General features: G+C 42.7%; 1 protein-coding gene across 1 annotated transcript; it reads left to right on the top strand.

Annotated features, from left to right (window-relative positions):
* The first annotated feature begins 19,320 nt into the window (after window positions 1-19,320).
* RBM28 (RNA binding motif protein 28) lies at window positions 19,321-63,155 on the top strand. The gene is made up of 19 exons (XM_077472654.1): window positions 19,321-19,520; window positions 20,724-20,882; window positions 27,364-27,455; window positions 29,313-29,388; window positions 31,154-31,246; window positions 31,986-32,057; window positions 34,373-34,586; window positions 36,075-36,238; window positions 36,326-36,389; window positions 38,146-38,255; window positions 46,085-46,158; window positions 46,388-46,523; window positions 47,745-47,809; window positions 48,116-48,274; window positions 51,012-51,161; window positions 55,031-55,105; window positions 60,319-60,743; window positions 61,660-61,759; window positions 62,541-63,155. Exons 1-19 carry the CDS (start codon window positions 19,403-19,405, stop codon window positions 62,679-62,681), a joined length of 2,487 nt encoding a protein of 828 aa, XP_077328780.1. The 5' UTR covers window positions 19,321-19,402; the 3' UTR covers window positions 62,682-63,155.
* Window positions 63,156-72,089: the final 8,934 nt, after the last annotated feature.

Genomic DNA, 72,089 nt, shown 5'->3' with positions numbered 1-72,089 from the left:
TGCCTCAAACCTATATTCTGAACTACACCTAACACCTATACCATACCAGTCCTGAAAAGAACTTTTGTGGACCTAATAGATAGCGATTTGGGTCACTGAAGTCTCTCCCTACTCCACACAGCAACCTCTCCCTATAGTTACATACGAAAGAATGTAAAATGGCCGCCGGATCGGGTCTATTTATAAGTTAGGGGGAATGTCCAAGTGTCCATGTGCTGTAATGTCTCAATTGGCTGTCCTGTATCCCATGATGGATGTGTCATTATAGGTCAAAGTTTTTTTACACAGTAAACATGGAAGTCCGCCGGGCGAACGGCGGCAATAGTCCGTTGATTGGGTGGACGGCGAACAGCCGAAATTCGCCGCGAAACGACCGCCGGGCGAACCGTTCGGCCATCCCTATTTAAAAGCACTCGGCTATAATAAATTGCCGGCTCATTGTAATACAGAGAACAGTCATTAAAAGTCAGTGATAAAAAAAAAAAATTGTGGTGTTCCCTTAAATTCAATTACCAGGCCCTTCAGGTCTGGTATGGATATTATGGGGAACCCCGCGTCAAATAAAAAAAAAAATTACGTGGGGTTCCCCCCAAATATCCATACCAGACCCTTCAAATAAAAAAAAAATGAAGTCTGTGACCCCTCAAAGCACCATGTCCCCATGTTGATGTGGACAAGAGCCTCATCCCCACAAGCCTGGCCGGTGGTTGTGGGGGTCTGTGGGCAGGGGGCTTATCAGAATCTGGAAGCCCCCTTTAACAAGGGGACACCAGATCCCACCCCCCCTGTTTGAAATGGTAAGAAGGTACAAAAGTACCCTTACCATTTCACAAAGAAAGTGTAAAAAATTGTTAAAAAACATACACACACACCTTTGGGTAAAGTCCTTTATTAAAAATAAAAAAAAGATTCCAGCGGTGGTAATCCACTCTTGCTATCCAACGATGGCTGATCTCTTCTCCGGGGTCCAGCGATGGGTGATCTCTCCCTCCAGCGCAGCACATCCATCCCGTCTCCACCGGAGACACTGCGGGAATCCCGGCAGCCTGACGCATCTTAGCTGAGGAGGATGGGGCCACCCGTCACCTGACCCTGCCCCCCTCTGACGCAAGGGGAAACCCGGGCTTCCCAGTGACATGCGGGTGACCCTGCCCCCTCTGATGTAACAAAACTGGGGGGTGTTCGTCTCATCCTTAAAAAGAACAAACATAGTCAAAACATAGCCAGAGTTCGGTAACCGGAACGGATAGTCAGAAAAGCCAGAAAATCAGGAAGCCAGAGATCAGCGTAGTGGAAAAGCAAGCAGGATCTGGAGCCAGAAGGAATGTCAGCCAAGCAAGTCTTTAAGAGGAACACAGGAGTCATGGCTTGAGTAGGCAGGACTGACGAGCAGGATATCATCAACAGGTGAGTCACTATGGAGAGATAGGAGCTGGCAATTAGCTGACAGCTGAGCAGCCAGCTCAGAGGAAGGAAGGGCTGATCCCAGCCCTTAAAGTGGGTGACACTTGAGGAAAATACTGAGTCGTGGAAGTGAATGCGCTCCGGGGATCCAGTGGCTCTGAGAGTCTATTGAGAGACTAGGTGCTCCATGAGTGAAGACCTACAGTGAGGCTGCATTCACACCTGAGAGTAGCATTTTCAAGCGTTTTTTTGCGGCGTTTTTTACCGCGATTCGCTGCGTTTTACCGCGATTCGCTGCGTTTTTTACCGTGATTTGCCACGAATTTGTGCAGGGCAAAAGGTCACCAATGTTAAAAGAAGAAAAACGCCCAAATCAGCCCGATTCACGCAACAAAAAAGGGTCCAGAACTTGTTTGAGCTTCAGGCGTAGGGCTTCAGGCGACTTGGAGTGGAGATGTGAACCATCTCCATTGAGCATAATGGATTTTTTCCCCTCCAGCGTTTTGTAGCTTCAGGCGTCAAGCTACAAAACGCTCAGGTGTGAATGGGGTCTGAGAGACTGTAGAGTGCGAGGAGAACTATTCTGTGTTACCAATAGTTGAGTAAAGACAGTGGCCCTACCTACACAGAAGTGGTATCCAGCTGGAGGCCTTCCCCTATATAGCTGTCTACCTATAGAAGTCTAGGAGTCTGAGGCCGCGTACACACGCGCGGACTGTTCGCCCAACTTTGTCCGCTGAACAGTGTTTGGGCGGACAGTCCGCTCGTGTGTGGGCTTTCAGCGGACAGTTTCAGCGGACAGTTGGACGGACAAGGTTTTTCGGAAATTCCGTAAAACTGTCCGCTGAAACCTTGTTTCAGCGAACAGTCCGCTCGTGTGTAGGCTTGTTCGTCAAACAAAGTTGCGCGCATGCTCAGAAAGGATTTTCACGCCGAAAGCTATAATGCAGTGTATAGGACGTCGTATTTTTCGTCCCGTCGTGCGTGCCGTTCACGTCATTGCGCACGGTTTCAGCAAACTGTTCGTCCGTCGTGTGTGGCCATGTCCGTCCATGCTAAGTTTGAGCGGACTGTTTGCCGAAACTGTTGGACGGACAAAGTTGGGTGAACAGTCCGCGCGTGTGTACGCGGCCTGACAGTTAACATTCCATCTACCTAAGGGTGTCCTGGCCCTAACCCTCTCTCCCACAGTTCTGTTAAGAGAAAATAAATCTCTTTTGCATTCAAAAAGTGTCTGGCGCCCATCACTCTAGCTTGCATCACACCCACCATGCCTTGTAACCCACTCTACAAAGATGGATGCCAGCTATCCCTGACTCTGAAGGTCACCATTACGCCTTTGGAGGACCGGGAACTTGCTACAGTTATAGAAGCTATTAAATATTTTATACAAAGACAAATTAACATAAGTACACTATAGTCTGTAAAGTAATATAATTTTACCACACGGGTTGTCAGAAATGAATATTAAATAACATTTTAATAGAATCCATCTGCTCCATCCTAGAAGATTGATGGAGAAGAGGGAAAACAGCAGGGATTTTGAATCCCCAGACCGCTGGAGCGGCTGCACTGGTGCTGACTGCTTGGCTACCCCAGAGACAAGTAGAGCAGGTATTTGGGAAGTGGGAAGGGTGTCTGCTGTTAGTTCATCTTTACATTTTTTCCTGTAAAGGTGAACTAATACTTTAAAAAAAAAGGTAAAACAAAAATGATTAAAAAATTAAATTTTCCATTTTAAAACATGTTTGTACATGTAAAAAACAAGTAAACAAGGCCTCCTTGTTGGGAGAGCAGATAAATGCTACATTACCAATTTATTTTAAGACTGATGTAAATAGTTGTGCAATAGAATTGTTAAGGTCATGAATTCCATTTACCTAGGGAGTGCCAGGGCAGCCTGATCAAAAGTCGTTTGACTTTATTGTAATTTCCTAGTGAATTGCTCAACAATTTATTGACTGTAAACAGTACAGCCGCTAACTCTAACATGACCTATTTTAAACAACTGGCGTTATTTTACCACTTCAGGCCCGGAAGATTTGGCCCCTTAATATCCCTTAAATTAAAAAAAAAAAAAAAAAAAAAAAAAAAAAATTATATTTATATATATATATATATATATATATATATATATATATATATATATATATATATATATATATATATATATATATATATATATTTCTTCCTCTTCCTTTCTTTCTCAGTTTAGGCCGATATGTATTCTTCGACATATTTTTGGTAAAAAGAAAAAAAAAATCTCAATAAGCGTACATTGATTGGTTTGCGCAAAAGTTATAGCGTCGGATAGATTAATGACATTTTTATTCTAATTTTTTTTTTTTTTTTTTTTTTTTACTAGTAATGGCGGCGAACTGCACTTATGGCAGCACTTAAAGAGGAAGCAAAGGCTTCCTCTTTAATTGTACCTACAGGTAAGCTTATAATATATTTAAGCTGATGAATATAGACGTGAAAGCATTGATCTATATGCGAGGTTCCGTGAGCGAGGATACTCGCACAGACAAATCAAAAGAGCTAAGAAAAAGGCCGCAATGAGAAAACGTGAAAGCCTATTGGATAGTGGGCCATTGTCTGAAAAATCACCTCTCAAAAATAATGATCCTATAAGAATCATAACGGACTTTGGCTCACAGTGGAATACAGTCCGTTCCATTTTGGAAAAAACATTGGGGCATACTGACTAATTCCCCTGAAATGGCCAAAATAGTCGTTACTTCCCCCAAGCTGGTGGCGCGATGTGCCAGAAGCTTGGGAGATATGTTGATTCGGTTTGAATTTGTTAGAGAACCTGATATGACATGGCTGGCTGACTACCCACGCACAAAGGGTATGTTTCCTTGCACAAAGTGTCAGATTTGTCCTTTTGTTCATAGAACTGCTACTTTTAAGGATGCCTTGGACAAGGAAACATATGAAATCCATTATTTGATTAATTGTTCTACCACGTGGGTCATTTATGTAATAACTTGCCCATGCCCCAAAATATACGTAGGTAAAACCAAGATCAATGACGAAGGGAAACCGCCAGAGAAACCATTGGCAAAACACTTTGCACTATGCCATGGTGGCTCACCTAAAGGCATGACAGTAAAGGGTATCTATGCATTAACATTACCTACTAGACGAGGGGACTTTGATCACATGCTTTTACAAAAATAGAAGTGGTGGGTATATAAATTAAAATCTCTCGTTCCGATTGGGTTAAACACCGAGTTGAATTTACAAGTGTTTTTGGATGCGTAATTGATAGTTAGTACTGTATATGACTGGTCATTTAACTTGGGCACAAATCTGATGATATATCTACGCATGAACTCCCCCCCTTCCCCTCCCCCCTCCTTTCCCCCCTCCCCCCTCCTTTCCCCCCTCCCCCATGCTTTCCCTCTTTTTAGGTCTTGTTTTGAATTTTGGTTTTGTGTGTATGTGGTTTTCGTATTTGGTTTTGTCTGACGATTGTTAAGTGGTTGTCTATCCCTAAACGGTCATGGCACTCTTTGGTTAATGCAGTTAAATATATCTCTGCAAGTACTTTCTTTTCCTTTTTTTTTTCTTTTATTTGCTTCATTATGATCATTTCTGGTTAGGAATAAGTAATGAAGAATAGTCACACAGACAATTAGTGCCTGATACAGGACAATATCCCTTTAAGCTCAATCAAAACTTGTTTATTGGTCATAATCACCAGAGATTCCATAATAAAAGGGAGTGTGATTATGAGCCATTGAACGTCCGAGAAGAAGCTACGCTATTGAAGCCAGCGAAACGCGTTGACGTCACACCACTACTCAGTCCCGACATGACGCTGTGAGCAGTGTGAAGTGAGAGGCAGAGCTTGGCGTGGAGAGGCAGCGATTGTTTCCGGGACTTTTCAACAACTGATGCAGTGTCAGTGTGATACTATCGGCATATATTGGCAGATATTTGATTGGAGGCAACTCACTTTACTTTCCAACATACCGGATACCAGCTGAGATGCAGCCAGGTGACTTACAGATGGATACTGACACCGTGATTCTCAGGTGATTGTGTTAATGTACTGATATATATCTTAACACTAGCTGACCAGAATCTGACTTGAGTTGCCTTCTGAAAGAGCTGATAATCGTATCTGTTTATTTACATCAAAGACTAGTAATGTCATTCTGCCTTGCTACTCTGTCTGCCTAAACAAAGAAGTTAATTTGTTGCCAGTTGTTGAAAAAACTATAAGTCGGCCGGCCACTTTGGAATGTGCATTGGAAGTCAATTGATTAAATAGAAGGCTGTTACAACTAAATGCCACAGATTGAACGGGATCTCCTACTGTGCATCGGCTTTTCTATCGTTACGCTATTGCACATTGTTTGACCTCTCCAACACAAAGGGATGGAGAAATGTGATCTTAGCAATATTATTAGCACTAATTGCAGATAGGATTTTTCTGTATTTAACTCCTAATTTTTCAGCTATCTACCTCACCCCCCTCCCCCACTCAATATTGATTTAGTCCATTGATTAACCGTTTAGTTAATGGAAGAAATCTGGAGTTTTGACCCTGTAGTATTCAATAGGTAATCTAATACGAGGGTTGCAATGGACTAAAGCAATGTGTCCGGACTTGAGTAGTGTTTTGTGTTGTTTTATGTATGTCCTGTTTGTCTTATTGTCTGTGGGTACACAATTAATTATATTAGATTGAGAACCATTATTTTTATGAACTGCACAGGTTTTTTTCTATTTTTGATACTTTAATAAAATTGGTTAAATTATTTAAACTGGAGCCCTTGCTAGCCTGCTCTTAGCGGGCTAACGTTCACTTTTTCCTATATATGTTTATGGTTACGGCCACAATGCCCTGATTGGGTGAATGATCTAAACTTGGTCATAATTGAGCTTATGACCCTGTATAAGTACTAGCTTTCCCCTTTCTCTAATATTATCTAAGCTTATAATAAGGCTTACCTGTAGGTACTGTAAATATCTGTAGGTACTGTAAATATCTCCTCAACTTCCACCGTTTAGGAGATATTTACTATATAAGCTGCCACGACGTCATTGGCGCATGCGCACTGAAGGAACAGTCCACTCGTACCAATTCTTCAGTGCCCATGCCGTGACCAGCGGCACCCATACTAATGCGCGGGAGTGACGTCATTTCGGCTCTGGCCAATCACAGCGCTGCAGTGCGTGAACCCAGACGTAACTCTGGGAAACATGTCGGCCGTGGGCGTGGAGTAAGGTCGGCACCGCAAGGCATCGGTCTAAGGTATTTCATAATGGGGGTTTTTTGGATTTATTTTTATTTTTGGAAGTTTACAGGCTTTTTAATGCCTTTAGTTCCATTCAGCAGAACCCTTAGGGCTCGTTCACATGTCAAATTGGGGGACGGTAAAACCTGTGGTTAAGTTGAAAATTTACCAACCCCAGTCCCTACCCCCTTTAGCTGCTGAGGCAGCAGCTAAAGTTGTACACATGCTGCAGAAGGAATTAAGCCCCCTGTTGCATTTGGTGGCTGCCAATCACGGCCCAATCAAGTAAATGGGGCCATTATGCAAGTCCCCTCGCAACTGCATGCTTCTGTGCGGTCCAAGGAGTTAAAGAAGGTGGTGAGAAAGCAACACAAAGCTGCCTGCTTAAACCCCTTGTTTGCTTACTGCTCAAGGTTGCAGGGCATTTGCAGAGGGGCCTAATTTCCTGAGAAAATGTGTGGGGATCTGGGCAGACCAAATCGGGGAATGGTACAGTGCCTAAAGTTAAAGCAGTAGTAAACCGCACAGTTTTCTTTTTTTTTTTTTAACCCTGCAAGGCAAAGGCATAATGATTATGAAATACTTACTTTAGTACTTTAGAACGAAGCCCTTCTGTGGCACGCTGTCACTGCTGAGAGGGCTTCCATCTACACCTGGCCTTCCTTCAGGGTTCGCAAGCAGCCGCCTTTGGCTTGGCTGCGCCACGATTACATCGTTCCCGCGCATGGGAGTCACGGACTATGGCACCGGTATGCTATCCCTTCAGAGCGAATGCGCCGGTGACATCACTGACTGCATGTAGTGTGAGTATCTCATAAACAGTGGAGTTTTAGGAGATAGGCTTACCTGTAAGTACAGTATAAGTGCAAAAATTGCTTTTATTTAAGAAATCTGCATTACATCTCAAACTTCATCAGACATTTTAGCGTTCAATACATGTATAATCTTAAAAGGAAACAATAACTGGGATTACAGATTCTTAAATACATAGTAGTTCTTTCCCCTAGCATGTGAGCGAGTCCATACCTCATTACATGGAAGCTAAATAAATACTTCAAGTCCCTCCCTGTGTCTAATCCTCACTTTGCCGGTGTCTTGTCATATAACATCCTCCATCCGATAGTGTCCGCTGAGTACTGCGCATGCGCAGTACACAGCAACACAGATTCCCAAAATTGCCGAGGATGAACGGCGCCTGCGCACTGAGTCCAGGTTCTAGCCCCACCATGCAAGTGGACATAGAGTAGGAATAAAAAAGAGCCGAGCAAAGCGAGGCCCAGCCCGAAGCGCGGCGAGCGAAGCTCGCCCGCGAAGGGCCCTCTAATATTCACAACCCTATGTCCGCTTGGATGGTGGGGCTACCACCTCCACTGACGGCGCAGGCGCCGTTCAGCTTCTGAGTTTTTCCGAAGCTTCGTCTGCTCCGTACTGCACATGCTCCGTACTGGACGCTATATGATGGCCGGACACTATACTGCAGAACACCGGGTATAAATCCATGTCTCGCAGTGAAAGGTTACCCCACCCTCCCCCCCTCTGGCATCCATCCAGGCTGACCACACTTTGTCAAACTTGCCTGGGCATTGTCTACTTTCATAGGTAAGTTTGTATAAGGGTAATACTAAGTCAATCGATCTTCACCAGGATTCAAAGTTGGATGGTTTTGGAGACTTCCAGTGTAACATTATTTCCCTCCTGGTGTAGAACAGCGAGAACATAATGTAGAGATTAGTGTACCTGTCTCCTTCCACCTCACCTAGGTAGCCCAGCAGGAGTACCAGGGGTTCCGGAGGTACCCTAGTCCCCCCCATGTTGCTAGGCGTCTCTGCCACTCCCTCCCAATATGTTCAGAGCCTGGGGCAAGACCAGACCATATGCCAGAATGTCCCTTCCTCAGTCCTGCATCTGGGGCAATTCGGATCCAGATGTGGGTATATTTTAGCCATTCTGTGCGGGGTGAAGTAAGCCCTATGTATAAATTTAAGCTGGCTGAACCTATCTTTGGCTGCTATCATGGAGGGGATGAAGGTGGAAATGCAGTCTTCCCATTCTTCCTCCCCCAAAGCTGGGATGTCTTCCTTCCATTTATCCATGGAGCGCGTGGGTTTTATGTCATGGGCTACCGCCAGCTATAGATAGAAAATAGAAAGGGGTTTTCACATTACACTTGAGGTTAGCAGTCGTTCAACTGAGTCTGGTTCCAGAGTTAGTGTGTCTGGAAACTGGACCCTCATTGCATGTCTCAGCTACCAGTATTTGAATTCAAAGGAGTTGGGTAGGGAGTACTGTCTTTTTAGTTCCCGGAAGGGCATGATCATCACATTTACCATTATCTGTTTAAGGGTAGTGATCCCCCTCTCACCTATTGTGAGGGGTCCGGTATTTTGCAGAGATGGGGCAGTGTAGGGTTCCCCCACAGTGGAGCGTGTGGGGAGATACAGTTCAGTTTAACGTAGATAGCCCTGGTCTCCCTCCATGCTTGGATGGTTGTCTTCATGGGGACCGTCAAGGGATGGGGAGCTTTCATTCCCCCGTATACCAGATTGCTCAAGGCCGCATAGGACCCCAGGATAGCCGCCTCTAGTCTCATTGCCGGATTCTGTCTGGGCTGGGAGAACCACCATTGTACCGTGACAAGGACAGCTACCCAGTAATAGAGCAGGAAGTTGGGCAATGCCAGTGCTCCTCCCGAGGGGAAGATATAGTACCCGTTTCGCCACCCTAGGTGGTCTCCCAGCCCAAATGAATGAGGGTATGTGGGATGGGTATTGCGAAAGAAGTATAAAAATTTTGGGAGGAATATCATTTTGAGTAGATTGATCCTACCCACTGGAGTAAGCGGGAGGGTGCGCCAGTCTGTGCATTTAACTGTAATGCCGCGTACACACGACTGGTTTTCAAGTCGGAATGAACTCCGAAGGTTGAAACCGCCACGCGTACACAAGATCACACCAAAGTCCGATCGTTAAGAACGCGGTGACGTACAACACGTACGACGGGACTAGAAAAAGGAAGTTCAATAGCCAGTAGCCAATAGCCTCCGTCTTGTACTTGCTTCAGAGCATGCGTCATTTTTGGTCCATCGGAACAGCATATAGACGAACGGTTTTCCCGATAGGAATTGGTTCCATCGGAAAGATTTAAAACATGTTCTATTTCTAGGTCCGTCAGAATTTTACATGTATAGGAGCATAAAGAGGACCTGCCGCGGCTCTATACATGTATATAGGTGTATAAAGAGGACCTGCCATGGCTCTATACATGTATATAGGAGTATAAAGAGGACCTGTCATGGCTCTATACATGTATATTGGATAATAAAGAGGACCGCTCATGGCACTCTACGTATATATATATATATATATAAGTATAAAGAGGACCTGCCATGGCTCTATACATGTAAAGGAGTATAAAGAGGACCTATCATGACTCTAAACATGTATATAGGAGTATAAAGAGGACCTGTTATGTTGTTTACATGAATATGAGTATAAAGAGGACATGTCATCGCTCTATACATTTTTAATATACACACATATATATATATATATATATATATATATATATATATATATATAAATAAATAAAAGAGAACCTGCCATGGCTCTATACATGTAAATGAGTATAAAGAGGACCTGTCTAGCACTATTTGTGGGAAAAAAATACCTCTATTTTGTTTGGGTACAACATTGCATGTCTGCGCAATTGTCAGTTAAATCAACGCAGTGCCGAATCGCAAAAAAGAATGATTTAATTATTTATATTATTACATTGTTATATAAAATAGTTCAACCCACCATAATGGAGAATCAGTGGAGGCCCTGAATGTGTCACTTGCCAATGTCACCTGCCACCAGATGAGGATGGTCACTTGCCACAACGTCACCTACTACACATTGCAGATTGTCACTTGCCACGACGTCACCTGCCACACATTGCGGATTGTCACTTGCCATGACGTCCCCTGCTATACATTGCGGATTGTCACCTGCCACACATTACGGATTGTCACTTGACACGACATCACCTGCTACACATTGCGGATTGTCACTTGCCACGACGTCACCTGCCACACATTGCGGATTGTCACTTGTCACAAAGTCACCTGCCACACACTGCGGATTGTCCCTTGCCATGACGTCACCTGCTACACATTGTGGATTGTCACTTGCCACGACATCACCTGCTACACATTGCGGATTGTCACTTGCCACGACGTCACCTGCCACACATTGCGGATTGTCACTTGCCGCAATGTCACTTGCCACACATTGCGGATTGTCACTTGCCACAACGCCACCTGCCACACATTGCAGATTGTCACCTGCCACACAAGGCAAGCAGCAGAGAGATGATGTAATCTCTCTGATGCCTGCGGCTGCACAGTACGGGCGGAACTGCAGTGATGCAGGGCAGGCGGTGAGAGATGATGTCATCTCTCTGCTCCCCCACCTGCCAGCCCGCTGATTGGTCAGCACCTGCCAACTGGCCCGCCCGCTCACTCAGCCACCGACCCACCCCCTGACTATTCCCCTTTTCTGTCTGCACACTCTTGTCACCTCTGCGCCATGGAATAAGGCAGCGGAGCATCGGAATGGGCGCAAATTTGCCGTCCCCCCTGAAAGTGCTGCCTGGGACCGATGGTACCATTGGATCCCATGGTAGGGCCAGGCCTGGGCAGATTCCCTCCAGTCCCCGAATGAGAGAGAACAGTGCGTGTAGACTTCCACTTTAAGAAGATATCACCTGCGCTAGAAGAGAGATGGTACTTAGGAGACTGCTATTACAAGAGTGCCCTCTAGTGGTATTTTAAAAGAGATTAAATAAAGTCAGTAATAGCAGTCCTTGTACTGTATGCCTAGTGCAAAGAAAAATAAATATGGTGTAAAAATAGACAGAAAAATACATTTGTGTAATTCACACAATTAAAGTGCATGAAGATATAAAGCTGTGTAATATCAATATGTGCAAATGTGGAAATCACTACAAATAGAATAATTGAAAGCAGTCCGGACTCCGTGTGAAGTCATTACACAGAAAAAATATGCCAACTCTAAAAAACTGTGCAATACAAACACACAACATGCAAAATGCAAAAGATGATATAAATAGTTTTTTAAAAAAACATACATTTAAATGTCCATCAATGCAGCCTTGTCAGTGTCATATGCAGCCTGGTCATGAAGCCTGTCCATCATTGCAGCCTTGTCAGTGTCATATGCAGCCTGTCCATCATTGCAGCCTTGTCAGTGTCATATGCAGCCTGTCTATCATTGCAGCCTTGTAATGCAGCCTTGTCCATCGTTGTCCCCTTGTCAGTGTTATTTTCAGGTTCTATTTTTAAAAATGCGCCCGGTAGTTCTCGCCCGCCTTCGGCCCTTCTCAGCGGCTTTCGGCCCCTCTCGGCCATTCTCGTCGGTTTTCGGCCGCCGAGACTGGCCGAAGGCGGCTGAAAGCTGCCCAGAGGCTCAAAAAAAATCGACCTATAACACAAATCCATCTGATTTTTTTTCCGACGGATTTTGTCCGAAACTGGTGTTGCATACACATGGTCGGACAAAGTTGTTGGGAAAATCTGATAGTTTTCGCTACGATGGGACTACGTTGCTGCTAGTAGCCAATAGCTTTGGTCTCATAATTTGATCTGAGCATGCATGGCACTTTGTCCGATCTGAATTCAGAAAGATTTCTGCCAATCTAAATCTGCCCTCCAAAAATACAATTCCAGCCTCCTCACTGCCAAGCAGGCCTATTTTATCACTCTCATTAGCAACTTATCATCCTGTCCCTGTCAACTCTTCTCTACCTTCAACTCTCTACTTTTCCGATACCCTCCATGCTTTACACTTCATGCCCACAGGTACAATCATTATTTCCCTTGTTCAACCCCACCACTATAGACGCGTTTTATAAACTACTTGCTAATGTCCACCTTACCACCTGCCCTCTGGATCCTGTTTCCTCACAAATGCTACGTTCACCCTCTGGCTCTTTGCTACACTCTCTAACCCACATCTTCAATCTCTCCCTCTCTTCTGGCATCTTCCCCAACTTTCTAAAATATGCACTTGTCAGACCCATACTTAAAAAGCCCTCACTGGACCCATCCACTCTTAACAACCTACTCCCTATTTCCTTGCTCCTCTTCTTATCCAAACTCCTTGGACGTCTGGTCTACAACCGACTGAGCATCCACCTCGCTGATAATAGCCTTCTTGATCCCCTTCAGTCTGGATTTCATCCACAACGCTCCACAGAAACTGCTCTCCTAAAACTAACAAACGATCTACCAATGGCCAAAACCAATCAACACTATACTGTACTTCTACTCCTGGACCTCTCTGCTGCCTTTGATAGGGTTGACCACCCCCTGCTCCTCAAACAACTCCATACCTTTGGTCTCCGTGACTGTACTCTATGCTGGTTCTCTTCCTACTTAGCCAACCGCACCTTTAGCGTTTCTTACAACTACTTCCTCCTCTCCTCTTCCTTTCTCGGTTGGGGTCCCCCAAGGTTCTGTTCTTGGACTATTCCTATTTTCAATCTACACCTCCTCCCTGGGTCAGCTGATAGCCTCCCATGGCTTCCAATATCACCTCTACGCTGACGACACCCAAATATATTTCTCTACCTCTCAGCTCACGCCCTCTGTCTCCTCACGTATCACTAATTTATTTTCAGATATATCAGTCTAGATGTCACACCACTTCCTCAAACTAAATCTCTCCAAAACCAAACTTATAATTTTTTCTCTCCCATATGCCCATCCCCCTGATCTCGCTGTCAAAATCAATGGCACAACTATAAGCCCATGCCCACATGCCAAGGTTCTAGGTGTAGTCCTGGACTCTGAACTCTCCTTTAAGCACCACGTCCAATAACTGTCCAAATCCTGCTGCCTCAACCTCCGCAAAATCTCCAAAATACGACCCTTTCTAACCAATGACACAACAAAGCTCTTAATTCACTCGCTGGTCATCTCTTGCCTTGACTACTGCAACTCCCTTCTCATTGGCTTACCTCTACATAGTCTATCAACTCTTCAATCCATCATGAATGCTGCTGCCAGACTCATCCACCTTACCAATCGCTCTGTCTCTGTTACCCCTCTCTGTCAATCCCTCCACTGGTTTGCGCTCAGCCAAATAATTAAATTCAAAATACTAACAACTACGTAAACAAAGTCATCCACAATTTAGCCCCCAGCTACATCACTAGCCTAGTCTCTAAATACCAACCTACTCATTCTCTTTTTTCCTCTCAATACCTTCTGCTCTCTAGCTCCCTCGTTACCTCCTCCCATGCTCACCTGCAGGACTTTTCCAAAGCCTCTCCAATTCTATGGAATAACCTACCCCAATCTGTCCTCTTATCGCCTACTCTTAGCTTTTAGACGATTCGATCCCTGAAAACTCTCCTCTTCAAAGAAGCCTACTGTACCCACATCTAATGACTGTTTTTTCATTTTCTCCATCAGCTCACCCCTCACAGCTATTACTTTTTGTTTCCACTTGACCCTCCCTTCTAGTTTGTAAGCTCTAAAGAGCAGGGCCCTCTGATCCCTCCTGTATTGATTTGTATTGTAAGTGTACTGTCTGCCCTCATGTTGTAAATATAGCTGGCGCTATGTAAATCCTGTATAATAATAATAATATTTCTTTTTATTTGCACTAGACATATAAGGAGCGCTGTTACCACCTTTATTTCATCTCTTCTAATGCTACAGTGCAGACCTGTTGCTGGGGTCTGTGCACTGCATCAGGACAGAGTCTGTACAGAGATTGAGTGCTCTGTGTCCATGGGGGTCTGAGGACTGTACTATTTGCTAAGGCTGCTTTCACACTGGGGCGGGCAGGCGTTGATGGTAAAACGCTGGTAGTTTTAGCTGCGCTTTTACCGTCATTTTATCTGCGCTAATCTTTTGCCTGGGGGTGCATTTAATCCCTGCTAGTGGCCAAATAAAGGGTTAAATGCACCCGTGTAGTGCCGCTGCAGAGGCGCTTTGCAGGCGCTTCGGCAGAGGTGCCCATTCATTTCAATGGGCATTGTATACACTGCTCCTTCGCTGCTCCAAAGATGCTGCTTGCAGGACATTTTTTAACATCCTGCCAGCGCATTGCCCCAGTGTGAAAGTACTTGGGCATTCACACTGGGACTGGAGGGGACGCATTTTTAAGGCGCTTTACAGATGCTATTTTTAGCCCAAAAGCACCTGAAAAACACCTCAGTGTGAAAGGAGTCTAAGCTGGGACCTGAGCTAAGAGACTGAGCCTTGTGAGGACCAGATTGTGAGGCCTGAAACTTATGCAATAACTGATCAACAAGCCTACTGGACCTCATCCATTGCATACCGGGAGCAGTCAGCAGATCTACCAAGCTTATCCCCTTGCTGCCCACAGTTAAGTTAATGCTAACTGAGACTGCCCCTAACTTAACATCAGCCATCCCTTGTGTATAGCCTTAAAGGCACAGCTAAATGTGTACCACCTACAGAAGGTCCCCAACGAAAGTGGGCCAACACAGACAGTTACACACCAGGTACTTTGTAGTCACCTCCAGGGATACCCCCTTGTTAGCAACATGTACACCCACCCACAAATGGTCTGTATGCACAAAATTCACTCAGGGACAGTTTTTGAACAGTCATTGCCAAAAGTCGCAGAGACTTTTTATTTGTGCCATTCATGCTTTCACGGTTGATGTTGTTCTTACTACTGCTGTGTATGCTGATTAGTAGGGTTTCGCTTTATTGTAGGGTAAGTCAATGGTCGTAGATGAAGCTAACATTCCCATCAGGTAATCCAACGTCTTCTGTTGACCCCTTTTATTTTTTTATGCATTGCATTTGCTTGCCTTTCATTAATACACTCATCTTATTAAGATGAGTAAGCGGCCTTCTGTCTATAATAAGGTGTGTCAGTGGGGACTAAGCAGTAGTTGTGGCAGAACAAAGGAACCATCAAACCAAGCTGTTCCTGCATATTTTTGGTGTAACATAAAAATGGTCTTAGTGCACTTGGGAAAATCTTGGGGTGCTTCTCACTGCTTGCTCCCATCAAATTTGAATTTGGTGGGGCTGTGCATGGGTCTGTGGCATTCATTCTTCGAGAGCTGTGAATGAAAAAACTACAAGTGTGTGATTAAATGTCAGTATTACAATGTAATACTGACATATAATCACACACATAGGTTGGACTTGATGGACTTGTGTCTTTTTTCAATCTCACCTACTATGTAAATGAATGTTTCTGATATAGGAGAGAATCTGAATGGCTGCCTAGTAAATTATTATTATATCTCAGTATACGCAGCTTCTGATGCCCCGGCAAACGTGCTGACATCACCGCTATTTTTCTCCACCCTACGTATATTTAGTCGTATGAGACGTTGTCACTGGGGCAAACCTTTTTTTCTTTTATTATTATTATGATTTTTGCTGCCCTTGTATGTATAAGTCTTTTTTGAATAAACTGATTTTATGCTTTTATATTGGACAGTGCTCAGTGAGGTTTTGCCTTCCCTCTTTTTGATAGTACTATGCTCCATTTACACCTGTGAGATCAACATCGGGTCATATGATGTTTTAGGCCCAGTTCACATTGGTGCAACATATGCTCTGACTTTGGAAGCACATATGTACAAATCAATGGTTCCCTATGAGTGCCATCTTAACTGGTCCGACACAAGTCTGACTGTGGTCCGTTTCAGCCTTTCAATATTATTGAAGGAGGATTAAAATTGGATCCTCGTTCTAACCATCTGATTTGTGACATCCAACATGGTGAATACAGAAGCAGGAAAAGGAATTTATGTCACACTTGGATTGTTTTGATTGCTCAAGGACAAGTAGACTGTCTCAAAGTTGGAGCAAAATCTTATCCAGTTCATTCAACCTGGATGGAAGTCAGACCGATGTCACAGGGCAGAGTAGGATGGCAGTTGTACAACAGTCATGTTGTACCAGTGTGAGCCCGGCCTTAATGAGAAGAGTAGGAGAGTGCATCCAAGTGGTTGTATAGTACACTGATCTACCAGCTGAAAGTAATTGTCTATGGGATGTTTATTTAATAAGGCGCTTTTTGGCCTGCAAGGGTCATATCTTTCCCATAAGGAGCTAATTCTCACCTTTGGGGATGGAGTGGGTATTTGGTGACCAGTAACAGCTGTTTATATGAATACATGAGTGGAACACCATCTTTTTTTTAACTGCTTATTGGGATAACTATTCATATTGATTGCAGCACGTTATTCTCTGCACAATAGCAAGAACTGAATGGTGGTTAATTACGTGATTTTTTTTTTAAATGTATTGATTGGTTTTAAAGCACTTATATGAACTATATTTGTTTGATTTATTTATTTTGTAGTATGTGTAGCGCCCTGCTCCTGATGAGCAGACACTATTGTCTTTTTCAAATTTAATTGTCTGAAGCTGTAGTTTGGTTCAGACTACTTTCTCTAAAAGTTCTGGTTTTTGTACCAGTCCAGCTGGGTTGCAGTGATTCCCACTTGACCATAGGTGTCGCTGTCACCGTCGATGGGTGTGCAACAGCAGCAGGCTGGATGCATTAAATGCCGCCTCTTGCTTGGAAATGGTTCAGTGGGTGTGGTTTCCCTGCTGTGCATTCTGGGAGAGGGTATTTAAGGTACCAATGCCATTTTTTTGGGGTTTGTTTTCCGAGGTCCGTGATCCCAACCCCAGGGCCCTCCTGGCCTGGGGTCTGTGTCGCATGGTCTTGCGCCTCGAGAGTGTACGCCCAGGAATGTCTTGGGTCCTGCTGATCCAGGGGTGGTCCTGTGCTGTTTTGCGTGTGGGGAGAAGCCAAGCGACTGGAGAATCCAGGGGAGGACTTCTCAGACGGAGGACCGAGTGCAAGGCTGGTGTTTCTGGAGGAACCTGGAAACTCAGTTGAAGGACGCAACCCGGATCAATACCCTTACAGTATCGCCGAGTCGGCTGAAAGAATCTGGTACTGTATGGTAGTTCTTCCTAAAAACTCTCAAGAATCTCTAAGTTCAGTGACAAGTCTGTGGCAGAGACTTTGTTGAGCATTTAATCGGCTGCTAGGTCAAGTGAGAGGGGCCTATCCATTGACTGCATAGTTGCCAACTGTCCCGAATTTTCCGGGACGTTCCCGGGATTAGGACATTTGTCCCGAATTAATTTTGTCCCGGGAAATTCGGTTTGAATTGAATTTCCCGATTTTTTTTGCCGCCGGCCGACAATGTCTCCGCCGGCCGCCGTTTTTAAGAAAGTGTTTGTGTCAGTGTAAAGTGCGGTGGGCGGCGCCACAGTTAAATGTCTCCGCGCGGCCAGTCTGTTAATGTGGATGTCGGGGCGGGGGCCAGTCATGGTATGTGGATGTCGGGGGCCAGTCTGTGAATGTATGTGGGGGCCAGTGGTATGTTGGGGGCCAGTCTGTGAATGTGGGGGCCAGTGGTATGTCGAGGGCCAGTCTGTGGATGGTGGGGGCCAGTCTGTGGATGTCGGGGGCCAGTGGTGTGTCGGGGGCCAGTGGTGTGTCGGGGGCCAGTCTGGAGATGTGGGGGCAGGTCTGTGGAGGATGTGGGGGCAGGTCTGTGGATGTGGAGGGGGCCGGTCTGTGGATGTCAGAGGGGCACCAGATGTAAGGAGGGGCTCCGCTGATGGACACAGATGTGAGGAAGGTACCTCTGATGGGGCACCTGATGTAAGGACAGACTCCGCTTGGGACACCTGATGGCATCTGGTGGCAGGCAACGTGGCTAGTGACACGCTCAGGGGTCCCACTGATTCTGCATTATGGTGAGTTGAATGATTTCATTTCATATTACAATGTAATAATAGAAATAATGCGCTTCAATCATCCTGACACCATAACAATCATGGCGCCGGGATGATTGAAGCGCCAACACCAGGTATTTGGAGTATATTTATCTGCTGATTGTCAATCTCTGGAAAACACATATTGCTATTGTGGTGTAGGATCGGGGGGCTGCTGTCCCTCCTTTCCCTCTCCCCCCGCCGCATTTTTACCTTTTCCCATGCCACACCTATAAATGCATGCCCCACCCCCTAATTATACCACGACTCCGCCTACTGCCAAAAAAGTGTCCCGAATTTTTTTTTTTTACAATGTTGGCAACTATGTGACTGTTGCATCCAGTCTGTGGAGCTGTTTGTCCTCTGGATCTGACTTAATACTTCTAACCTGCAATTACTAGATGCCTGAACTCCCCTTTATCTTCTAACCCTCTATTGAAGGACTGGGTCTCGTGTCTTTCTTTGGTGTTATCCCTAAATAAATCTTCAAAAAGGACCACGTGTCTGATCTATCATTTGGGCTGCTTTCCACGGGACCCCCCTAAGATGAAGAGGCAAGCAGAAGAGGTAACGGTAAGCCAGAATAAAACCAGCAGCTCATTCGGGGGTTAGCGCTACATATGTTTCATTGTGAAATGCACTTATTTTTTGTGAAGACACCACACCTTTTTCCTATTTTTATAATATTGTTTTGTGCAGCTGTCAATTACACTTGATTAATAACATTTATATCACCTAGCGCAGAAATATTTTTCCAAATACACTATTATATCTACTTATTAGATAGAAACTACCAGCCCATATTATTTTATATTACTGATTTTGAATCAGACGTCACAAGTACAACCCGGAAATGTTTAGCGAGACGACTTCCGGGTAGAGCAAGATGGCGGCGCCCAGTGGCAGCGTGCTAGAGTGAAGTGTTATCGGAAAGTGTGATATGGCCGGTCTCACCTTATTTATTCGGGGTCTCCCGGAAGATGCTAGCTCCGAGAAGCTGGAAGAGCTCTTCAGTGATACTGGGCCCGTCAGACAGTGCTTCGCGGTCAGACAGAGAGGTAATGTGAGCTCTGGGCCGCCTGTGATAGCGTTGTATGGGGGAGCTGTGCTGGGAGCGCTCTCCCTCTTCTCACTGGGGGAAGCACACACTGAACTGAACTCTTATTACTGTGATTATTACAGAGAAGTGATACCCCCAGAATAACTGTCATAAATTAATATGTGAGTGCAATAATGATAGAAAAGTTGTGGTTCCCATCTGGTAAGAATTGGGAGTCCTCTGATCTGGACTTTGGAGAACCCCAGCCCCCCCACTGATTTATAGATTGTCAGCCATCTACAGTAGCGAGAAGATGTCAGCCCTGTGGATAATACATGATCTCTGTAGACCACCACTGCTTTCTTTAGCACCACAAAAACATCCTCCAGATCCCTCCTGGATGCGCGCTTGTGCTGTGCATTTTGGAGATCCGTCTGGGATGCGCATTTGTGCTGTGCGTTTCCAAGATCCTACCGGGATACATTTCTGCAGTGCGGTTTTATTTTGTTTCACTACAGTTCTGTGCAGGCTAAAAAAAATGCAGCATGCAAGAACCTCTCTTCCATGTTTTTATTGATCCGTCCGGGATGCGCGCTTGTGCTGTGCGTTTCCGGGATGCGCGCTTGTGCTGTGCGTTTCCGGGATCCGGCCAGGATACATTTCTGCAGTGCGGTTTTACTTCATTTCACTACAGTTCTGTGTAGGCTAAAAATGCAGCATGCAAGAACCTCTCTTCCATGTTTTTATTGAGCAAAGACCTTGCTAGCTGTAGCTACTGATTTGCTAGTTGTATATAAATATTTTAATTTAAATATTCCTTTTCTTTCACCTATTCAGACATCCAAATTCTCCCGTAAGGTGCAGGACTCTCCCGCATTTCTGCGGTGGCACCCGCAAACGCGTCCCGAATTATCTGTGAGGTGGGGAATAGCTGTGATCTCCAATCTCCTTTGTATCGATTTTTAGATGACAACTGCTTCTCCTCTCCCTCCTGCGGCGTGTCGGCTAAAAAAGCTATACAGGGAGATCGGTGTTCACAGCTGTCCCTCTCACTGCACCGATCACTCCCAGCCGTTTCTTGTTTGCTCCTCCTCCGGCCCCTGTGTTCGCCCCTGCCGCTCCTGTCCTCCTTCCTGCTCACCCTCAACCCCCCAAACACAAACTGTTCTATATAGTCAATAAAATCAAGGTTTGAAACCATGTACTCAATTTTTGCTTTCAGGTACAGAGAAATGTCGTGGCTTTGGTTATGTCACATTTTCCCTGTTGGAGGATGCCCAGCGAGCAATGAAAGAAATCAAGCAGTATGATGGGAAAAAAATTGAGATCTTGGTGGCAAAGAAAAAGCTTACGGAAAAGGATAAGAAATCAAAAATCAAAGGTATGCCTGGCTACTTGTAATTGGAAAAACAAAAGGAAAATGTAAATATCTGCATTGTGTCTTTTTCGCTATGTACTGTGGCAAGGAGACACAGCAGTGCTCATCTTAATGCAGTAAGTTGAAAATGGGCACATGATTAATTGAAAAGGTAAAAATGGCAAATCATAAAGGAGGGGGGTGGCGACAGACCTATCACAAAAGGTGGCCTTGCTGTGTAGTTCTTAACCAGATAGCTGGCGATGTGGGCTGTTGCTGGTGACTCGTTCACTCCAGGGTTTCCAAGGCTCTGAGTGGACCCGGTAGTCATCTCCTCGTCAGCTCTGACGTCACTGGGCATAGGATACGGGGCCATCAGGCACACATTGGGAGCATGCGTGCTCCTTCATCAGGCTGTAATTTTTTCCATGATGGTATGGGCAGTGTTTTTATTGGTCATATTGGGGGCGAGAAAACTACAATTCCCAGTGTGCTGTGCGGGCTGCTTCTATGAGATCTCAACACTGAGCCCAAGGCTACAATGCAAGAGCATTGAAGGACAAAGCTATTATCTTAGAGCCGGTTCACACTGCGGGCGAGGCGACACGACTCGCCTCGCCGCGCTCTCGCAAGTCGCCCCCGTTCTGTACAATGGAACCGTTCTGAGAGGAGCGACTCGAGTCGCTCCGACTCAGAAAAAAGGTTCCTGTACTACTTCTGGGCGACCTGGGGGCGACTTGCATTGACTTCTATACAGAAGTCATCTGCAAGTTGCCGCTGAGGTCGCGGCAGGTCGCGGCGAGGCAAGTCGGTGTCGCCTCGCATCGCCTGCAGTGTGAACCGGCCCTTATGTGCATAATAACAAGAAAACAATAGTTGACGCAATTCTAGTAAATAAAATAAAGAATGAATTTATAAAAACTAAAGGTTCTAATTGTGTGTATCTATCTCTATATATCTATCATGTTTCCCCGAAAAAAAGACCTACCTAGATTTTCGGGATGTGCTGCAATTTAAGCCCTAGTTGAAAGTGGTTGGAAACCGGTAGAATTCACTGTGCTACAGTAGTACACAATTCAAAAGGTATGTGCCTCTGCAATACAACTGTATCGCATACCATCGGTACAGCGGCGCTCAGCTGATCTCTTCTCCTGGCTATTAGTGGGGGATCTCGGGCCCCCTCCCTCTACAGGTGCTCAGCTCCGCTGCTCTCCTTGTCTCCTGGGTGTCAGTGGGGTATCTTGGTCCCTCTCCCTCTGCAATCGCACTGCTGCTCTCCTTGTCCCCGGGTGTCAGTGGGGGATCCCAGCCCTCCTCCCTCTGCAGTGCTCAGAGTGGTGGAAGACAGGTCAGGCGGGTCATGGAAGCGCCGAGTGGATCTATAAGGCTACTTTTTTTTTTTTTTTTTTTTTTTTTTTTTATAATATATCCTCTTACAGAAACACACACCCTCCACATTGCACAATCCTGTAATAGAGAGGATTCCAGCATTTTACAAGCACTTTTACACTGGGGATTCCTGGCATGCAGGGAGGAAGAGGGAGAGAAGATGGCAAGCCCTACCCTGAAAATAAGCCCTACTGTGTTTTTGGTTGCTAAATTAATATAAGACCCATGCTTATTGTTTTTGGGGAAAAATAGCCATCTCTATCATCTGCTTGGTATACAGGATAATACCCTTATCATAATTGAATCATTAAGCAATCTGGAATCAATTCATAATTAAGTATACAAAATTCCTTATTGTATATTAATCAAGTCAAAAAAACTGGAATGACTCTAAACAGGTGTATTGAATCCCTGCCATCACAAAGATGTAATCAGTTGGAAGAATAAGAAAATGGTAAATAACAATGAAAAAATGATGCAACCTAAATTCAAAATACATTTATTTTATTTTATTTTTTTATTTTTTTTTAGTCCTTCATATTCTTGTCTTGGGGGAAGGGCTTATATTGCAGCCATCACCGACAATCACGCTAGGTCTTATTTTCAGGGAAACAGGGTAATGGAGTATTTGTGTCTTGCAAAGCTTTCTTTGACTTTGTGTTGTCTCTCCTACATAGACAAGCCCACATGGACATTTAATAATGTATATAACATAAGAGGGCTGACAGGTGAAGTAGTCCCTAATTGTAGTGGTATATCTATTACAGAAGTCATTTCAAAGTCCCACTGTAGTTCTAAATCGGCTTTTTATCAGCACAATCAGCCGATGCCGATTAATTAAAAAACGGCAAATATCGGCCGATATATCGGTCGACCTCTATATACTATAGTGATCTGATTTGACTAATCCTATCATCTACGGTTATTCCTCGACGATATGGGGGGGTTGTAAAATTCAGGGACGGTAGGATAATTACAATTGAGAATAGACCAGTCTTTTTTAATAACACTATTTATCTTGTTGGAGAATGGATGAAATTGTGAATGGCATACTATGACTTGTGGTTCTGATTTTATTACACTGTAAATTCACACATTCTTGATGAAACATTTCTTTAGGGTATCAACATTGTCGCAGTCTGGCTTCCATTTCATCTACTTTCACAGGTGTGAGACTTTAGTAATCCTAGCTACACGTTTAAATTGACTACAGGGAATATATTTGAACACCCCTGGTGGATGAAAGCTAGAAAAATGTAACAATTGATTATGATCTGTGGGTTTTCTATATACAGTGCCTTGCAAAAGTATTCACCCCCCCCTTGGCATTTTTTGTGTTTTTGTTGCCTCATGACCTGGAATCAACATGGTTTGTTTGAGGATTTACATCATTTCATTCATAGAATGTGCCCACAACTTTGAAGATGTGTGTTTGTTTGTTTTTTATTGTTTTTTTTTTTCTTTGTGCATAACTATTCACCCCCCCCCCCCCCCCCCCCCCCAAGTCAATACTTTGTAGAACCACCTTTTGCAGCTATCACAGCTCCAAGTTGCTTTGGATAAGTCTCTATAAGCTTGCCACTGGAATTTTTGCCCATTCCTCCTTGAAAAACTGCTCCAACCTGTTCAAGTTGGATGGTTTGCGCTTGTGAACAGCAGTCTTTAAGTATGACCACATTTTCTATTGGATTGAGGTCTGGGCTTTGTCTTGGCCATTCCAACACATTTTACAGTTTCCCTTTAAACCACTCAAGTGTTGCTTTAGCAGTGTGTTTGGGGTCATTGTCCTGCTGGAAGGTGAACCTCTGTTCTAGCCTCAAAGCACACACAGAGCGGTACAGGTTTTGCTCAAGAATATCCATGTATTTAGCACCATCCATCTTTCCCTCAACTGACCTGTTTCCCAGTCCCGACTGCTGAAAAACATCCCCACAGAATGATGCTGCCACCACCATGTTTCACTGGGCATGGTGTTCTTTATGTGATGTGTTGGGTTTGCGCCAGACGGCGATTTCTTTGATGGCCAAAAAGTTCAATTGTAGTCTCATTGGACCAATGCACTTTCCTCCATACATTTTGGGAGTCTCCCACATGCCTTTTCGCAAACTAAAAACGTGCCATTTTGTTTTTTTTGCATAAAGTAATGGCTTTCTTCTGGCCACTCTGCCATAAAGCCCAACTCTATGGAGCGCACGGCTTATTGTTGTCCTATGTACAGATACTCCAATCTCTGTTGTGGAACTCTGCAGCTCCTCCAGGGTTACCTTGGGTCTCTGTGCTGCTTCTCTGATTAATGCCCTCCTTGCCCGGTCCGTGAGTTTTGGTATGCGGCCCCGTCTCTTGGCAGGTTTGCTGTTGTGCTATGTTCTTTCCATTTGGTTATGATAGATTTGACAGTGCTCCTAGGGATCATCAAATATTTGTGTGTATATATATATATAATTTACTAAAGTTTGTGGATACTAGCTCCGCGGGACCAAGTGCATAAACCAGTATAAGGTGAAACCAAAATACTTTTTATTTATAATTAAATCAAAAATAAGGCTTTTCTTCAGCATACAAAAAACGTAAATTAAAGTCCGCTTATCTTCAGCACAAATAATAAGAAAATAAAGCACCTACAGTTCTGTAGTCAGGTCTTCACCCAAAAGTTTTTAGAGTCCTTACAGAGATCTTTTGCAGCCTCCAAAACAGCAAGACAGCAACACACCACACCCAGATAGCTCCTCAGACAGGTGTTCATCTCCTTCTCCTCACCACCACCTCTCTACTATTTCCTGTCTTATGGGCTGTCTTCTTGGAGGCCGTTAACCCCCTGTGTGCCGAATCCCTGTGGTCAGGGTGGGAGGCTCTTTCCCACCCAAATGTCACTTCAGAGCCTCCCAAATTCTGGGTCCCCATTGTCTCTCTTAATATAGAGGACCACGAGTCAGTCTTCTCCTAAAACTATCCCCGGAATTTGTCACCCATTTTTGGGGGACCCCCTGAGGCCTACCAGGATTCCCTTAAAGGGACCACAACCCGAATATAGGTGCTACACGGCACCCATTCAGGACCCAACCTATATATATTAGAACCTAACCCTGACTTATACTTCTCAACAGCATTGTCACTTTTTTGTTTGGAGAGTTCCTTGGTCTTCATGGCAGTGTTCAGTTAGTGGTGCCTCCTTGCTGAGGTGTTGCAGCCTCTGGGGCCTTTCAAAAAGGTGTGTGTGTGTGTGTGTGTGTGTGTGTGTGTGTGTGTGTGTGTGTGTATATATAATGACATCATGTAACACTTAGATTGCACACAGGTAGACATCATTTCACTAATTATGACTTCTGAAGGTAATTGGTTGCACCAGAGCTTTTTATTTGCTTCATAACAAAGGGGTTGAATACATATGCACATGTTGTAATTTAACAAAATAGGTACAAAAGCCAAGGGGGGGAGGGGTGTGTGTGTGTGTGTGTGTGTGTGTGTGTGTGTGTGTGTGTATACACTTTAGCAAGGTCCTCTGAGAGCTCTTTGCCATGAGGCGCCATGTTGAACTTCAGTGCTGCCACATGAAAAGCTATAATGAATTATTTACAAAAAATGTGAGTGAGAGTATGTACGTAAAAGTTAGTAAATCATTAGTGTGAATAGCTTGCAAGTAGAGTTGGTACCTCCTAGAGCAGGGGTCACAAACTGGCGGCTCTCCAGCTGTTGCGAAACTACAAGTCCCATGAGGCATTGCAAGGCTGACAGTTACAAGCACGACTCCCAAAGGCAGAGGCATGATGGGACTTGTAGTTTCACAACAGCTGGAGGGCCTCCAGTTTGAGGCCCCTGCTATAGAGTATGAAATGTGGGGATGTTTGGATTATCTGTGTTATCTGTGGATGTGTGAATTTCTGGATTCTACTTAACTTCATGCAAAGAAGGTGGATTATAGAACAGAGTGGACTTCCAGGTCCTCGTTAAGGCCTCCTGGTATCCTGGTACCCAAAGTGTTGGTCCAATACATTTCTCTTGCACAAAGGCGACAGAATCGTTCTGATTTTGAGAGGCTTTTGGGGATGGTCTCTAGGATCCAAACTCGAAGGCCCGAGGATTGTTGGTGGAATTCTAGAAAATGTTGACACTGTTGGTCGATTCCCTCCTTCTACTGACCATCTGTTTGCCAAACCTTGTTCTGATAGTTCTACATACATATAGTACATTATAAGGGCAGAAAAGGCAGTATATGATGAATTCCATAGAACAATTGTTGAAAATGTAAGTTTTTGCCTTTGCTAAATTCTTTCTGACTGTGCTGGACAGATCAGACAATTGTACTTGCGACACTGACGTTGCTGCCCATCAAAGGGATGCATCAGTTGTTTGAGTAGGCGGTTTTGAACTTATCAGTTTGCTTGGAGCAGTTTTGCTTTTGATACTGAGAGATTGTCTGTCTGTAAGAAATCTTGGGTTTTGTGATGGAGGATTGTGGGTGGAGGTGTTTTTTGAAGTGTGCTCCAGTATTTTTGAAAGAAGTTTTCCATTATCTTATGTTGAGTATATTACATTGTGAACCTGAGTGGCATCAGTTCTGGGCTTAATTTGAGTGGAATTTGTATTTTGACCATTGAGGTAACATTTCAAAGGCCTCCTCTACCAACTTGGGGGGGCGGGTGGTGGTATCCTTTTTCTTCAAATTTTTGATTTGAAGTTGGTGTGAAACAAAGGATTTCTCAAGCGATCTTGAGCCGTCCCATATGATGACTTTCCTCAATATATCGTCTATAGACTATATATATTCTTGGCAAAGGGGTTTTCTTTCCAGATGCAGTTCTCCCATAAACCCATAGCTAGGGGCAAAATTACCTCCCATAGCTGTGCACTGGATCTGACGATAGAACTTGGCGTAAAACTTAAAATGAATTATGAATAAGAAAAAATTGTGTTGCATCGCTAATGAATGGAGCCTGTTTTGTATTGATAAGAGTCTTGATATAGAAAGTGCTCTACTGCTTGAAGTCCAACTTCATGGGGGATTGAGGTAAAAAGAGAAGCCACATCGAGAGATAACCAAAGGTAGGTTCTCTCCCAGGGGTAGCTATGTACTGTATTGACAAAAAGATGCCCATTTTTTTGTTACTTTGTGTTTCAGAGACTGCCAACACCCCCGTAGAAAAGAAGCCTAAAGATGGCAAAGGACAACACAAAAAAGCAAGACTCATTATCCGAAACTTGAGTTTTAAGGTTCAGTATTAAAGTTTGGTGTTTCTAATAGAGATCTTAGAATACTAGCCAGTGTGATGAGCATTGCTTGTAGTAATTGTGTACTGTATTCAATGAGAGTAAAATGATTGTTATACAGCAGATTGTACAAACTGCTTCAAGAAAGCTTGTGAATTCTTTCTATGCATCAGCATAAAAAAATTTCTCTCTCCATCTCCCGGTAGTATTTTTATAGCAGAAGAGACATAATGCGTCTCTTCTGCAGTAAAAAGAACATGCTTACGAATAAAGGCCTAGATATCCCCCTCTCAAAATGCCTTAGAACAGGGTTGTCAAACCTTTTGACCTTCCTGGTCCATGTTGGAAGAAGTATTGTCTTGCTCTGCACATAAAATACATTAACAATAGGGAGAGCAGAAAGTCAGACAGATCACAATGTAACAATCACTGATATAAATAATATACCTATCTGAGTTATAAACTTTTATTTTTATTTGTAATATTTTTAGTTATAAAAGTAAAAGAGAGGAACATAAAATGAGTGCGATATTTGATAAACTAACACATCAATACCTGGTTAGCTGGATGTAGTAGCAATTCCCTATGAATTGTCAAGGTGCTCAGATATTTTGGTTCTAATTTTGCCTTTCGTGTGCTTCATCCTTAAATAGTTGCCCACAAATATAGGTGCTGTTGAAAACTGATGACCTGAATAAGGCATGGTTTGTGAAGAGTAGCTAATAATAATAATAATAATAATAATAATAATATTTATTCAATTTTTATTTTGGGGAAGATAAAACATAGAAAAGTCCAGTAAAGAGACACTATCACATTTTTATTTGGTTGCATGTGGTGCAAAAAAATGCGTTTTTACAAAACAAAAATGTAAAAAAAAATCTAAGTTTTTTTACAAGACTTAGGGCTAACAATTTTTTGTGTTTGGGCTCCAGGTTGGACGGGGTGCTTTAGAATGTACACTTCCCTGTTCACGTGCAACTTATTATGCGTTCTTGGCACACCTACAACTCCATGCCAAGATGGAGTCTTGCTCTGCACATAAAATACATTAACAATAGGGAGAGCATTTCAAGATGACCAAAGACCCCAAATGTGGAAACTGTCAGGGAGAAGAATTTGTCAAGGAAACTTGTGAACCTTGCAGCACTGGAGAAGAGTATTCAAGGCTTTAGTTTCACTTAAAGTTGTTGTAAAGCCACTTTGTCACAATCATACAATCCCCTCTTTTAACATTCTGTGCCTCACTGTATGTGCTTTATAAAAAAAAAAAAAAGAAGAAAAAAAAGATTTCTACCTCATTTCAGAGCGACGCTCACGTGCCTACTCGCCGCTCTCCTCTCCCAGTCTGAGAACTACAGCGAGTGGGGCAGAGCACTCCAACAGATGCCATCCAGAAGGGCAGTCATGTGAGCATTGAGAGGCAATCTGAAATTGGGTAGAAATCTGAATATTTTTTATAAAGCACATACAGTGGAGCACATAACAGAGCAGATTGTTTGTTTGAATATAACAGTTCTTATAGCAGCAGGAAGGGGCGGGGAGCAGAGTGGCGCTGACGGGCAGGGTGGGGGAGGACAGCGGATGACTGATGCACATAAACTGACCACGGTATCTGAGACTCAGAAACCATGATAAATGTGGTCAGTTTACAGTGGGGAGGGCAGGATCAGCCAGTTATTTTAGATTATACAAGAAGCAAAATTGCATAGCACACGTGGTGTTATGCGTTTTTTTTTTTATCTTTTTTTTTTTTTACAAATACATAGTGTGAATCCACCCTAACAATGTATTTATCTGACCCATTTAGGAGTATAGGCTAATGGCCATGCTTGCTAACCTTGCCTTTTTACTCAACAGTGTTCTGAAGATGATCTCAAGAAACATTTTTCTGCATTTGGAACTGTGCTGGAGGTGAACATCCCAAAAAAGCCAGGTTTGTTTCCTCTCCATTTCTGATGGTCAAAGGAGTAATTTTGTTTCTAGATCTGTCTATCCACACATGTATTTGAAGTGAACCTGTACCCACACTATGGACCTTTTAAACCATTTACATTTTCTTAACAAGCAAAAAAAAATAAAAAAAAATCACTCGCCTCTCTAGCTACTTGTTTTGAGGTATTTTTTATTTTCAACTATAGCAACCAAGACTATAGTCCAAGTTACTTTTTTAAGGGGTTTTAGAAAAACCTGCTGGCAGACTGCCTTGAACTGCTATCCCTAGAAAAAAATAAATAAATATGGAACTTATTTTAAGGCCTCATTCACACAAGCGCTTATACTCAAATTACATGAATGCGCCTGCGTTTTTAAGCCATTGGAATCACAAAGTGCTGTGTGCAGGCAGCCCATACACGGGAATGCAGCAGCTGCATGGACACAGCTGTTCATCCCAATTTGACATCTCTGAGGTTCAGCAGCCCTGAACATAAACCATGAACATTATTCGCTGCTCACTTCACATTTGCATGGCTTTGGCATTGCTGGAAGACTGGTCAAAGCAGTGAAGACTGTAGTTCAATGTGAAATAATGCATCCAGGGAAAAAGCATCCCCTGTGAGGGTGCAACATTGGGGATACAGTGTTGGCTAGCACTACAGAAGAAAAAGATTTGGGGGTACTTGTTTCCAATGATTGTAAAATGAGCAAAAAGTGTGACTAGTCAGTGGGAACATGAATAGAATTCTAGGATGCCTCACTCGAGGGATCACCAGCAGGAGGAAGGAGGTTCTGATTCCTCTATATAGATCTTTAGTGAGACCTAATTTAGAATATGGTGTTCAGTTCTGGAGACCTCACCGAAAGATATTGATAAAATAGAACAAGTCCAGAGACGGGTAACAAAAATGGTAAAAGGTTTGGGGATAAAACCTATCAATATTAGCACCTTTAATATGTACAGTCTGGAGATAAGAGGGGAAAGGGGAGACACAATTGAAACCTTTTAAATACATTGAGGGGGGTGCATAAGGTTCAGTAGGGCAGTTTTTTTTCAATATGAAACCAAAATTAAGAACACGGGACATGACCTCAAACTAACTGGAGGGAAGTTCAAAACTAATTTTTGAAAGCGTTATTTTACTGAAAGGGTAGTTGATGCTTGGACTAAACTACCAGTAGAGGTAGCGAGACAGTCAACAGTATATGGCTTCAAACATACTTGGGACAAACCCAGATCTATACTCCAACAATAATGTTAATGGGGGAGAATGGGCAGACTCGGACTACTCAGTCTTTTTCTATGTCTAAGACCTTGTTCACCCATAATGCGGCAATGTGAGAATTTTTTTTGTCACACTTGCTCTGTCAGTGCCAGGCTCTTCAGCGTTTCCTATGGGATTTTAGCACAAATGTCTGGTGGCTTCAGGAGGTTAAAGGTAGGGGGCAATGACAAAAAGTAAAGGAACAAGAGCTTCATCTCTATGTAGTGCCATTCAGACAGCATTTTATAGTACCTCTGAAAAATGAATTCTACCAATCGGTGAAGATCTGCCTTGACAGGTTTTTACAGCACTTGTGCATCTTTTAGATCAATAAATTGAACATGGGGTAGAAAAGAAGCAGATTCAAATCCCTTTTTTTTTTTTTTTTTTAATGCAAACTACTGATGTGAATACTGTGTATTGTCTGCATTGTGCATCTGAATGGTCTCCAGTATTCATTCATTTTTATAACCTGTATAATGAAACTTTCTTCTTCAGATGGGAAAATGCGAGGCTTTGCATTTGTGCAGTTTAAGAACATGCTGGAAGCCAGCAAAGCACTAAAAGGCACGAACATGAAGAGTATAAAAGGTAGGGTTATAAATAAATATTAGAATATGTGGTGATATCCTAAACTTTAATTGTAAGACTAATAGGAAAATCTTCCAAGAGCTGTGACCATTCTAAATGCACTTATTTTTTAGAAGCACTTTTAAACTCTACCTATGTCTATGGTAAACCTTAAAATCTGTCATTTTGTGGATCAGACATCTCAGGTCTCCATAGAATTAACCCCCTCCCCCAGGTGTGCCCCCCAGTCACATGGTCTGCGTCCCACCCTGTAGATCTTGCTGTTGGCTTATTACATCTTAACAGCGGACATTAAGTGAGCAACCTGGGGAGAAAAAGGCTTCTCATAATCGTACCTAGACGGATAAATTATGTGTAAATCACATTCTTTTAAGAAATATATTCAATAGAATTTGTTCATTTTTAGTCCTACTTGAATTTACTGTAACCTCCTCTTCCTTTTAAAAGGCGATTTATTTTACATTTTATTTTGATTAGTAGACATCCTTAGACAAGATGGTGTCCTGATATGTGTTACAGGTTTTTTGGCATTGGGTGTTATTTGGTTTGTCTTCTGTTCATTTCTAATAAAAGTATTCGCATTTTTATTGTATGTGTAAAAAAATAAATAAAAAAAAAAACTTTTTTTTTTTTTTATTTTACTAATTTCCAGAAATGTATGTGTTTGAAAATGTTGACATTTTTATGGATTATATTTTAGAATCTTAGCCTGCTTTTTCTGAGCACTTCTGTTTTGCAGACCGTACGGTTGCTGTTGATTGGGCTGTAGCTAAGGATAAATATACAGCTACCCAGGGAGCAACTGCCAGTGGTAAGTTGTTTTAATGGTTTACTTAAAATGAAGTGTGCGTTTGTTTTTTTTTTTTTTTGTTTGTTTTTTTTTAAATGTAAAGTGGTACTAAGGTTAAACGTGTGTGTGTGTGTGTGTGTGTGTGTGTATGTGTTTTTTTTTTTTTTTTAATTGCTCTCTGTGCCCCTGTTTCTAGCAAAAAAGCAGGGATTTTATCTTGTAAATGCAAAATGTCAGAAATAGGCTTAGTCATGAAAGGGTTAAAGTAGTTGTAAAACTGCCCCCCCCCCCTTTTTTTTTTTTTTTTTTTTTTATATTTATCCCCTTTCCTTAATGCACTCTATGCGTTAAGGTTAAAAAAAAAAAAAAGAACTTCTGTGTTGCATGTATACCACCTCACTCCCCCCATACTTGCCTGATCCAGAGATTGTGAATGAGAGCAGCGGCTCTTCCGGCTCTGTCCTGTCTCACTGCACAGATAGCAGCAGGGCTCCCGCTGCTGACGTTCATAGTCTGTGCCAGGGGAGTGGAGGGCAGCTGAGCTGCCCAGTCCGTGTCAATGGATGCAGACAAGGCTGCATGGGAGAGACTCCATCCGAGTGCCCCTATAGGAAGCAGTATGGTGGCACTCTCCAAAGAGGAGCCACCAGGAGCGCTGGCATGGGACCCCAAACGATAGGGATCGGGCTATTGCACAGAGCAGCTAAGTATGACACATTATTTTTAAGGAGGGGGGGGGGAAGAATGTTTAAGGTAGTAAAAAAATAAAAATAAAAAAAATAACTTTCACTAGCTGCTCTTCCCCCAACACCCATCTGAGTCCTGTATCGATCCAGCGCTATGCTATGTGTGACCATGAACATACACAGCCCAGCTTGAAGCAAGTCTGCATTTGTGCCCCCATGGCACTAGGCTTGCTATGGGGGAACATACAGAATTGGAGGAGTGGAAAGCGATGGTGGGGTTACCCCTGAAGAGGAGGAAAGGGCAGCTTTGGGCAATACCATTGCACAGAGCAGCTACGAAAAAACCTCCTTGATTTTAATTTAAAAAGTTGAACTTTACAACCACTTTAGATTTGATATAGCAAACATCTTGTACAGGCAAGAAGCAGATGCTTGAAGGGTCTCAGAACTTCAAAGCAATCAATGGAAAGAAAGTACCGTATATACTCGAGTATAAGCCGAGATTTTCAGCCTCTTTTTTGAGGCTGAAAGTGCCCCCCTCGGCTTATACTCGAGTCATCGCTGTCTGCCCGCTCGATCAGCGTGTCGAGCAGACAGACAGCGGCCATTCTATAATTCAAAAGCCGCGCCTCCGGCTCCGCCTTCGCCTGTGATAGGCGGAACACTGAATTTCCCAGCAGCCTGTGTTCCGCCTATCACGGACATCGTATCATCCTCGTACTACGGACGAGGATGATACGATGTACGTGATAGGCGGAACACAGGCTGCTGGGAAATTCAGTGTTCCGCCTATCACAGGCGAAGGCGGCGGCGCAGCTTTTGAATTTTACAATGGCCGCCGAGGCGCCGACGAAGAGGGCACGGGACGGAGGCAAGGCAAGGCACGGCACGGGACGGGACGGGACGCAGGCAAGGCACGGCGGCAAGGCACGGCGGCAAGGAGGCAAGGCACGGGACGGAGGCTCGGGACAAAGGCTCGGGACACAGGTAGGCTGGACACACACACACACACACACACACACACACACACACACACACACACACACACACACACACACACACACACACACACACACACACACACGGATGGATACACACACAGGGATGGATGGATGGATGGAGACACACACACACAGGGATGGATGGATGGATGGAGACACACACACACAGGGATGGATGGATGGACGGACACACACACACAGGGATGGATGGACGGACACACAGGGATGGACGGACACACAGGGATGGACGGACACACACACAGGGATGGACAGGCATGTCTCACCCTCGGCTTATACACGAGTCAATAAGTTTGCCAGTTTTTTTGGGGGTAAATTGGGGGCCTCGGCTTATATTCGGGTCGGCCTATACTCGAGTATATACGGTAATGGGCAATGTTCACGATCAGTCTAAGGTTTTAATCCATTTGCATTCACTCCAAAACCTAAAATATATAGCTGATTTAAAAAGAAAATGCTGGAAATGGTTTTTAACTGTTCCACTGGTCATTCCTTGAATCTTCTTTTCTCTTGAAAATTGTTTACCAGCAGAAACAAGCCCTGTAATTAAGAAGAATGTCAACAACTATCATGATTGGTTCTCTGTAGGTTTCTTCAAAATTTTTAAATTTTTTTTTTTTTTTTTTTTCAGAAACCAAAAAAAATACCAAGCCATGTGAACCAGAGGAGAGTGATGAGGAAAAGGGAGAAACTGCCTCCTCAGATGATGATGATGATGATGAAGAAGAAGAAAAATCCCTGAAGAATGAAAGCAGTTCTGCAGAGGAAGCGGGAGATGTGTCAAATGATGAAGATATTGAACCAGAAGAGAAGTGTCCCAAAGCAAAAAGGAAAGAACACAAACTGTGAGTGCAGAGATGTTAATGTATAGTGATATTTTAGTTAACCCAGCGTGCTTTGGGAATTTTCTGTCTTGTACTATTACATTTTATATATAAAAAAAAAAAAAAAAAATAGTTTAGGTTTCAAAAGAGCTAAATTAAAAATGTAATACTATCATAGGTTCTCTAAGTATGTGAATAAAAGATCAGCAGAGGCACAGCTGTGTTATATGGCTGACGCTTGACTTGAATATTATATTAATAAAAAAAAAAATCTAAATCTTCAATTTTTTTTTTTTTATGGCAGAGGAAATTTTGGTGTTAAGACAATATTGGCAAGCTTTCGGATGACCTTTTATAGATTTTCTTCAGGCTTTATACATCTCTAATTAAATGTATAAAGCCTGTAGTTGGGATCACAGGCATTCCAAAAGCTTGCATCTTTACCACTTCATCCCCGGAAGGATTTACCCCTTCCTGACCAGGCCATTTTTTGTGATATGGCACTGCGGGCGTGCGACTCTGTACCCAAACAAAATTGATGTCCTTTTATTTATCAGTTTAGGCTGATATGTATTTGGGTATATATTTTTGGTAAAAAATCACAATAAACATATATAGATAAGTTATCACATCTACAAAATAGGGGATAGATTTATGGATAATAATATAAATTTTTTTTTTTTTTTTTACTAGTAATGGTGACGATCAGTGATGGGGACTGCAACATTGCGGTGGACAGATCGGACACCTAACTGACATTTTTGGCACTTTTTTTGGGAACCAGTGACATTATTACAGTAACGGTATGGGGAAACGCACAGATCCCTCTTCCTGCTTAGCAGAAAGACTGGATCTGTGTTATCTCTCCTGTCTGAACAAAAATCCCCGTTCTGTCACTGCGGGGAACGATCGTGGGGGGGCACAGGGAAACTGAATGTTTTGTTGTTTTTCACTTAATGCAACTAATGCATTAAGGTAAACGTTTCCCCATTTTTTTTTTTTTTTTTGTTTACGAACACTTTAAGTTGGCCATAAAGGGTATCAAATTTGCCATACATTTATCCATACATAACACAATACTCATTCAACAGTCCAGTGATCTAGATGCCGCTAAAATGCTATTGTAACCTAGCATCTAGTCGCACACAATATTTTGTCTCATTAGTTACAGTGATTGTAAAGCTTAAAAATGTATTTCACTAAACCAATAAACCTGTCATACTTGCCTGGTCTGTGCAATGGTTTTGCACAGAGAAACCCTGATCCTCCTCTGCTGGTGCTCTTGGCACCCCCCAAGAGGTCTCTGTGTGTAGCAACATAGTAGATAAAAATGTGTGCATGTTTTGACGTCTTTTGTTGTGTACTTTAATTAATATGGGTTAAGTCCATTTTAGTGGACATCTAGAATATTTAACAGGTCTTCCATTTCTGTTTGCTGTGTTTTTTTTTTTTTTTTTTGTTTAGTTCGCTTTTATGTATTTTGTTTTTAATTCATATATTAACTATTAGCCCGGTAAAAGAACAAAAAAACAAGAGGAATGATGTCAGTGAGGAGGAGAGTGATGATGATGATGAAGATGATCAAGTGGAGGATAACAAATCTGACTCTGGGCAGGAGAGTGACATTGAAGATGATCTGTCAGAGGACTCAGATTCTGAGAGTAAGAAAAAAGGTACATTTTAAAGTCCATGCTCTTATACTTGATATATAAGCCCACATCACTCAATGGCACCAAATCTAACCTCCTGTTGCTTTACAGATAAGAATAAAAAGAAAAGGCAATTGCCATCTGATGTTGGTGAAGGAAAGACATTGTTTATCAGGTCAGCTTCTCTTACAGCTAATACTGAATCTGTTTAGAAATCCTGTTCTGTTATTCATTTGATATATGATTTTTAAATGGGATTTGTTAGGGTGATGCAGCCGTGTCTCCTATTCAGCACAGAAGAGACATTTCACAATGCCTAAAAATAGTGCATGATTTGGGGTAGAACATCTCTGCAGCATTGCAGTGCTATTTTTACCCCAGAACTGCAATTTATTTTTTTGCTATGCACTGGTTTAATTAGTAATACTTTAGTCGTTACTTGAACAATAACAGAATAATACACTTTACGTTTTTTAAGGCTCAACGAGATTTTCTATATGATTGTCTTGCAAAAATCACCTTTTTTATGCAACCCTTAGACAAAAACGTAACAAATGTATCTTTGACATAGTTGCATAGTAGGCAAAGTTGAAAAAAATACTCAAGTCCAACCTAATGTATGTGATTTTATGTTAGTATTACATTGTATATACCTGTATGTTGTGGTCATTCAGGTGCTTTGCTAATAGTTTTTTTCTTAATTTATCAATGCTCCCCGCTGAAACCTCCACCTGAGGAAGGGAAATTCAACATCCTAACTCATACGCTGGCCATACACGGGTCGAATTTTGAAGAAGATTTTCTTTATAAAATCTTATCTAAGAATTTTTGTTTGAATTTTGAACCATTAGTGGGCCGCAACAGCAGCCAATTTTCGTGCGGCAATCAAATTTGAGTAATCAAGAAAATTCTTTTCTGTAGCAACATGAGGTGAAATTGAAGGCTTGGTTGGTCGAATTTCAAAAATCGATGGTGGAATCATCGGATAAAAAAAAAAAAGCACTATATTTCTGATATTGAAAAGAAAATTTGTTGCATTCGACCCATGTATGGCCTGCCTAACCGTAAAGAACCCTCTACACATAAAATTAAATTGTAGTTAATAGATATTAAAAAAAAAAAAAAAGCAGGGAATAGGAGAGATTAATGATGATTAGGATAAACTAAAGGTTACTAAGAGGTTAAATAGAGATGGAAACACATTTTTATTAAAAAATAAAAATCTGCGTGTGTTCTTACACACCAACATCCCAACTTAATTGTAATACTCGTTCACACAGGTGTACCTATCCATACATCTGTGCAAAGGGCCTTCTTTGCTGGCATGGGATGTGCAGGCATTCACTGCATCCATGTACAGGCAATCCCATTCATGTCTATTGGGATGCAGCGGCACCATGGACTCGCATGACCATCAAACTGGGTTAGTGGCTCTTTACCTACCTCTTGCGTCTTGTGGAGGCAAAGCCTGCTCTGTGTATGGTTGGGTACATTCTTGTGAAATTGCTTGCAAGTGGAACAAGAACGCAGCAGTGTGTCAGTACAGGTAGACCCACAAAGAGGACTCTGTATATAATTGCTACCCTAGAGATGTTTGGTTGTAACTGTCAGGAATCCCTGCTTGGTTTTACTGGAACATCTAAATTTACTCAACAGACCTTCACAGAAATATATTTTTAAAGGAGGAGAAATAAACATTGAACAAGTGAGTGTTCTTTATACACTCACTGTAGCTATGACCAAATTCATAATGCAACTGACCAACATATTGACATAATTGCATTATTGGGAAGGGGTAGCAGAGATGGTAATTTTTATTCATTGACAAATTTCATTGAAATTTTTAAGAACGCTTTTTAGAGCGTTGCAATCTGTTTGACTTTCAAATGTCTTGTGAAGTCTCTCAATATGACCCCTTTTGACCCTTTTAGGAACCTGTCTTTTAACTCTGAGGAGGAAGACCTGGAGGAATTACTGCTCAGATTTGGAAATATAAAATATATCCGCATTGTGGTTCATCCTGACACAGAGCACTCCAAAGGTTTGCACGCTAACTTAAATGTATTCGCACTAAGCTATGGAAATAGCCTTGAGTCATGTACCATAGGCTATTTCCTGTACAGTGATTCAGAGGCAATGTTAACGTGCCATTAAATTTATATCCCCTTCTCTAATCTATACACACCCACTACTTAATAGCCTTGTAATCTATTTTTCATTAAATTGTTTCTCAGTTTTTTTTCTGACTCCTTGTAACATCCTCTGTAAGCTGCCGAACTTCTCCTTTTCCCCCTAACTTCTGTTTGTTTATATCGAGCAGCACAAGCTAGTTGTGGTCCTGTGCGCTGCTCTGTTCACACTGAGAATCCTATAGTCCCTAGTCCATCTCGGAAGTGATAAGGAGAGGGTGGTGCCATTCCTACATACAATGGGACAGTGAAGAAAGAATGTAGCTGCCCTCTAGAATAGAAGGTACGCTTTTTTTAGTAAAAAAAAAGCTCCACCCAAAAGGCGAAGATCCGCTTTAAGGACTTGTTCCCCGCTCCTCTTGAACAATTGCCACTTTTGAGGAGGGGGGGGGGGGAAGCAAGTACCCTATTTTAACAGGGACCTGCTTTCCACTCTTGTTCTGAGTGGAAGTTCTTCTCCCTCCCACGCCTGCAGTCTTCTGGAACACTGACCGGTCCCAGAGGAGTGCATCCACCACTTGCGCAGTGCAACCCGTGCAAGATGTCGCAGATGGGTGAAGATGCCAGGGACTGAAGACAACAGCGGGTGTGACTGACTGGGTTGAACACACCGTTGTAACGTGGAACAGGTGAGTGGCTGTTTAACCACTTCAGCTCCGGAAGGTTTTACCCCGTTCCCGACCAGAGCACTTTTTACCATTTTTGCACTGCGACACTTGAACTGGTAATTGTGCAGTTATGCAATGCTGTACCCAAACAAAATTTGCGTTTTTTTTTTTTTATCGCACAAATAGAGATTTCTTTTGGTCCTATTTCATCACCTCTGTGTTTTTTTTATTTTTTGTGCTATGAACAAAAAAGAGTGGCAATTTTGAAAAAAAAAACAATGTTTTAAATTTTGCTAGAATATCCCCCAAAAAATTTTTTTGAACATATGTCTTCATCAGTTTAGGCCAATATATATTCTTCTACATATTTTTGGTAAAAAAAAAATTGCAATAAGCGTATATTGATTGGTTTGCGCAGAAGTTTTATAGCTTCTATAAATTATGGGAAAGGTTAATGCCATTTTTATTGTAAATTTTTTTTTTTCTCATAATAGCAGTGATCTGCTATTTATTTATTTGTTTTTAATTTTTTTTTGTATTGCTACGAACAGATCAGACATTTTTGACAAATTTTTTGTACCTTTTGGGTCAATGCTATAAAAATTCACTGATTAACTGTGTAAATGTCACTGGTAGGGAAGGGGTTAACCCTAGGGGGCGATCAACGGGTTAACTGTGTGTTCTAACTCTATGGGGATAGGACTGAGTAGGTGAGGAAACATATCGCTGTTCCTACTTACTAGGAACAAACGACATGTGTCCTCTCTGACAGCACAGGGATTTGTGTGTTTACACTCACAAATCCCAGTGCTGGTGCTTGTGCATGTGATCGCCGGCCACGTGCATCATGTCCCCCACTGTGCAGCGGGCACACGCTCCTCCGGCGGGGCACACCCTCTGATGGCTCTTAAAGGAAACCCCGTATGGCGTTTCGTGCAGGGGTACCATTCTACCCCGTAAATAGATGTGAGCTGGTCGGGAACAGGTTAAGTGTCAGCAGCTACAGTTTATTATTTTCATATTTTTTTTAAAATCTTTTCCATACTTGACTGGAACTCCACTTATAATAATGCATACATAGCGAGTTCAATATGACTTTAGGCTTGATCAGTTTATAAAACTTGTTTATTACTTTGCGTGTTTTAGTTTAGCCTGCTCTCGGCTGATTCTGGTTCACAGGAGAGCACAAATAAGTGCACTCCTCTGAGCAAGAAAAAAAAACAGTATGACCAAAAGTGCTTTCTCTTTAAGGCTCGGTGCACACTAGCCAACTCCAAAGTCACACGATTTTCAGTGCAACTTTGGAGTCCGGCTTTGATATGGATTTAAAGTGACTTTGTTAAGACTTTTTTACACTCTCTGCCATTTAAGCTATGTCTGAGTCGGATCAAAGTAGTGCAGCAACCTTTTCTAAAGTGGCAGCAACTTCAGTAGTGTAAATTCGAAAGGCTCTCAGAGATGCATGGCATTTCACATGTCCTACGACTTTGGGTCTTGCAAGTCGGTTCCCAAGTTGCAGGAGTGTGAACCTGGTCTTGGCCTAGGGTTCCCCTATAAAAATCTAATCTATTCTGGAAGATCCCTTTTCAGACGAGGGGGCTCTCCGATATTTCCCCCCTTCTATGTGGCTGAGTAAGAGGTATATAGAGTATTCACTTTAACAATGCATGCAGAAGGACTTTTTTACCTTTAAAAAACTTACCAAAAGGCACATATCAGTCAAAGGTATATAGCATCTGCTGATCCTCAATGTACTCTGGCCACATATGACAGCTATCGTCTGTAAGTTAACAGAAGGTCCGGTATGTTCCGGTACCATATACAGTGGAGTATGTAAATCCAACAACATGTGACCATTAAGACCATGGCTGACAGGTTACCATTAATGGGTAGTAACATCCCCAGACATTTATTTACCTTCCAGTTGACAGTTTTAAGCCTGTCGTATGTAGCCAGCATACAGTGCTGATCTGCTATGTGGATCTGTCTGATATCATAGTTGCATAGTAAGGTTGAATAAAGACACCAGTCTATCCAGTTCAGCCTGAGTAAGCCCACGTACACACAGTCGGAGATTTTGCCAACCAAATCCGTCGGATTTAGTCCGACGGATTGTGTCCGAAACTGTTGCATACACACGGTTGGGCCAAGTTGGCGAAAAATCCGATCTTTCAGAACGTGATGACGTAATTTCGTTACGATGGGACTACATTCAGGCTAGTAGCCAATAGCTTTGATGTAGGAATTTGATCTGAGCATGCGTGGCACTTGGTCCGATGAAAATGCTTTACACATGATCGGATTAGGTCCGTCCGGCCCAGTTGGTCGGGAAATATTTCCAACATGTTGGAAAATTGGGTCGGACGGAGATTCGGACGGAATCAGTCCGATGCATACCACACACAGTCGGATTATCTGACGACGCGGTCCGATAAGACTCATTCCGACAGATTCTCGGACCGTGTGTACAAGGGCTAAGTGTGGGTGCGTGTCTACAATTGTCCATATCCCAGTAAATTGTGTCTCATTAAGATACTCTTCTATTATAATTTATTTACGGTACCCATATAGTGCCATCAATTTTACGTAACCCTCCACACATACATCGCACACTCCCATCGGTCCCTATCCTCAAGGAGCCTACAATCCAAGGTCCCCAACTCACGTTCATAGACTAGGGCCAATTTATTTATTTTTGGTCCACATTGTTTTGGTAAGATTTGTTAAGTTTAAATGAACAAAACTAATAAAATACTTTTGAGGTGTGAATCTTTCTATATTCTTAGGCCCCCCCCACCCTTCTTTAGTTGCATTTTACATGCGTTAATGTGCATTTCATTAAAATGAACACTTGTTGCATTTCAATGCAATGCAATGCACTACCCAACATTTTGCTGTGAACAATACACTTTACAGGGCTTGAACACTGGAGTTGTGCCTCGTGTTTTTGAGATCTACTGTTTCACTTTCTCACATTGCCCCTCAAAATGTTTGAGGATGAACTCTGGGTTACCTTTAAAAAAATAAAATTACATGGTGTCCTGACTCCTCTCCAATCCTCACTTGGCTATCCATGGGTATGAGATTGGTAGCTATTTGGGGGACTCTGGCTGTTCTACATCCCCCCCAACGTGTGATCTAGTGCATCTGCAAACTGCATCTTCCATGAGCATTTGCTGCAATGGGGCTTGTTTCTACAGAAGTCCATCAGGTTTAAAGTGGTATTAAACCCAAAAGCAAGCCTTATGTTATATGCGATAGCTGCATTCGTTTTTTTTTCTTAGCTTTATTTCCACCTGGTGATCATGACAGTCTGTTTTACAAAAGAGCAAGCTCTTTTAATAAGAATGGTAAACTATTTGCCACTGACAGGGGTCCTTATACTGATCAACATTTATCTATATAAAACCCTCATCTTAAAACAAAAAACTGCTGTAACCTATGACTATTCTTTATTATTCAGGATTTATACTGTAAAGCACCAACAGGTTGCGCATCGCTATACAATAAAAAGGGGATTATACCATTTCAGTACAGAAGGAATAGAGGGGCCCCGCTCATGGAGCTTACAATCCTAAAGACAGGGGGAGGTGGTACAGAAGGGAATGATCTGATGGAGCCTAGTACACTTTTATTACAGTTCGGAAGTGTAGGCTTCCCTGAATAAATGAGTTTTCAAGGATCGCCTAAAGGTGGACATTATAACTTGTGAGCTGGAGTTTCGCTTACATTTTGTATCTAAACTTGCTAGTATAATTAACACTCCCCTCTCTCCCAGACTGACAATGCTGCTGTCTGCTGTGCCCCCATTCTGAATGAATAATACAGGAGGCGTTTTACTGGCCAGATCATCGGGGGGGGGGGGGGGGAGCGCCAAACCCCTTAATCTAAAAATTGGTAAGCTGCAATATTAAATTTTTGGGTTTAATATGACTTTAAAGCGTTAGTAAACTGAAAGAAAAGTGTCCCTGTGCGGGTGTAGTTCATATTATACTAGTATGCATTGCAACCTATTACATTATGACAGGCGTGCCTACAAACTTAACCCTCCAGTGCTGTGCTGTCACGTTTCCCCGGTGCTTCCATCTTCACCCGGTTTTCCTTCTGGATTCAGAATCTTCAGCTGCTTGAATGGCTGGGCAGCGGTGATGTCACACCCGCACATGGGAGTTATATTGCAAGAGCATGCCGTAAATGCGGTCTGAGCTGCGCATGTGCGGCACATTACCCACTGACTGGCAGGGGGGAGGTTTATGACAGAAGAGACCTCTAGGTCTGCTGTCATCGGAGTTTGCATTTTATTAAGTTTACTACCACTTTTACCTAGTTAATTTGGGCCAAGCTAGCCCAAACTATTAACTACATGAACATGTGTGCCTCATCTAGAGATGTGGGTTTTTCTCTGGCCGATGCCAATATTTGGAAATTGGTGCGGCTGATGTATGATGCTGATCTTCTTCTTCCCTTTTTTTTTTTTTTTTCTCCATTATAAACTCACCACTCCACTCCCCCCTGCTTGCTCCTGTCACTCTACTACACACTTGATGTCCCAGGTAGAGGCGGAGGTCTCTGTGTACTCCCAGCCCTGTGTCTCAGACTGTAGAATGTTCCTAGCATCATCCACACCCCCTCCTTCCCCCATGTTCTGCTCTCACCTCCTTTAATGAGCTGTCCCGTTTGTATCATCTCCGGGCTAACTCAAGCTGAAAGCCATTACCCCTGCTATAACTGATGGCAATTCGGAGGTGAAGCAAGGAGAGGGAAGTGATCTGCGGGGACTGACATGGAGGTGAGGGGGAGCAATGAGAGGAGTGCGGTACAAGCTCACAGAGGAACGTGGATAGGGGAAGGACATGGATAGGTGGGGAGCCAGAGGGGAGAAGACAGTGCAGCACCTACTAATGGGCAGTAGTCATGGATCATTTCTCTTCCACTCAGCAGCCCGTCCCACATGGCACTTGTGTGGAAGGGGGTATGGTCAGGGCTGGCCCAAGGCATTGTGCTGCCTGGGCCCCAGAATGCTGTGCTGTCGCTCCAAATCATTTATTTTATATCATGATGACTACAATTAATCAGATTAAAAATTGCCATACATTTTTCCCCTTTTCTGTAGACGTGATAACTTTTTACGCAAACCAATCAATATACGCTTATTGTGATTTTTTTTTTTTTTTCAAAGAAAAATAAAAAAAAGTAGCGGAATACATATTGGCCTAAATTGCTGACTTTTTTTTTTTTTTTTCTATAGCCATAGGAGGGGTTTCCACCGTTCCTGCTTAGTTTAATTTTATACAGTGTCTTATTCTCAGTTTTTGTGTATTATATGTGAAGTTGCGTATCAGTGACCGGTATTGTCATAAAATTGAAGCCTGTTGAGATTTCCATACATTAGAGGATTCCACCGTTAAGTTATTGATCAGTAAGCTAGCGCTGCACTTTTTGTTTTGTGATGTGGGAACACATAACCGTGCTTGCCGGGAAGCTTTTTTTTTCTTTTCTTTTTTTTAAAATAATTTTACCTCCAGTAGTTTATTGTAAATAGTAGTGCGTTGATTACCTATTATACTAAAGATCGGCATGTAGAAGTAATAAAGATCAACAGATTTCAGTAGTGCCCCACCAGGCTGGCCCTCCATGGACAATATACCTGGCTGCTGAGTTCATTGCCCCATCCCTGCACTCAGTGCACTGATTGGCGGCACTGACAGGCAGCAATGTTTGATACTGATAGGCGGCACTGATTGGCACTAATAGAAAGAAATGATGGACCCTGATGGGCGGTGTTGATAGGTGGCACTCATGTGCATTGATTGGTGCTGATAGGCGGCACTGTTATTTGGCATTAGCTGCCACTGATTGGAAGCACTAACAGGTCACACTGAGCCAATATAGTGTAACTGACATATGTAACTGAATGCAGCGCTGCCAAAATTCGGCAGTGATGTCGGGGGTGGGCGGGACCCAGCAGCTATCAAACATCGGCCAATGATTGGGCTGCTTAAGAAAGGGGGTGGGGCCACATACACATAGTGGCCCGCCCAGATACCATCCCATTGCCTGGTGTTTGATAGCTGCTGAGTCCCACCCTCAACATCAACACTCAATTTTGACAACTGGTCTCTCTCTGCATTGTTACATATGTCAGTTTCACACACTCAGGGGCTCTGTCAAGCCATCGCTGCTCTGCCAATGGAGTGTGGGGAAGGGAGGAGGAACACTTTTAGAATAGATAACACATATGTGAGTTGTTAGCGCTGCACACCCCAATTCGTTAAATTGAATAGAAAATCCCTGTGGGGCTTTTCTATTCAATTGAAGGAACACTTGTGCTTCGATGGGGCACGGTGCAGTCAGTGGTAATTGGCCCAGTTTGCAGCATAATCGTCCACTGCTGATTTCTTTAAAAAAAAAAAGCCAACTATTGGCCAATTATGTCGGTCGACCTCTTGCCTCAGCTACACACAGTATACAGCTGTGGTATGTGAACACTCCTCCGTTCCACACTTGAAACAAATTTGCGTCGACCTGAGTAGCACTGAGACATTCATATGCAGCTTTATATTAAATACAAAGCTTCCTCTGGTTTGCCGAGACAGATTGTAATGTCCTCTACTGGCCTCTCCACAATCCAAAAGCTTTAGATTCATTCAGCGAATACAAGATTGGCTATGAATTGCTGAGCGGTGCTCACCCTGGCTCAAGTTTTGCTCCAGGTAAGTAATGGGATGTTTGTGTCTCATAGCCGGAATAAAAGGCTGTATACTGTATGTAACTGAGCTTTAAACTAGGTATAGTGACAGTAAAGCTGGAAATCCGCTTGAACATGGGTAGGTTTCAGATCAGTAGCTGTGAACCATCAGTCCAGGGTACTGCTGCATGCTTACATTGGTGATGTTGGGACACCTCAGTGGATCAGTCACAGCAGTTTTCATTTTACTTTCTTTATAAATTAGTGTCAGCCTTTACCAGCAAATCCTTAATGTAGAGAGAAGTACAGCACTAAAGCTTTGCAATTTATGACACAAACGTTTAGATCTTAAAACTTTTTTTTTTTTTTTTCTTGTATTTTAAAGGTTGTGCCTTCGTCCAGTTTGTGGATAAAGAATCCGTAGAGAAATGTCTAGTGGCTGCCAAGGATGAATCGGAGGTATGACAGCTGGCCTCATGCAACTCTCCTGTAATTCATATCTTGCACAACGTATAAAAATTCGGGAAAATAAAGATGGCTGTGTGGACTAAAACTCCTTTATTTGCCTTCTGCTCTAAATTTGTTTAATACACCCTTAACAAGTTGATTACATGTGAAACTGATATTAAATTGTCCTCTGCCATTTTTGCTATTGCTTACAGTGATTTCTGTTGACTTTGTTTCTCAGGATGGAGGATTGAAGCTTGATGGGAGAAAGCTGATGGTGGATCTTGCTGTGAGCAGGGAGGAAGCTGGGAAACTACGTCAGAAGAAAGTCAACAAACCCACAGGGACAAGAAATCTCTATCTGGCAAGAGAAGGATGTGCGTATCCCATCTATGTGTGAATACAGTCGTTTGGGCACACTACAAGCAGCCCTTTAGCACTCTCTGACATATTTAGCCTCCCCTTCTATCTTGTACAATTATCTGCACTAAAATTGGTTACCCTGATTTTACTACATAGTGTAAGCTTTTTACAATGTGCATTAGATGCTGCAGCAAGTCTTGCCCAATTTCCTGGCTGGAGGACATCCAGCAACAATTTAGCTCTTTTCTTCCCAGCGTCTCTGTCCCCTTGCCTGCCTTTATTTATTTTTAGAATTGCAGTTCTTTCAATCATGGAGACTTGGCATAACGTGGGCTCGGATTGTGGTTTACATGAAAAACAATCTGGAAGGAAACGTTTTCACCAGCCATGATCTGCTTGAATTGAGTAGCACAGATACCTAAAATATGTAATTTAAAAAATATATATATATAATTTTAATTTTTACCTTTTTTTAAAAACCTGAAATCGGCATGTTGATGAAGAGGGGTTGGAGGAACCAGAGAAGGCAAAATATCCAGTTCAAACACCAGCTCTGATTTAGCCTGATTTCCATTAAAGAACATGTAAAACAAATGCTAACACTTAACAAACATACCTATAGCATTAATGTGAGTTCATTGTTTGCTGTGCATTCAACGTGTGTTAAAAAATGTCTTCTGCACATTTTGACGCTTGTTAAAGGCAAATTGGAAATGCTTGACAAACATTTGGCCGGCTCTCATATTGTTAAGGAACCCTATTAAAGTCTTGTGTGAACTCTTATTTAGGCTGGGTTCACACTTATGCAAACTGGATGTGGGTTTTCTCTCATTCAATTCGCATGACAGGACACTGTGACCAGCTCTCAACGGAGCCGGTTCACAAATTTCCGGAGTGGTTTGCACAGGAGTCCTGGTCTTCTTTGCCTCTGTTGAATCCTCAATTCGTCTCCATAAATGGCAAACGAGCACCAGACCCCTGCTGTGAACCCAGCCTTAACAGGTTAGGTGTTTCACTTTGTAAGCTCATTCACAATTTACATGGGTGTCCTAAGTGACTGCAAAAAAAAAAAAAAAAAAAAGGTAGTTTGACAAATTTCAAGGAAAGTGCATTAATTGGTTGTACTTAAACCTTCACCAATTTCCTATTTTAACAGCATTTGCATTTTAACTAGAATGACCTCTTAATAGACATGACTTTTGTACCTGTGTAACATTAAATTAAACTATTAACAGTGATTCGAGCAGGAACAAAAGCTGCTGAGGAACTGAGTGCAGAAGATTTGGCCAAAAGAACTCGGGTAAGCATGAATAATACAGTAACAGCATGGACCATTACTATGCAGGTTTTTTTTGCAGAACGTTCGTGTTGTCCTTGGCAATCGGGCCTTTTTTTTATTTTTTTATTTTTTTATTATTTATTTATCCCCCCCCACACTTTTAAAGTGCAATCATCTGGCAGCTGTTGAGTATTACTGTTTAGGATTGTTTATACATTTTATTTATGCAGTACTGAAAGGAAAGCCATATATTTCATGTTTTTTATCCCCCCCATCCCCCCCCCTTCTTTTTTATTTTTATATTTTTATTTTATTATTTTTTTTCAGTTTGAAGAGATAAAACGGCAGAAGTTAAAGAGCCAGAACATTTTTGTCTCAAAGACCCGTCTATGTGTTCACAACATTCCTAAATCTGTGGATGACAAAAAGTTGCGTCAGTTGTTTTTCTCTGCTGCAGGTGGAGATAAATCTGTTAAAATTAAAGAGGTAAGTAAAATGAATCGGGGTAAACTCGTTACAGCTTTAAACTTCACGTAATTTTACATTTTCTTTACCTTTGCTATATGGTATGCAGTGGAAGTTTTGGCTATGGGGGTTATTTACTAAAGGAAAATCCACTTTGCACTACAAGTGCACTGCCAGGGCACTTGGAAGTGCAGTCGCTGTAGATCTGAGAGGACATGCAAAGATGATAAAAAACAGCATTTTAGCTTGCACATGATTGGATTATAAAATCAACAGAGCTTCCCCTTATTTCAGATCTTCCCTTTAGACTCCATTCACACAGAGGCAACTTTGGATCTGACTTCAAGTCGCCCCTAGTCGCACTACATGTAAAAATCAATGTAAGTAAATGAGAGCCGTGTTAATGCACACTACTGAAGTCTCTCCGACTTCAGAAAATGTACCTGTACTACTTCAATCTGACTTCTAGGCGACTTGTACCCATTGATTTCAATAGAAGTCGCCTCCAAGTCAGATCTCCATCTATATTGAAGCGACAATGTCGCCTCTCTCACAAAATCAGCTCTCGGGGAAACTCCACACCAAATTTTAACAAAAATAACGGCATGGTTCCCCCTCTGGGAGCATACCAGGCCCTTAGGTCTGGTATGGATTTTAAGGGAAAAAAAAAACTGAAAAAAAACAGCGTGGGGGTCCCCCCAAAATCCATACCAGACCCTTATCCAAGCACGCAGCCTGGCCGGTCAGGAAAGGGGGTGGGGACAAGCGAGCGCCCCTCACCCCCCCTCCTGAACCATACCAGGCCACGTGCCCTCAAAATGGGGGGTGGGTGCTTTGGGGAAGGGGGGCACCCCCCACCCCAAAGCACCTTGTATCTTGTTCCCATGTTGAGGACAAGGGCCTCTTGCCGACAACCCTGGCCGTTGGTTGTCAGGGTCTGTGGATGGAGGGAGCTTATTGAAATCTGGGAGCCCCCTTTAATAAGGTGGCCCCCCACCCTATGTGAATAAGGGGTACATTGTACCCCTACCCATTCACCTGGGGAAAAAGTGTCAATAAAAAAACACAACACAGGTTTTTAAAGTAATTTAATAATCAGCTCCGGGGGTCTTCTTCCGACGTCGGGTCTCTACCGACTTCTCCGCTCTGTTCGGCATCTTCTCCCGCCGACTCCTCCGCTATCTTTTTGATGCTCTTTTACTAGCGGAGGAGCCCGGTCTCCTCTGTCCTTCTTCCCTCTTCTCTCTTCTCTCTTCTTCCGATGTTGATCCTGCGCGCTCTCCCGCTGAAATGCGGTGTACGACGTGCGCGGCAACTTGGATAGGTATGGGGCGGGGTCACCGAGTGATGTCACATGGGGACCATGACCCATACTTGTATAACTCGGAAGAAGAGGAAAGAAGGATGCAGGAGACCGGGCTCCTCCGCTAGTAAAAGAGCTGCAAGAAGATAGTGGAGGAGCCCGGGAGAAGAGGCCGAACAGCGGAGAAGTCTGAAGACCCCCGGAGCTGATTAACAAATTACTTTAAAAACGTGTCTGTGTGTGTGTCTTTTTTTTTTTTTTTTTTTTTTTTTTTTATGCTTTCTTCCCCAGGTGAATGGGTAGGGGTACGGTGTACCCCTTACTCATTCGCATAGGGTTGGGGGGCTCCCAGATTCCGATAAGCCCCCCGCCCACAGACCCCGACAACCAACGGCCAGGGTTGTTGGGTAGAGGCCCTTGTCCTCATCAACATGGGGACAAGGTACAAGGTGCTTTGGGGTGGGGGTGCCCTCCTTCCTCAAAGCACCCACCTCCCATGTTGAGGGCACGCGGCCTGGTACGATTTGAGGGGGGGGGTGCGCGCTCGCTCGTCCCCACCCCCTTTCCTGACCGGCCAGGCTGTGTGCTCGGATAAGGGTCTGGTATGGATTTTTAGGGGACCCCACGCCGTTTTTTTTTTTTCAGCATAGGGGGTTCCCCTTAAACTCCATACCAGACCTAAGGGCCTTGTATGCTCCCGGAGAGGGAACCCATGGCGTTATTTTATTCAAAATTTGGCGTGGAGTTCCCCCTCGAGAGCTGATTCTGATTGGCCACGGGCCAAAGTCGCCTGGCCTGTTGTATGTCGCCCCAAGTTTTGTTGACGTCACTCTAAGTCACACTATTATTTATTTATGCTCAAGTCGTGTCCAAGTTGCCTCCAAAAGTCACGCTGGAAGTCGTGTTGCCCCTGTGTGAATGGAGTCTTAGATCTACAGGGCACTTGTAGTGCAGAGAGGATTTACCTTTAGTAAATCAACCCCTATGTGTCTCTAAGGATAAGTTCACCTTTTAGTAACCTGTTACACCCATATTTAGGGTGTAACTTGTTACTAACTGAGCAGCCCCTGCAATCCCCCCCCAGTCTGTGTTGTGACAGCGGGTCGGATCATCTCCCTGCACCTGCTGCTACAATTTAAAAAATTGATACACACAGCTGGCTGCGTCATTTATTCACAGTTCTGTGAATGGGAGCACTACAACTACCAAGGTCTATGAGTTTCTTTAGGAATCGTAAACACCTTTTTTGCATTATGTTTGTTTATTTTTATTTTTTGCATTTTACTTGTGGCACGATCATTCATATAAAATTTACTTGCTGGAAGCTGCACCTAAAATGTAGCCCGCTAGATTTTATTGAATGCATACATGTAATCCTTGCCTTACATTTTTAGTTTTCAATTATGAAAAATTATATATTACATTTTATTTCCTTTCATTTTTTTTCCCATCTAGTGTCGTGTAATGAGAGATTTGAAAGGCTTGCCTGGAAATCATAAGGGACAGTCTCTAGGTTTTGCCTTTGTAGACTTTACTGAACATGAACATGCCCTAGCAGCTCTGAGACAGATCAACAATAATCCAGATCTCTTTGGACCGAAAAAGGTGAGGATCTAGTCATACCTTTTTATTTATTAATATTCAATATACTTGTGGGATGGCTTGCACTATAAAGCTTTTATTATAGCAGTCTTTTGCAGCAAGTAGGAATGTTCTTTCTAAATGTCATACATGCATCCCTGCTCAGTTTTCTGGATATAGGTAAGATTAGTAGGAAGCATGATGAGAATTCATAAACTAGATGAAATATTACCAATACTAATCAAACAATCCACAGTAGTGCACAAAAAATTTAAATCACAAACATAAGTGAAATCTCTAATACAGTGTTGGAAAAAAGTTATTATAATTCTAACCAAAGTCTATCAAATACCACAATAAATGTCCATACAATTGTGATGAAATAGTGCTTCACTTCTAACTGTATCTATCCACCACCAAAGTGATTAAAGTGAAGGTAATATTTTACCTTGCTTATGTATTTTTAGTAAGTAGCAGCACTTAATTGCAAAAAGTTTACAATTAGTGGTTTAGTTCTTCTTCTTTTTTTTAATTTTTTTAATTTTTTTTGTACAGTGCATGGGTGCATGCATGAGAGTTGTCTCGTATGTCCCCTAGAGACATTAGATTGTAAGCTCTGTGAGCAGGACCATCCTAACACTCTCTTGTCTTGTAACTGTACTGTCCTCCTTTTTATGTTGTAAAGTGATGTGCTAACTTCACACTATATAAATCTTTGTTTAATGATCGTAGAGATTCCTACTAAAGGGAAGTTGTACACCCTATTTTATAGCCTTTAAAGCAGGGGTAAGCATCCTTTAAGAGATGGATATATAGGGATGGGGGGAGACGTGAAACAATTATAACTTCAGGCAGGAGGCACACCATCCCTAATTGATATTCAAGAGGAAGCAAAATGGGACTTTAGATGTGTCTCTATGGAGTTAAATAATGATTTATACCAGTTTTAAAAGAGATATATAGAAAAACTATTTGCCACCCATGGATGGAAATTCTTAAAACATAATACAGTCTGAGGAAAAGCACAGTTTACTGTTTCTTTGGTTCAGGATGTGCAGGTCCTGGTATGAGGTGTCAAAGAAATGTGGCCTACGTGTTTCGCAGGAAACCGCTTTGTCATGGCCTTTAGAACAGCTTACAAATGTTGGAAATGTCCTAAAGATACAGTGTTACAGAATTGGCTAAATTTTTAAGATGGTATTAGATAAAACATTAATATTATAAATAATGCTACATAAAAATAGAATCCCTGTACAGCCCCTGCATCATTGTGGGACGTCTGTAATTTCCAATTAATAAGGTGCAAGTACATCATCAGAGATTTAACAAAAAATAGTTACAAATTATGCTTTTTCATGTGCAGCGGTGTCCCATAGACACAGGAACGGTTCGAGGAGGGGAGAAAAGAGCAGTACAAATAGATATTCTAGTTGTACATATAAATGTAAAAACCATTAGGCTGCAGCCATTATTATTTACACACATGCAAAGTCCCATTTTGCTTCCTCTTGAATTTGAACTTCGAGAGATGGAGATCTACTTGAACAACACTGATGAAGTCAAAGATCACAGGGCACAGACCTGACTTAATCATTTTTTTTATTTTATACAATGATTACAAAAGTGCAGGGTTTAGGAGTGTTATGCAGGGTTCACCAGTGGGCAACACTCAAAAGTGGATCAGGGGTAGAGCTGCACGATTAATCGCCAAGACTCGTTATCGTGATTTATTTTTTTCCGTTGTGATCTTGACAAAAGTGTTTGACAATTCTGTCTATGCAAAGAATTCTCTTTGCTCTTCTGAAGCCACAGCTGTCAAAAGAAAAGAAGAAAAAATGGGCAGTCTGCTAAGAATCACAACATTCTTTAGCAGTGGAATTAAGTGTAAACATTGTAACAGTTTGTCAATGGGATAGACTTGTGTGTAAATGAAGAAAGTTTAACCAAACACTAAACCTTTTTCTGACATTTGTTAGTTTCAAGTTAATATCATAATTTTTTATTTTTTTGCTAGAAAATTACTTAGAACCCCCAAACGTTATATATATTTCTTTTTAGTAGAGTCCCTAGAATAAAATGATGGTTGTTGCAATATTTTATGTCACACTGTATTCGCTCAGTGGTCTTTCAAATGCAATTTTTTGGGGAAAAAATTACTTTAATGAATTAAAAAAACTAACCAGTAAAATCAGCCCAATTTATTTTGTATAATGTGAAAGATATTAAGTTGCGAGAATCGTGATCTTTTATTCTAAGGAAAAAAATTGTGATTATCATTTTTGGCCAGAATCATGCAGCTCCCATTACCGGTGCGTTGCACACAAAATGCAGGGTTTGGGAGTGGGGAAGGTGGGGGGTGATATGAAGGGTAGTAGAGGACCCTGCTATGGTGCTGACCCTGCACATAATGGTGTCCTTTTTGCCCCCTTCACATCACCACCACCACCACCCCCCCTCTTTCCCTTTAGCAGTAACCTCTTTCCTCCCCTCCCATAGCACAAAGAACCTGTTTCCACAGCGGAGATTGGCAGGCAGCACAGTTCTGGACAGGGGACAGGAGCTGGCAGAGTGACTTTTTCATATTAGCAAGCTAGTGATTGGTTGCTTAGGACCACTCTGTGTTCTAGCAACCAATCACCAGCATCTATGCTTCCTCCCCGGCTCTGCTGTTCATTGATCACAGCAGCAGAGGAGGATGGAGGTAGCGCGAGATCGGGACATAGAATGTGCAGAAGTGTATGAAGGCTAGGACTGGAGGGGAGACTAGGACCAGCACATAGAAGGCGGGTGTTGGCGGCGCAGGAACCTGTTTGTGGTCTGCCTGTCACCTGCCTGCAGTCGACAGGTGGACCGCGTTCAACGGGTTGCCGACCCTCTCTTTAAAGTGTGTATGTCCGTGCAAAAGGTGGTGTATTTTTTATTTTTCCTTGGTCTTTGGATTTGGGAAGGTTTTTAGTACCTCTGGTGGGTTTTTACTGGTACGCCTTCCTGAGCAGCACAGACAAAAATAAAAATTTCCTTCAGTAAAGTATAGGAATCCTTGTGAAATGTGTGTGTGTGTGTGTGTGTGTGTGTGTTTTTTATTTTATTTTCATTTATTTATTTTTTTGTGCATATCTGTTGCAGATTTTCCCTCGCTTTCTCTTGGGTAAAACACTGTCAGCGGTAATTGGCTCCAAAGCTCTAGACACTAATGTCTGCACTAGTTTGTCAACAATAAAATATATTTTTAAAGGCACTTCAACCCTTTCACAGTATATCAACCTGTTCAATAGTTTTAAGCAAACATCTAGAGTAAGCACCGCACTTGTCATGAATGCTTTTACAATAAATGGCATTCAGCACAATTGTATAATAGATACAGATATTCCACTTACCTAGAATGCTTTTACAATGAAGTGGTATTCAGCATAAAATTCTATAATGGGTACAAATATTCACGTATGTCATATCAGTCATTATACAGGAAAAATATTTGGTACTTGGATTTTTTAATTTTTGTAATATAAAAAAAATTGTATATACCAATAAATACATCAGTGCTGATAATAAATGAATAGTGTTTTATGCTGAGTTATTGTAAAAAAATAAAAATAAAAAAATAATAAAAAAAAAACTTTTAAGTATGGGTTGTGCTTACTCCATATATAAAAAAATAAAAATAAACAGCAAGGGAGGGAAAATCCTCTTATATGGATCACTGGATAGTAGTAAAAACCCAACAATAATTCCAGCCCTTCTCCACTCTGTCCAAAACCAGATGAGTTTTTGGATTTTGATATGCAGTTTAACATGTATTTGATAAATTGTTTTGCTACCAGCCAGAAAACAGTGTAGATTCTAGATGCTACTTTTTGAGCACAGTCTCTTTATAGTTTGCATATTTTTTCCAGAGACCAATCGTGGAATTCTCCCTCGAGGACCTGAATAAAATTAAACTGAAGGAAAGAAGGGCACAGCGCAGTCTGGTGAGAATTGTAATTTTTTTTTAAATGTGATTTAAAGGATTAGTCCACTTTTTGGATCTTCTTCCTGCACCCACCTAATAAAAAATAGCGTGGCCATGCGGGACTCCGCAATTCATTCACAGTTCTGTGACTGAATAGACAACAAGTACGGTCATCCGCCGCCTGCTGATGGCTTGTAGTTGATTCTTCCTGCCATTCAATAACTGCCTGCTAGTATTGGAGGTATGGTTCTGCGGGATCCTGGCATAGCACACATGATTTTATGATCGCTCGTGCAATGCCTTTACAGTAAATATATAAAAAGTGGTTCTGGACAGCCGCACTCTGAATACGCCTTTTATTCAAAAACTACAAACGTAAATACATGCCAAGCAGAACAAAAGAGCTAACGCATTTTACACTATAAAGTGCTTAATCATTAGCTATGATTAAGCGCTACATATAGTGTGAAATGCGTTAGATCTTTTGTTCTGCTGTGGCATGTATTTTTGTTTGTCGTTTCTGAATAAAAGGTGTATTCGGAGGGGCGGCTGTCCAGAACCACTTTTTATCTATTTGCTATATGCATTGCCTGCAACTGTGGCTTCTTAACCGGTGAAGAAATTTACCTTTTGGTCGATCCTCCTGGAGCGGTGATACCTCCCTTCGCAATGCCTTTACAGGCTACAGAATAAAAACAAAAATAAATGCACATATTTTTTATTTTTTTATTTTTTTTAGCTGAAAAAAGCTGTGCATTTTATTTTTTGTAAAATGTGACAAGCCTTTAAAGCAGAATTAAACTATGCAACTTTTTTTTCCTTCATTTTTGTAATGGGCCCCCAGGATGATTTAAAATGTGCTTGTATGGACATCATGTTTATATATTATGGCAGACATACCTGTAAATGGAAGCCCTCCAGCATTTACAGCTGGTCCCTGTTCTACCTTGCAGGTTTGCTTTGTTTGGACTCTTGAATGGCCGGGCCCGTATAAATGCACAGTAATAGTCATCCTGCCATAGAGTGGTGCTGTAAATGTACTGCATTACTGTTGACAGGGAGAATAATTTATGTCCAAAGAGACCACTAAGATCTCTTCTTTTATCAAAAAAAAAAAAAAAACCCTGCCTGTCAGTTTTTTTTTTTTTTTTTTTTCTTTCAAAATTCTGAGTTTAATTCTGCCTTAACAGTTCATCTTTGAAATACTGAAAGAAGTAACCAAAAGCTCCTAAGCAATGTTTTGTTATGTGTTAATGACCTAACAAGCATACTGCTTTTACTAGCCTAATCAACCAAATAATGGTCTGGCTGCTGTGTCTTTTTAAAGGTTTCCATACAGTGAGGGAAAGTATTTGATCCCCTGCTAATTGTGTATGTTTGCCCACTAACAAAGAATTGATCAGTCTATAATTAATTTTAATGGTATTTATTTTTATTTTTTTTAACAATGAGAAACAGAATAACAACAAAAATACAGAAAAACACATTTCAAAAAAGTTATAAATTGATTTGCATTTTAATGAGTGAAATAAGTATTTGACCCCTTTGAAAAACATGATTAGTACTTGGTGGCAAAACCCTTGTTGGCCACCAGGTTTGCTCACATCTCTGGAGGGATCTTGTCCCACTCCTCCTTTGCAGATCCTCTCCAAGTCATTAAAGGGGTTGTAAACCGTAGTGGTTTTTTTTTTTTTTTTTCCTGACCTTAATGCATCCTAGTGGTCTAAGGCCCCTTAGCCCCCCAGCTCCCCCGTTTTTTACTTACCTGAGCCCCGTCATCCTCTCGGCAGAGACGCGCTCTCCCCCTCTGCAAGGGGTCCTGGCTCTTCATTTGATAGCAGCGCAGCCATTGGCTCCCGCTGCTGTCAATCAAATCCAATGCCAAGGGGGCAGGGCAGAGTCCGGCATTTGTGTCTATGGATGCAAATGCTGAACTCGGGAGCACGCCCGCAAGGTAACCCCTGGGAGAGCGCTATCTGATGCGAGGGAGAGCCACTGAGGGACCCCAGGATGATCTGGGCCACTCTGTGCAAAAAGAGTTGCACAGTAGAGGTAAGTATGACATGTTTGTAAAGCTTCATGTGTTATTTAAAATAAATAAATAAAACACGATCACTTTAAGGTTTCGAGGCTGACGTTTGGTAACTCGAACCTTCAGCTCCCTCCACATATTTTCTATGAGATTAAGGTCTGGAGACTGACTAGGCCACTCCAGAACCTAAATGTGCCTCTTTTTGAGCCACTCCTTTGTTACCTTGGCCATGTGTTTTGGGTCATTGTCATGCTGGAATACCCTTTTTCAATGCTCTGGCGGAAGGAAGGAGGTTCTCACCCAAGATTTGACTGTACACGGCCGAGTCCATTGTACCTTTTTTAATGCAGTGAAGTTGTCCTGTCCCCTTAGCAGAAAAACACCCCCAAAGCATAATGTTTCCACCTCCATTTTTATCGGTAGGGATGGTATTCTTGGGGTCCTAGGTAGAGGTCGACCGATATATCGGCCGATATTTGCCGTTTTTTAAATAATCGGCATCGGCCGATTTTGCTGATAAAAAGCAGATTCTACAGTGGGCCTTTGAAATTACTTCTGTAAGAAGTCAGTGTGAGGTGCCTGAGTCGTCATAGCAACACTTTCCTCCTCTCTGGGCAGACTGCCAACTAAATGATACAATGTTTACACTTCTGAATGAATGAAGTCATCTCTGTGTAGAAGTTCTCAGTTTAACCATTTAAAGACTAAATCTTTTCTGACACTTGTTGCTTACAAGTAAAAATCCTGTATTTTTTGCCAGAAAATCACTTAGACCCCCCAAAAATTATATATATTTTTTTTAGCAGAGATCCTAGGGAATAAAATAGCGGTTGTTGCAATATTTTATGTCACACGGCATTTGCACAGAGGTCTTTCAAATGCATTTTTTTGGGAAAAAAATACACCATTTAAAAAATAAAAATAAAATAAAAACAGTAAAGTTAGCCCTTTTTTTTTTTTTTTTCTTTTTTTTTTTTTTTTTTTGTCCAAAAGTTTTGACTACCCGTTTTTATTTAATATATAGTTTTTTTTTTTTTTTTTTTTAATCTAGATCATACATACAAGTAAACTGATTGGAGGTTTGTTTTGTTTAATAAATGTTTAAAGCGGGAGTCCGCCGGGACTCCGTGTTTTTTTTTTTTTTTTTTTAAAGCCAGCAGCTACAAATACTGCAGCTGCTGACTTTTAAAATAGTGACACTTACCTGTCCACCGCGCCCGCGATGTCGGCACCCGAAGCCGATCTCTAGATCGACACTCGAGTGCTGCCGCCGCCATCTTGGGTATGGGAATCAGGAAATGGAGCCTTTCGGCTTCATTTCCCGGTTCCCTACTGCGCATGCGCGAGCCGCGCTGCGCAATGAGGACGGTCCCCGCTGCCTCTGGGATCTGTGTGTTTCCCAGCAGGCAGCGGGGCACTTGCGGAAAGGGGCGTAATGTACGCCCCTTTCCGCAGAGAGCTAGCCCGGAAGTGGGTGCAGTTACCTGGATTATCCAGGTAACTGCACCCCCCTCCCCCCTGAAAGGTGCCAATTGTGGCGCCGGAGGGGGGGGAGGAATCCGATGAGCGGAAGGTCCATTTTAGGGTGGACCTCCGCTTTAAGTGTAAGATTTTCTGTATCACTTATGAAGGCTGCTTTCACACTGGAGCGGGCAGACGTTGATGGTAAAACGCAAGTTTTAGCGGCTCTTTACCATCATTTTAGCGGTGCTATTTGGCTGCTAGTGGGGCACATATAACCCAGCTAGCGGCCAAGGAAGAGGTTAAATGCGCCCATGAAGCACCGCTGCCAAATCGCATTGCATGCGCTTCGGCAGTGGTGCCCATTCATATCAATGGGCAGGAGTGGTGGAGGAGCGGTATACACCACTCCAAACGTGCTGCTTGCAGGACTTTTTTTTTTTTTTTAAGATCCTGCCAGCGCATCGCCTCAGTGTGAAAGCACTCTGTCTTTCACACAGACTGCAGGGGAGCCATTTTGCAGGCACTTTACAGGCGCTATTTTTAGCCCAAAAGCGCCTTAAAAAACGCCCCAGTGGGAAAGGTGTGTTAGATCAAGGGGGATTAAAAATAAATAAAATAAAATCGGCCTAACATATCGGCCCAAAAAAATCGGCATCATATATCGGCTATCGGCCGCCATGATTTCTAAATATCGGCATCGGCCAGAGAAAAACCCATATCGGTCGACCTCTAGTCCTAGGCAGCATTCTTCCTCCTCCTCCTCCTCCTACTCCTCCTCCTCCTCCTCCAAACACGGCAAATTGGGCTGATGCTCTGTTAAGGACCGGGGGGGACCCCACGCCGTTTTTTCAGAGAATTTTCTTTTTTTCTTTTTATATTCAGCTGTCAGCGGGGAACCCCACCAACAGCTGATAACTCATCTGTTAAGGACATGGCGGCTGGCTTTTCCAGCCCCCTGCTTGGCAACCACCTATATACAGTGTTAAAATAAACGCAAAATGCATCAGAAATCGCATCCCATACAACACTTGCATTACTGGTGCAGGGCCATTGAAGCCTATTACCTGCAAATCATGGGGAAAAAAGTCCCCAACCCTTTCCAAAAATGCACTGGCCGCATAGATGTGAACTTGTACCATAGGAAACCATGTTAAGTGGATTGTAGTGCGTTTCTGCAAACTGCAGAACCTAGGTGTGAACCTAGGGTCAAATGCAAATTAATTTATAACGTTTTTTAAATGTGCTTTTCTGGATATTTTTGTTGCTGTTCTGTCTCTCACTGTTAAAAAATAAACCTACCATTAAAATTATAGACTAATCATTTTACATTTTATTGTCAGTGAGCAAATGTACAAAATCAGCAGGGATCAAATACTTTTTTTTTTTTCTCACTGTCGATTATTGGCTCTTATGTTTTTTAAGATTGATCAAACACACTCGCATCTTGTTTGCTATTTTTTTTTTCCCCAAGTTAAGCAGCATTAGTAGTTGTCTGTCCATTCCTCCATGGGATTAAACGCAACCGCTTATCTGAGCATGCATGTTTATGTATAGGGCAACTGAGTCATACCTTAAGGTGATCCAATCCTATCTGTAGCTCTGACCAACCTTTTATAGGCATCTTGGTGCTCTGCACTGCATATCTGAAAGGTAACATCTACGCCTACTTTCTGGAATGCATTTGCTTGTAACTGTGATGTATTGAAAATGTTAATAGTTGGGCTTTGTGCATGCAGGAGGTATTGAGACAGAAGCAGGCAAAGGCACAAGCTTTAGGCACCCCTCAGGCACAGCCAGTTCAAGGTAACTCAAAGAAAAAACTGCAAAAGCGTGGTGAAAGCACTCAAGCTGCTGCTGGAGGGAAGGCAAAGCTGACACAGGAGGTAATAGTTGGAAAAAATGCAAAAGCCTCATCTGGGAAGACACCTGTCAATAAAGCACAGCCAACTGACTCCTCTGCAACAAAAGCCATCAAGCGGAAACAAAAAACAGCTGGTAACAGTAAAGATTTGGCAGCAGAAATGCAGGAAGAAAAGCCATCACGGCCTGTTTCTTGGTCTGGATTCAAAACGAAAGCGGAAATTGAACAAGAAGAGCTTGAAGATGGAAAGAAAAGGAGAAAAGTTTTACATATGCCATCCCATACAGGACCTAAAATAAGGTAAGAAAGGTCCATTACTCTCAGTCCTGTGGTCTTTTATGTTTCTGTTGCTGGGGAAAGCATTTATTGCTCTAAAGACCACCTATCCTGGGTGTCCATTTATGTTCGTGTATAATTTGTCTGCCAACAAAAATTATAGACTAATCATTTTACATTTTATTGTCTGTGAGCAAACGTACAAAATCAGCAGGGGATCAAATACTTTTTTTTTTTTCTCTCATTGTAGATATTGGCTCTTATGTTTTGAAGATTGATCACACACTCGCATCTTGTTTGCTATTTTTTTCTCCAAGTTAAGCAGCACTAGTAGTTGTCTGTCCATTCCTCCATGGGATTAAACATGATCACTTATCTGAGCATGCATGTTTATGTATAGGGCAACTGAGTCATGCCTTAAGGCAATGGTCATCAACCCCGTCCTCAGAGCCCACGAACAGGCCAGGTTTTATGTATTACCTTGGGGAGATGCAGACTAGAATACTGCAATCACTGAGCAGCAAATGATATCCCCTGTGATGTATTTTAGTTATCTTGCAAACCTGGCCTGTTAGTGGGCCCTGAGGACAGGGTTGATGACCACTGCCTTAAGGTGATCCAATCCTATCTGTAGCTCTAACTGACCTTTTTAGGTCCATAACCATCTTGGTGCTCTGCACTGTATATCTGAAAGGTAACATCTGACAAACTGAACACTTCATTCTGAGCTCTCAACTGACCAGACAGCAGCGGTAGGGCTGTTAATCTTAGATTTGCTCATTTTGGCCCATAAGGGGGTCAGTAACCTCTTTGCATAGCTGGATTGGTTGCAGTTATACCAAATGTATTTTGAATATATTTTCTGCATTCCTGATTGGCCTTACGGACACTTGTGTGCCTCCTAAAACACATTAAGAGGATATTTGGTCTCTTATTTCAGAGCACGTGACAAGGGTAAGCTTCAGCAGATGTTGTCAAAGAAGCCAAAACCTCACCAGCAGAGTCGGCAACAGCAAAGGTTAAAATCAGCAGATACTCAGGTATGATATTAAACAAGAAGGTTCTGCAGTGGTTATAGTGGTTTAGCTTTAATCCAATGAAATATGGCGGCTGCTGTGGGTTAGAACACTTTGCAAACTTCACGTTTTGTATTGTGAATAAGCATTTTGGAGTCTTGCAATGTTTTCACAACCTCTTATTTGTCTTAAAGTGGAAGTAAACTTCCATCTCTTACTTATCGGCAAGCCCTCCTGTATCGAGGCTTACATATAGGTAATGTAAATATGTCCCAAACATGCACTGTTTAGGAGATATTTACTGTATATGCAGCCAGTGGCGAATGCGCTCTGAAGGCCACCCGTGCCTTTTCTTCAGAGCCCTGTGCTGTGAATAGCGGCCCCCACGTACGTGCGTGAGTGATGTCATCGGGGCTCCAGACAGTCACAAAGCCAGGGTCCGCAAACCCGGAAGCAAGACGGGTGAAAATGAGAGTGCCTGCAGCACTGACGTCTCGGTGCTGGAAGGGCTTCTTTTAAGATAAGTTTAACATTATGCGTTAGTATGTGATGCTGATATGATGACATTACCTTGCAGGTACAAAAAAATAATTAACTGTCCAGCGGTTTACAACGGCTTTTAAAGGAATGTAAATTCTGTTCACAGTATTAAAGATCCATAGTACTTTACATTAAATTGCTTTAAGAGATCTGATCTGTTTTTATGTACAGTAATAAATGGTTTAGAAATTGGAAGAGAACACAGACTCCGTTTGCTTAAATAGATCTCTCATTCCCAAAGATGCTAATGTCTGTTATTTTGCAGGCACCTTCTAAGAAGCGGCAGCCAAAGCGAAGCCAAGCAGAGACTCGATTTAATCAGCTGGTGGAACAATATAAGCGCAAGATCCTGGGGAAACCTAATGCAGCTGCTCCAGTTAAAAGAAGCAAGTGGTTTGAGGACTGAGGTGGATGATGGATCTCCCAATGGACTTTTGGCCAGTGTACATTTCTTCACCCTGTTGGTTTTTACTTATTCTTATAGATCTGCTTGTACAGAAAGAAGATAATGGGGCACCTGTTAATTTGTTCCATAAAAAGGGGTTTGTTCTAAAAAAAAAATCTTTATATCGTGAAAACCGTACTAACTAGGTTAGTAATTCTCCTTCAAACTCTGAAAATGCCTAAATGTGGTGAGATGTATGCGTTATCCCAATCGATATTCAGATTGTTGTCACCTAAACTTCTGCAAAGGTTCTATGGATATGAAAACAAACCGTTGTCCTTTTTAGGTAATTTGACGTTTTTTCAATTCTGGTTTGTAATAAATTTTTATGGTTTTCTTTTATCCTTCTCCTTTTTCATACATCCTGTTGTGGAACATTTTCTCAAATGCAGACCATGCTTTTAGACAAATAAAGTAATGGAAGAGTAAAGGAAACCTGCAGTTTGTGAATCTTTGTTCTTGAGTTGTGTAAGGTGTGTGTGTGTTTTTTTTTTTTTTTTTTTTTTTTTTTTTTATATATCTACACTGTATCGTTCTGTTTTTCCCTCACTGTCTTTCAAGACAGCCACAAAGAGACCTTGTCTTCTCCCCTTCCTAGGAAACGCTGCGCCTGACCATAAAATTGCACTTCCCCCTGCCGGACTTCAGTTTGTGTTTCCTCCAGAGGGAGACACTGTTAGGAACCTGGTCAGATAGTCAGGGAGACTGTGGCTTTGAAGCCCTGTAGGGGTGGCCGAGGCGCTCCCAGGGATGTGGTGAGGTACATACCTGACCACAAAGTTCATCACCCTATCTTCACCGAGTGCGGGCGGAAGATCCGGGGGGGGTGGGCACCATCACATTCGCAGGGAGGCAGCTCCGCTCTCCCTGTACACGGGTATAGGCCGCATTGGAACCAGGCAGGCTGAGTGATGTCAATTCCGGGGGGGGGCACGCACATATGTTGCCCTTTGATGCGCAACTTCCCCCGGCTCACTGATAGTGGGCCATGCGCAGTCTGGAGAGGAGTCGGGAACATGGCACAGGGAGCATGAGACTGCACAGCAGCAACCACCAGTGCGGCCATGTCTGAAGCAGATGCCCAGGCAGCGCACAGCGATTTATAGCTCCAGCCATCCAAAGGTAAGGGTACCCTTTTGAGGGGTCCTCTTTAGCTAGGATTTCCCACCTCTACGGATGGTTCCTTGTGGTGGGAGGGTGGTCAGAGGGGAGGGGGCGGGTGGCGCTTAGGTCCTTACCTTTTTTTAAAACCCTGCAGCAACCCCCCAGGGATTTAACCCGTATGACTAGGTGAAAGGCAATGCTATTTGTTCTTGCATATGTTTCAGAAAACTACTGAGAAATCAAGATTGTCAAATAGCTCTAAGAGAGTGCACCTCTTGTAGGGATACCCTAGGTGAAGCTTGCACAAAAGTATTATGTAAAGACTGTATAGATGCATTAGAGAAAGGGCATCAGAGCAGGAATCCGGATTAGTAGTTTTAGTGAAGGACCTTTCCTCCACCTTTCAGTCATTTAAATCCTTGTTTGAATGGTTTCAGCTTCCTACAAATCCCTCACCTGCACCGCAAATTACAACCCCTCCACAAGCGCAGGGTACTGCACCTTCCCAACCGACTGCCACGACAGAAGGAGCTACTGGGGCCTCTAGAGAGGAGACTAGGAAAGAGCCGGATAGTGCGACCTCAGGTTCCCAGGAGGAATCTGAGGGAGGGGACCGGGACGGGGAGTCCAGGAAACCTTCAAGATAGAAGCTTTCCCTGGAAGAGGTAGAGGACCTCTTGGGGGCAATTTACACCACCCTTGGAATTCAGGTGGACAAAAACCCCCTGACTCTCCATTATCAGATGTACAGGGACATGGGGGAACAGAAAAAAAGATTTCCCAGATCCTGAACAGAAACTTTTTTTTTTTTCTCTAGAGATCTTTGAAAAGAAGGTTTCAGTTTTCAGAAGATCCATCGTCCGTGTGGAGTGAAAACCCCAAACTGGACACTGCCTTCTCCCAGGTCTCCAGACAGATTTGGCCTTTGAGGATATGGGAGCTCTAGCAGATACTATGGGAATCGACCAAAGAAAATCTGAAACCAGAAATGGCTGTCACAATAGTGGCCCGTAACCTGGAGCATTGGCTTTGCCAAATTCAGGCTCATATTGAAGTGGGAACTGCCAAGGAAACTATATTGTTATCTCTTCCTACTATTCTGCAAGGAGTGGAACATATAGCGGATGTCTCCGCAGAGTCCGTCTGCATGTCTGCTAGAACCGCGGCTCTAGCCAACTTGGTCAGAAGAGCCCTCTGGCTAAAAACATGGCCTGGCGATAGGGCCTCTAAAGTTAAACTGTGCCGGATCCTGTTGACGGGAGATTTACTTTTTGGCCCAGGGCTAGAAGCTGTGCTAGACTGCACAGTGGACAAAAATAAATCCTTCCCGGTTAAACGCAAACCCCCCAGTTCAGAAAAAGGGTTTCATCCACAAAAACAAAGGGGGGTCCCTAAGCTTGGGGCCAAAGGGGCAAGGGCAGAGGAGGTATGACGTTCCAAACATTGTGGGAGGAAGACTGGGGTCCTTCCTCTCACAGTGGGAGGCGATCTCCAGTCATCCCGTGGACCGTAAGGAGTGGGGTTATCGCCTGGAATTTTACAAGACCACTGCCCTGAAGACTCCTCGTCGCACATCTTCCCAGGTGTGTGGAGAAGGCCGAGGCCCTATTGTGGCATTAAAAGAATTGGAGGAACAAATCGTAGTACGCAGGGTTCCAAAGGGGGGGGGGGGGGAGATGCGGTTTACTCACATGTTTTTGTAGTGCAAAAACCCTCAGGAAAATACAGACTGATCCTGAACCTAAAACCCCTGAACCAGTCTGTATCCTACAAGAGTTTCCATCTTGAATTGATCTTTACGGTCAGAACCTTGCCACCCCAGAATTGCTACATGGTGTCGCTAGACCTCAAGGATGCCTACCTCCATGTCCCTATCGCAGAAGATTTTCAGAGGTTTCTCCATCCAGCATTGAGCATAGCAGGAGAAACAATCCATCTACAGTTTCATGCGCTTCCATTCAGCCTATCCTCATCACCCTGAACCTTCACAAAGGTCATGGCAGAAGTCGTGGCCTTTCTGCGGCTCAAAGGAGTCTCAATTGCATATCTCGACAACCTGCTCTTTCGCAGCATCTCCAGAACAGTTAACCAGAAATCTGGAACTGACAAAGAAAATCCTGACAGGTCTGGGGTGGCTGCTGAACCCGGAAAAGTCCAGCTTGATTTCATCTCTTACCTACTTGGGGTACCTGCTAGACTCCACTCAGTTGAGGGTTTTTCTCCCAGCAGAAAAATTACAGAAATTGAACAAGGCAGTGGCCTTTCTCCAGAACAACCAGCAGGTCTCTAAGGTCAGCAATGTCAACTCTGGGTCTGCTAACTTAAACCATCCCAGCAGTTCAGTGGGCAGGGCTACATTTTCATCCTCTTCAAACCTTTGTTCTAAAAATAAGGGACTGCAGGCAGAAGTTGTTAGACACCTTAATACATATTCCACCTTGGGTAAAAAGATACCTCTGGTGGTGGAGGAAAATGGTAAACCTGTTGCAGGGTCGTCTGTGGCTCATCCCGGTCTCCAGGGTGGTGACCACGGACACAAGTGGTAAAGGCTGGGGTGCACACTTGGCAGCCCTACTGGCACAGGGCACCTGTAGGGATGAGGAGCTCAAAAGGTCGTCCAATTGGAAGGCACTGAAAGCTGTTGGGTTATCACTCTGGTCCTTCAGGAGGGAACTACAAAGCCACCACATTCAAGTGCCCTCAGACAACTCCTCTGTGATTGCTTACGTAAACAAGCAAGGGGGCATGAGGAGCGGAATCCTGCTGATCTTGGCAACAGATGTTCTGAGCTGGGCCTTCGGCAGTTTATCTAAAAGGGGAAAAGAATGTGGTGGTGGACTTTCTCTGAAGAAAACAGCTGAGAGTCCAATTGGGTCCTCTACTAAGAGGTCACGCTCCTCATTAGCAGAAAGGAGACTCACATGTTATACGGAAAGGTCTGGGTACGCTTTAATGAATGGTGCAAAATAAACTCTTTTGAGGTCCTGAGCCCCATAGCAGTTTTGGGGTTTTTGCAGTTCGGGGCAGAGAAAAGGTTAGCTATAAGTACCTTAAAGAGCCAGGTATCAGCACTTGGTGCATATTTGGAAAAGCCTCTGGCCGCCAGCTCGTGGGTGGTCAGATTTTTCAGCGCATTAGGGAGGCAGAGGCCAGTTCAAGGCCCACCCTTCCCCAAGCAGGACCTATCTTTGGTCTTAAAGGCCCAAATGGAGCCACCATTTGAACCTTTATAAAATTGCTCACTAAAGGATCTTACTTTCAAAACATTGGTTGCAGTGACAACTGGCAGGAGGGTCAGCGAAATGGAGGCCTTGTCAGTCAGACCCCCTATTTGTGTTGTATTTACGGATCAGGTCGTTTTCAAAATGGATCCGGCATTCTTGCCTAACGTGGCTTTGAAGTTTCATAGAAGCCAGGAGATGGTTTTACCCACTTTTTTTCCCCCCCTAATCCCTCAGGAGAAAGGGAGTTTAAATTTTACACTTTTTAGATGTAAGGAGATGTATCCTGCAGTACTTGGAACTGATGAAGACGGTAAGGAAATCAGATTCCTCGGTTGTTTTGTTTTCTGGGGCAATAAAATCTATTGCCAGATGGCTCAGGGTAACCATTGGCCAGGCTTATACGTTAACAGGAAAAGAAGTTCCTGTTGGTATAAAAGCACACTATACTAGGGCTATGGCAGCTTCTCAAATGGAAAAGGCTGGAGTGCGGCCAGAGTAAATTTGCAAAGCAGCAATGTGGTCCAGTTTCGCCACCTTTGTAAAACATTACAGGGTGGACCTGGTGTCGGCAAATGAGCAAGCCTTTGGGCGAAAGGGTGAGACTACAGCTTGTAGTGGTAAGTGCTTGTCTATCCTCCCATTGTGGCTGTCCTGAAAGACGGTGAGGGAAAATTTAAAGTTACCCTTACCGGTAACATCTTTTCCAGTAGTCTTTCAGGACAGCATTAGTTACCCACCTGAATTTATGGGAGGTCTTGAGGAAGACCTCAACACAGGCACAGTAGTAATATGTGATGGTATGTTATTAATGGGTTCTTGTGTCTCCCCAGCTAGCTGGAGGCGCTCTTAGAAAAAAAACTGAAGTCCAGCAGGGGGAAGTGGAATTTTATGGGCTAGCGCAGTTTCCTAGGAAGGGGAGGAGCCAATGTCTCTCATTGTGGCTGTCCTAAAAGACTTTAAAGGTAAGCGTAACTTTAATTCAGTCCCTGGTCATCTCTTGCCTCGACTACTGCAACTCCCTCCTCATTGGATTACCTTTACATAGACTATCCCCCCTTCAGTCCATAATGAATGCTGCTGCCAGACTCATCCACCTTTACCAGCCATTCAGTGTCCTCCACCCCTCTCTGCCAATCCCTCCACTGGCTTCCACTCACCCAACAATTAAAATTCAAAGTACTAACAATAATTTACAAAGCCATCCATAACTCTGCCTCTAGTTACATCACTAACCTAGTCCCAAAATACCAACCAAGCCGCTCTTTGGTCATCCCAAGACCTCCTGCTCTCTAGCTCCCTTGTCACCTCCTCCCATGCTCGCCTCCAGGATTTCTCCAGAGCTTCTCCCATCCTTTGGAACTCCCTACCCCAATCTGTCCGACTGTCCCCTAATCTATACATCTTTAGACGATCCCTGAAAACCCTTTTCTTCAAGGAAGCCTATCCTGCTTCTAACTATCACTGTTTTACTTCCTCCATCAGCTCATCCCCCCACAGCTATTACCTTTTGTATCAATTGACCCTTCCTTTTTAGATTGTAAGCTCTAACAAGCAGGGTCCTTCGATTCCTCTTGTACCAAATTGTAATGTAAATGTAATGTCTGCCCTCATGTTGTAAAGCGCTGCCCAAACTGTTGGCGCTATATAAAACCTGTATAATAATACGTTTTTATTGTTCATCCAAAGACACAGGGTATCTTCTTATTCATTATGATAGGGTTATGCCACCTTCAAGTGATTGGACACTGGTAAAATACCCCTACAGGCATAACCCCTTCCAGCCAAACTTAGCTTTTTTTTTTTTTTTTACTGGTGTCTTAGATGATCATGCCTCTACAGTCTTTGCGCTAAATACATTTTCTGATGTCATCCAATCTGAGAGCGGGAGACTTGCTTATCTGGATTTGTTGCCTATGGCTTCTTGCGAGGAGGAATGGTGCCCAGACTCTGCTTTGGATGCGCAAGGATGGCCTGTAATGTGGTCTTTGGAGCTTGTTTCGCCAAAACCATTTGTTCAGCAATATGCTTTGGAAAGTGTGTTCACTAGGAAATGGAGTATGCCTGAGGTGTGGACCTGGCAGTTTCCTATCTCACGGTTGTAGTGAGCATAGTGGTGCTAAACCCCTGTTGTAAAACAGTTGGAAGAGTTTTGCTCTAGTGGCAGCGGTCTTGCAACTGGTGATTGCAGCTCTAGTGGTGTCAAAGCCTTAAGGTTTTGGATCGGTATTCTGACCATAGAGATACAAAGTCAGGCAGATTTCAAAAGGTTGGGGCAGTTGCCATTTGCTTGTACTGTTGATTATTTAGTAAGGGGGGTGCACTGGACACCTTTGCTGCCATTGTGCTATTTGCAGGTTATCCAGTATGCCCCTGTGTCTTTAAGGAGAGGTGGGCTCCCTCCAGGCATACCTGCCTTCAATCTATCCATTGTATATGTGCTCCTGCTATGAAGGCTCTCAAAATTTTATAGAGTTAGGACTGCAAATAATACTGTGGTGCCATGAAGTGGCCTCTGCAGCTTATACATGTATTTGCAAATGTGTGCAAACTAAACCCCTGTTTTTAATGTGAACTGTTAAACAGGGCAATTCGGTTTGTTGCAGGCTGGCTGGTAAGTAGAGTTGGGAATTTTTTCTTTATTTTTTGTTTTGACATGCATTGTCCTTCCATGTGCTCCTTGCTGTGAAAACCAATTTTATAGGTTGGGACAGTTGCCATTTGTTTGAACTGTAGGGAATTGCGTATGCCTGAGGTGGACCCAGCAGTTTCCTATCTCAATAAGACCCTTACAGTTCCTATGGATAAAGTAGTGGTATTTAAAAATACTTTGAAACAGTTGAAAGCTTCATTCAAAGACTCCTTTTGCTCTAGTGGCAGCAGCCTTACAACCAGCAATTGCAGCTGTAGGGGTGTCCAATGTAGATAATTAGAAGACTCTGGACAGCCGCACTCCAAAACAAATTCAATGCCTTTTATCCATAAAACAGGATCACACCAAATGAATCACAGCAAAGCGACGACAGCTAACGCGTTTCACACTACAGAGAGTGCTTATTCATAGCCATGAATGAATGGCTATGATTGTCTTTATCAATAATCCCACTGGAATACGCTTCATCTATTATTGTTTAGAATTTGTTGTTGAACTTTTCAATGCTAGATTTAGAAATAGGTCTATACCACACATTATTCTTAAAGATTTTATTTTATTTTTACACACCAGTTTTGTGTTGATTATTTTTCGTGATCACTATATTGCCACTTTTTTTTTTTTAATCAGGTTTTATAGTGAGAAAGTGGTATTCCTTGAGGGTCTTTTTAAATCTCCCCCCCCCCCCCTCCTCTGGCATGAGATTTGCTGTAGAGTCATGTATCCTTTGTTTTGTTTTTTTGTTTTTTCCCCGTAGTGGTAAGGGCAAGAAAGGCAGCTAGATTAGAATTTCTGGAAAGGGAAAGAAATTTGTTAGACGTGTTTTTTTTTTTTTTTTTTTTTAAATACGAGGGCTTTAGGCATTGATTCTGCCTTTTGCTTCAATGTCGACAGTATGAATTAAGATCAGTTGGATCTTGTTCCTCTAACAAACTCAGAAGATCAGCCAAGGCCTCATCCGATTGTGATGTATTCAAGATTTGTTTTTACAGCATAGACTCTTGGAAAGAGGTTTCCTTGTAAAGAGTTGTAAATCTGAGTGGATTCAAAAGTATCCAAGTCAGAATCGGTACAAAAACCGAGGCCTTTGGATAACAATGATTCTTCCTCTGGAGCGTATGTATAGTCCGATAAGTTTATGATATTGAGTGAATTGGTGCTCTTCTGCATCTCAACAAGAGAATCTTTTGTTTATCTATGTGTTGTGAGGAGTGTCTGTACCGGGTACTAAAAAAAAAAAAAAATCTAAGCATTTTCATCATTGTTCTTGTACGTTGTTGAAGGTCATTTTCCTATCTCTTTTTTGAAGGTTGCATCCACTTCATCCAAGAGAGGGAAAATTTCAATGTGCAATCCAAAAGGATTAATATCATACCTAATGTAGTGATCAAAGCTTTCTGCATGCCAAAAAAATGCTGCCTTCCTTTCAAAGATCCACCTGAGTTGATAAAACAGAGGAAAGTTCAGATTAAGACTCATTTTGGTCTTTGTAGTAACATCCTTTGTGATACAAATTTGTAATCAGGTAGCCCCTGCTACAGTGGGACTTTAACGGCAACACATAGATAAACCAAAGTAATATAAAAATACCCAATTTTATTTATATATGTAGATGAAATTTGGTGTATACATCGCAGTGTTAAAACAAGACATGACAGTATGAAAATCGCTGATGTGGAAATATTGCTGTATTTTCAGATGTTTTCTCTTATACCTGATGTGTTTCAGGACAAAACTTGAACCCCTTCTTCAGGGATATTTTCAAAGAGAGGATCATAATATCAAAGCATGGTTAAATATCGAAATAGGTATAACATATTCATAGTTCAAACAGAAATGATCAAAGTTGGAAAATGTTCTCGTACTTACAGAACCATCACCAGAGAGGTCCTATGTCTATAAACTTAGATTGTTCATCTGCCAAGATTGGAAAGATTCCCCACACTCACTCCCAGGAGGGTATTCTGAGGCCCCAGATGTTCCACACAAGGATCCAGGATATGATCCTCAAACAATGTTTTAAGGTAACGCAGACTATAGATGTAGAGTCGTGGTAGCTGGAAAAGGAGCCGTTAAAGAGTCTGCAACAAAATAGTATAATACTAGTGGAATGGCAAAAAGGCGCAAGGAGGACAGGGGTGCATATGGATAAAATTATCTCCCAATACCATATATAGATATATCAAACACAGTATCTCGCAAAAGTGAGCATGCCCCTCACTTTCACCTCCGATAACCTCTGCGGTTTATAATTTTTGTGCTTTAAACAAAAAGAGCGACAATTCCGAAAAATATTTTTTTTCTTGCTATAATTTCCCTCCCCCTCCAAAAAAAATATACAGTATCTAACAAAATGAGTACACCCCTCACATTTTTGTAACTATTTTATCT

The sequence above is a fragment of the Lithobates pipiens genome, unplaced genomic scaffold (assembly GCF_037356315.1).
Source record: "Lithobates pipiens isolate NorthernLeopardFrog02 unplaced genomic scaffold, aLitPip1_a1.2 Scaffold_8, whole genome shotgun sequence".
Classification (NCBI taxonomy): Eukaryota; Metazoa; Chordata; class Amphibia; order Anura; family Ranidae; genus Lithobates; species Lithobates pipiens.
The sequence above is the reverse complement of the archived record's forward strand: the minus strand, read 5'-3'. Positions and strand labels throughout refer to the sequence as shown.

Coding starts and splice junctions, on each gene's coding strand:
- RBM28 (XM_077472654.1), top strand. CDS start 19,403: ATGGCCGGTCTCACCTTATTTATTCGGGGTCTCCCGGAAGATGCTAGC. Junction 29,389..31,153: donor GAACATCCCAAAAAAGCCAG/GTTTGTTTCCTC, acceptor TTTCTTCTTCAG/ATGGGAAAATGCGAGGCTTT. Junction 46,159..46,387: donor CTGCCAAGGATGAATCGGAG/GTATGACAGCTG, acceptor TTTGTTTCTCAG/GATGGAGGATTGAAGCTTGA.